The sequence below is a fragment of the Larimichthys crocea genome, chromosome VII, assembly GCF_000972845.2.
Source record: "Larimichthys crocea isolate SSNF chromosome VII, L_crocea_2.0, whole genome shotgun sequence".
Classification (NCBI taxonomy): domain Eukaryota; kingdom Metazoa; phylum Chordata; class Actinopteri; family Sciaenidae; genus Larimichthys; species Larimichthys crocea.
This window is the reverse complement of record NC_040017.1, coordinates 12,136,301-12,208,389: the sequence shown is the minus strand read 5'-3', so window position 1 is coordinate 12,208,389 and position 72,089 is coordinate 12,136,301. Positions and strand designations below refer to the sequence as shown.

Genomic DNA, 72,089 nt, shown 5'->3' with positions numbered 1-72,089 from the left:
AAACTGACTTTTCACTCTGATTTTTTTTTACAGTGTTGGGGTCATCGGGTAAAAAGGTCGTCTTTCATCAGCGGCTAGACCTTCTGTTTGTTGCACCGTTTCCTAATGCAATGATTAAAAACAAAACATTGAAATAGTGTTCCCAGCACGAAACAATGGACGGAAATCCCAACATCTTTTAGTGAAAAATGGCATTCATGCGCCTGCTGGTTGCCTTCCTCAGGATACAGTAGAAGAAGTTTCTAACACATTTGAACAGCAACATTAAATTCTCTCTCCTCTCAAAAAAAAGGAAAGAAATATTTAATGTGAAAAAAAAAAAAAAGGGAAAATGAAACAATAAAATATACTCAAGGAGACTTATACCTTCCAACACTCGATCAGAGGTTCATTGGCGTTATAATTTCTCTTTTTTTTAAGGCTTCCCCAAATGCATCCAATTTCTACGCGGTAAAAAGAGCATAGGATACCGCATCTGCAGCCAATTAGGCGGAGGAGGACTGGTGAATAACGGCGTGAACCTCCCTCCGAGACAGCCCCGTGGGCCGGGACCCCTCTAGTGTTACATTTTAAGCGTCTTACCTTGCTGTTATCCATCATAAACGAGAGCCAACTGATTTTCAGCTAATAGCTTACGCATTCCATTTTTTTTCTCCCCCCCTATACATATAGACTTCCTTAAAAGTGAAGAAGTGAGCTGACAAAAAAAAAGTTTTTCGATTTCAAAAACTCTAGATCTTGAATAAGGTTCATTTTTTTGGAATAAGTATGAAGCAACGCAAAGATTGAGCCATACATTTAACTATTCGTCTTTTTTAATCGATTGAAGTGCAATCTGCTGTGTTGGTTTTTTTTTTTGCGCATCAATAAGAGCATTAAAAACAAGTGGAAATGATTTATTGCCCTGCTGCATGCACACCTCCGCTGCAGAGTTTTTTCCTGAGAAGCACATCAGCGAACGCGAAACACATTTTCTCTCACTCACCTGTCGTTTTCTGCGTCTGTCGTTTGATCTTCCTCTCTTTCTTTTTTTTTCTTCTTCTTCTTCTCTCCAATCTAATCACTCCTGCGCCAATTTTAAATAATTAGTCCCGTCCAAGCAAAGCCGTTTTTCCCCAATGATGATGACAGTGAGTTATTTTGAAAGGGGCTGAAAAGGAGCGCCCGGTGTATGAATGGAAATGTTGCTGAGATGGGAGAGCCGCGACCAATGAGCAGCGAGAGAAAACCTCCCCTTGCCTGCCCGTGTGAGGCCACTGAACCATGAAATAAGGGAAAAGCAGAGAAAGAAAGAGCGTCGTAAATCTGCTTTATGAAACCTTTCGGTAAAGAAAAAAAAATGGGTAAAAAGTAAAAATGTATATTCTATGTTTTGTTTTTTAGATGTTTTATTAATTTGTGATCAAACTCACACACTCCAAATATCAGAACAGTATAGTGGTGGATGTGGGTAAACTGCTTTTCTTTTCTTTCAAAAGCACAGACATCATTGCAAAAACTACATTTGTCTTCCAGGAAACTCTCATTCTATGTTCCACAGAAATCATCTTCTGTGACACATTTTTCTACCGAACTAATAAAATATCATTCTCAAAGGATGAAGCTTGATGTGGAAAATAGAGGACATTCTTGATTTTTCACACCTCTACTCTGCAAAAAATGATCCATCATGCATCCATAATGACTTTAAATCAGTTGAATACATTTTAATAACCATGTCATGTCTGCGGGAACACGTTCATTCATGTCCCTGTCTGTCCTCATGGTGACAGTTCCCGTAGGAATACACCAGCAGCACGAGTTCCTCTGCAGCGGGGTTTGTCTTTTCCTGCTCAGTTGACCCCACTCAGTTCACTAACTTCATTTCCTTCACACTGCTGCCCTCATCTTCGACCAAGAGTCGCCCCCTCAAAGGATGTGGGGCAATTCACGGTGAGGAAAGTCGCCCAACCATGGCATTTTATAGCCTCATCAAGGTCGCTATTTCACGCAGAGCAACCAAAGTGCAACAAGAGAAGTCGCCTGTAACTCTTTGCATTGGAGAGCCTGTAAGAAAATACCAAAGACGAGCATGAGATCTGTTGCTGCAATTTAGGCATATTTGCCTCATTAAAGCGTCCATCATAATATGATGCATTTGTCTCGCTCATGGTTACTTGGAGACATGTTGTGTTTTCTACCAAATAGTGACGTTATGACATAAAAAGGTTGGAAAGGTCTGGGATGGTTTGGAAATAAATCTCTCAAAAAAGACGGAATATTAAACTGACTTTTCACTCTGATTTTTTTTTTTACAGTGTTGGGGTCATCTGGTAAAAAGGTCGTCTTTCATCAGCGGCTAGACCTTCTGTTTGTTGCACCGTTTCCTAATGCAATGATTAAAAACAACAACATTGATAATAGTGTTCCCAGCACGAAACAATGGACGGAAATCCCAACATCCGTTTTAGTGAAAAATGGCATTCATGCGCCTGCTGTGTTGCCTTCCTCAGGATACAGTAGAAGAAGTTTTCTAACACATTTGAACAGCAACTATTAAATTCTCTCTCTCTCAAAAAAAAAGGAAAGAAATATTTAATGTGGTCATTTTGTAGTATAGTATACTGAGCAGACGTTAATATTAGAGGCATCAGCTGACACCAGGCCAAGCTTTTAAATGTGAAGCTTAATGTCAAAAAAATCTTTGATCAGAACTCACTTAAATAAAAAGAGTCAAGCCTTTGGATACAACTGTATCAAAATTACATAATCATCTATTAATTACGGTTCAATGTCAGATAGCAGCAAACATAATGCCCTTTCAAACAGCACCATGTCAGTTATCAGAGGTTGTGCTGTGGTTCTTTAACCTTCTGACACTCATTGCTTGCTACTATGTGGTAATACTCTTTCACATGTTTTTTTTCAAGGAGGTGAAAAAACAGAATATGTTTGCAAATGCTTCAGGTCCTCTGTCTGGTTGTTTCATCAAGTCTTGCACCAGGCAGGACTTCTTGTTTTTGCCGTGGTATTGACATTAAATGTGGAATGTGGCTGTGCGGTAATTATGCCTCTTGTGGACAGCTCAGACAGGACTCCTGACAGTCTTGTGTGTCTGAGTTGTCTTTCATGGTTATTTAACATAATATATGTGTTCATATTGTTACTTTACTTTACTTGAATAATGTTGTACTTTTACAGCAAACTTAATCCTACTCTGCAATGAAGCCAATCTGCCATCAACAGTTTCCCATATGCAGTCCTCTGCCAGTCTTTCCTCACTGGTATGTTAACATTTCAGAGCGCCTTCTCTTGGGATTCCACCAAAAACACTTGTATTTGAGATGATGTGGGCAACGTACAGACATCTGCGATTACATCGCCTAGAGTAAATGAAGCTCCTTACTCTGAACTGTAATGAGTTATTTATTTAGTTGAAGGGGCTACTGAGAGATGATCTGGAGATGGAGATCGGTCCCATTCCAGCCCCTTTTTTTTTCTTTTTTTTGGCTCCTTAGGGAGTGAGAAAATGGCAGTGTGGCACCAGGGAAGGCAGGGCAGAATATCAAATCTTTTCACGCAAACCTCCATGCACTCTTGGGCCAGACATGGAACAGCATGTAAGCACAGGGCTCATGTTCAAAAGAGTGGAAGTGCTCCCACCTCAATATTTGTATCATTTCAATGTATTGGATTTACAGTTTCGAAAGATTTAAGAGAGGCCCGATCGACAAACAGGAGATGGATTTCATGATACTCATGCTGAAACAACTGTGACACCTCTTGCAGGGAGGAATTAAACCACTTAACCCTCTCTTGGAACTTACACATAACAAACTGTAATTGTGACAAAGCTGCGGCTTCTTCTTGTCGCAAGAAATAATAATAAAAAATGATTAGAAAAGAGTTTAAAAGCTGAGATGATTCGCTTTTACGACACACTGAAATAACACACCTTAGTGGACAGAATGACTTATCAACACACTTCCTCTCCCTGTCCATTGAAAACAGCTCACACAGAGAGTGCAGACAGCAGCCCACTCGTGTGCGCAGTGATAATTAGCTGGGGGAAGTATTAAATTAAAGCAAGGCAGTCATTTTATGAGGCAAGCATTTATGAAGGTAATAGCATCCCTATAAATTAACGACCTCCCAATGCCTCCTGATGTGTTGCCACTCATCAGGTCCAGGGCAAAGCACTGATACGTCCACTATGTGACCTCTTCCGCTCAGTCTGGGTATTCTTGCCCCTGGGGGGGTTATGCTGAGAAGAGGGCTTGGGAGAGTGGATGTCTGTGGAAAGACATGTGGTGTCGAGACAAAACACACAATATCATTAGATAAAAGATGTTCTGGTATGCACTCATATTTGGGTCAGTGACTGGTGTGTGTCTATGTCTCATGCAACTGCAGTGTGTGTGTGTGTGTGTGTCCATATAATCGCTTTTCACAATACCACAAAATACTGTGAATTTCTCTTTGCTGAGGGTTTCCCAGAACACTTATCTTATGTCAATTGAGCTGAAAGTGTGGGCACACCCTGCCTCTAGTCCAGACTCGGCATGGGAAACAAGGTGCTCACTTTGCAAGTTTAAATCAATCTAGTTTGCCAGGGGGAAGTCATCCCTACATGAACAACATGAGGCAGAAATAAAGCCCCTGAAAATGGCTGCTTGTACGGAAAAAAAGCAGGGCGAGCAAAAGCAGGAGGAAAGCAGTGCCATTTAGAAAGCCTAAATCATCCCCTGAACTATAAATCCACTGACCGCTCATCATTCAGCAGCATTTTAAAAAGCCCTTAAAGAAAAACACTGAGTGAAATGAATATGCTGTCACCTCTCATTTAGGTCTGGCCCGTTGGCTCAATAAGAAAAGTGTTGTTCCCTGGAAGGCTGCTGGCCCGGGCTGAGCTCTCAGGTTTAGGGTTTACCCCTGTCCCGCATTCTCAAGGCTTTTACTTTGAGGCCCGTGTCTCTCTTTCCTCCCCCACGTCCCCCCAGACATGTCTGACAGGCTGAACTCGATGTGGGCTGTTCACCAGACTACAAAAATCATTCATCTGTGCCTTCAGACGGTCAAATCTGGATCTAATAAAGGGAGCTTGCCTATTGATCCTATTCATAGGGAAAGCTACTACCAACTGTCACCACTGGAGGGCTCTCTGGTTCAAGCTAGAAGCGGCTCCTTGAGGACTTTGGTACCCCTTTTGTTCAGAATGAGACATTGTGAATAATCAGTGACACTTTGTTTGTTTTTTGGTCCTAATTTACTAAATAAATAATTCATCATTATCAGCATTGTTTTTCTTTTTTTTTAATTGTTTGAATTAAATATTAAGATATCTGTACCTGTGATATATCCAAAGGCACAATGTAGACAAATAAGACCTCAAGAGATTGACATCTGCAATATAAGATGTTTGTTTCCTATTCTGAACTGTTTGAAGCTTTAAAAAGGCCTTTGTGGGGTTATTGAGGTCAGAGACAACACCCACCCCTCCTCACCTGTGGCACAAACAAACATGTGAAACAGGAAACATACGCTACCGCACACTGACCCAGTGCCTGCCAGATGAGAGTAGGACATTGTTTTCTTTTTTAACACAGTCAAGTGAAGCACAATTAAAGTAAAGGGCCACAAAACAACTCAAGGAACATCCTCACACAAGCGTACAGAGAGAGGGACAGCGAGAAGGAGAGTCAGTCACAGTCACTTTTAGGGTTGTGTTTATGTGTGGGTGAGGGCACTACCCCAAACGCCTAGGCAAACCACAGCATTCCACGCTGGGTCTTAAAGAGACAGAGCGACGCTGCCATCATGGGTATTTGGGGAGTAAAGTGTTAACATATGGTGAGGGCTATTTGAGATGGCTGGTGAGACGCACAGAAGCCAGTAGGTGGCCATGCCAGCTCTGTGATTGCCTTCTGACAGAAGACCTCATCAGCTCAAACAGGATGTCAGGTAGCAAAAGTAGGTATATGGGGTTTTTTGTTTCAGTATGGCAATGTGCCATCAACTGCACAAATGTCCAAAAAAAAAGAAAAAAACAATTTATTCAAAAACAGCAGGCAGTAGTTTTGCTTTGTGTCATGCTAAAAAAGCTAGTTTAAAATGTACTGTCCCTGCATTGCAGACATCCAGTGATAGAGGGCAGAGTTGAGCTGTGAAACAAATGTGATAGCAGCAGCGTTATGTCAGGCTTGTGTCTGAAAGCTTGCTCAATAAGTCACAAAGCTTTCAGTAGATCTATGCTGAAAACTCCACTTCAGCATTGTTATCACTCCAATAACTTTGACAAGTTAAATAAAATAATGTTTCCAATGAAGTCAGCTGACGTGGACCTCTGAGATCTCATGGCAGATTCTTCTGGTCTAGTGTTAGTTCACATTCTTTGCAACTTGAGAAATATCAGTACATACAAGTGACAAGTGTACAAAACTAGAGCTGTTTTTACAGCTCAGATTGATTTTACCACTGTTGTCTCAGCATTTTTATGATATACAGTATTGTGTGTATGCACTTTTGGCAGTTTTTAGGATGTTCTGTACATCACAAACATTTACTGTATATTGTCAGGCTCGTAACACAGCACTATGACTGAAAGCGTCTTCCATCCATGGACAGCAGAGTGGCTAAGCAATATGAATGATGACAGGCCCAGATTGCATGTAGAGGAAGAAAAAAAGCTCGCTGCTAGGAAGAGAGAGAACGAAGACGAGAAAGAGAATGAAGAAACGAGAGAACTGTGTAGGTGTGAGGAGGGAGGCGAGAGTATGGCGGTGGTGTTGTGTTGACAATCGGGTGGTTAGAGGGAGCCTGAAGCTGAGGTATGTTAGAGAAAGTGTGTTAGTAAGGGGGTGTTTTGGAGAATGGGTTTCTGAAAAGGAAAGAGAGGATGCAGAGAAGGAAATTAAATAAAGGTTAGGGGGCAAAAAGAGAAATAGCCTGTTTCCTCCCTGAAAATCCATGGCACAATATGAACTTAACATCCTTAAACCATCAACTGGGCTCTAAAAATATCCCTGTTTCTGCACAGTAAGAGGTGGGAGTAGGGGTGAGTGAAGTGCGGGTGAGTGGGGGTGACTGGTGGTTGGAAATGGGAATCAGTGCATGAGACTGGGAGTGAAAAGTTGGAGAGAAACAACGAAACGCCACCCCTGCCAGACAGAGGTGATAAAAGATTGCGTGGCTGCTTATGCATGTACGTGAGAGACACAAAGACAGAGAGTGGGAGTAAAAGTGTCAAAGCGGAAGAGAGAGAACTCCTAACCTGGCCCTCAGACACTTAGTTGTCACACTTAGTACTTTCACTTGGTAAAGACTTGTTAGTTTTGGGGAATACCAATACTCTAGTCTTGAACACTGAATCAGATTTACAAGGAAACTCTTGATGTTGATCTGCTGACTGGCTTGTGAATTCTAAGGTATTTGATTCAGTTAGCAAAAACTATCTACTGCATCATGACGGCTGTTTCTTTTAACATCTCTTCCACTCAAAACCTCTGGGCCAGCTCAGTAAGTCAGCGTACAGCGCCTAGACAGAGGACAGTTCACAGAGGTGCTTACAAGCCAGTCAAGTTAGGTCTTGGAAAAACACCACATCCTCCTTGATCTCAAAAACAAATAACTGCAACCGTGAGACATAAAAATTCCCCTATTGCCCAAAGGACATGAAGTGTTAGTACCCACTAAGATCCCAGCTATGAGTGAAACCCCTCATCACAGCCTGTGTGTCAGCAGCTACACCTGCTTTTCCTGTGCCAACTGGCTACTGCAGTGTTTTCGTGCCCAACCCTGTCTGTGATATCATCGAGGCACACTCCGTAAATGACGTTCAAAATGGCACAACTATTGTTTGAGTCTTACGACCTTCCTGAGACAACATTGAGCTGCTTTATTGTCAACACTGTGGTGAATTCAACTTCCAGGAGCCAGTTCAAGAGACGTGTTGTGCAACCTCACCTATATGATGCAGCTACACTACCTATAGACGACTGTTCGTTGCCTATAGCAGTATTAAGTAAACACAGAGAACAGAGAGCATAATCAGGCATTAGAGTTGCACTTCTGATGCCACACAAATTAAACAGGGGGCCCACAGAATAACACCTGAACAGATTGAAATACAGACCCAAGTTGACAACCTGTTGAAAGTAGATGTCATTGGGGAAAGCTATTATCATTGGGCTGTGCCAGTTGTTTTAATGTGCAAGACAGATGGGCACATGATATTTCTGCCTAGATTACAGAAAACTCAATGGTGTGACAGTCTAAGATTGTCACGATCTTGCCGAGTTCACAATGCACTGGATGCTCTGTCGAGCTCTGTCTAGTTTTCCAGCATGGCTGTTCAGCAACAGGCAGTGGACAGTGAATCAATACTTGGATGATGTCCTTATTTACAACCACTCTTTCAGCAAACATCTCCAGCACCAGGAAGTAATCCCATCCAGATTAAATTCAAGTGGCTTGTGTCTCATGTCAGAAGTCGGATTCAATGTTTTGGGCCAAGTAAGAGCATTCCTAGGATTTTGTTCATATTACGACTAGTTCATTAAGTACTTTGCACATCACAGTGTTCCTCTAGTGTTCCTAATCATACAATGTACTGACCCAGTACAGATATCTTTATAAGGTAAAATGGCTTTACAATGCTTTACACAAGATAGAGGTTACATTAAAGAAGAAGTCATCAAGTTTGCCCTGAATTAAAAATTTCCACATAATCAATTCAGAATATTCTTAAGGTAGCCACATGAGATTAATTAAACCAGGATCTGATCTACAGGTAATGTGTAGAACTGGGTCAAATACAAAAATCATGTAGTTTCATATTTGGAGCTCCAGATCGGTTGGGTTTATTGCATCAGGACGATAAACCAATACAGAACCCACCTTTCACATTATTGCATACAAAACGGCATAAAAGGTATTTTCAAATATTTATTGACCTATGGCTGTGGGTAGGGAGGTGATCTTTATATTGTATGCAAGACAAGGATGGAGACCAGACACAGGACACAAGACAGACTCTGGAAACCCAGCCACTGACAAGCAGCTCCTTCTTCCCTCTCATCACTCTGATAAGCCTTCCTCTGCAGCCCGAACCACACACCTCATCACAGGCTGGATGGACTGAATGAAGCCGACAGGTCTACCAGCGGCACTGATGTCGTTATCAGTGTGAACACAACCAGGATGTAGTGGAGCTAATGATACCTCTTTCTCACAACAAGTGAGCAGGGAAATACTGAAACACTGCAAGGGCTAAACCAAGTCTGTAATTACTTCTTCTTCTTCTGATGAATTTAGATTAATACACTGTAAACTATCCAAGGTTGACAGTGTATGAATGAAAACTGTGAAGAGACACTTAAACTGACATTTAAAACTTTTCAGTGGGGAGAGACACTTTTACACTCTGTGGAGAGAAGTTGAAATAAAGGGAACTTATTTCAATAATATAATATAATTTTGTCCAGGCCAAGTAGCTGTCACTCAAATCCCTAGTTGGTGGACTCGAGTCAAAAATCTCACCCCTCATTGTGTAAGTTTCTATTTTTCTCACTGGTATCAACACTTGTTTCTGGCATGTTCCCTCTGTCCCCTTGTCTTACTCTCTCCCCATCTGTCTCACTGATTACTCTGTGCCTCCCAGGCCTGCCTTTCCACCTCTCCCCTCTCGCTCCAGCCTTCTCTCACTTCTCTAATGAGAGTGTGTGTTACACAGGCATTCAGAAAACCTCCTCAGCTAATTACATGACAAGCATCTCGTTCTGGGACACTAATGAAGAGGAATAGCGTGCAGTAGACGCCACTGGAGTGGTGGGGGGGTCAAACTGGCCACTGGGTGGGGTGTTTGTGTGTGTGTGTGTGTGTGTGTGTATTCATGGGGAGTATTCTGGCGCCAGTCCAGCCGCTTATCAACCGGGGCATGTTGGACTCAGCATCTCATTCTCTCCCTCCCTCCTTGTTCTGCTTTTTTCCTTTCATCTTACTACACTGTCATCTTTTTTTCTTCTCTCACAAAAGATCAGCGTTATTTTGTCAAGCAACGTTAACTTTACACTCATTAAAGATGATATAGGGTTTAAAAAGCACACTCCTTCTCTCAGTCTTTGAAGTATGATGTGAAATTCATGTAAATCTATGACCTGTCACTGTTCACTGTCCTGTTGTAATGTCTTTTTGCACAACATTCTATATATGCGGTGTTTAATGGCAGAATGAGATGGTTTGTGGGTATGCCGTTAATTAAACACAACACTGACTGACAAAAGCTACAGTTCGTGCACAAACATAGCCTGCAGATAAACCCACACACAGAGGAGACGGACAAGAAAAAGGGAAAGAGAGCGACCTAGGCAGAAATCCAACGACTCAGCATGTGGTTTGGAGGAACTCGTTCTGTCAAGAGGCACACTCAGACAGAAGATCGCTGTCCTGTACCATCCCTTGTGAAACGCTTGAGAAACACAAACCATCTGGAGGCTGTAGTCCATACTCACGACCCATCAAATATTGAGGATGTTTGTCTGATTTACAGGACCTATTTAGGACTGTTTGGACAACTTGGCTGAGGGATTCGTGCTTTAATTAAAGATAATATCAAGAGCTAATATTGCCCCCAAAACCTTTGCCTTACAGTCAACAGTGCAACAAAGTCACAGTTCTGTGGGTGAGGGTTCGAGTTTTTACCACAAACACGTCTAAATGAATCTAGTCATGGCTGATAAAAAAGGCTTCTCCATGTTCTTTATATCACTGAGGTTATAACCCTATATTCCCCCACTTTCTCTCTGCTGATGCCAATAGCAACGCAGGCTGTTTCAGGCCCAAGCCCACCGCCGTGATGGCATATTGATACTGTCATAAAATATTACATCCTCACTTTATTCATTAGAACTGGGCTTTAATCTAAAAATATCATGGGCAGGGAATAAAACAGAGTTTTCAGCGGCAGAAAGATTAGGCCTGTTCTCTCAGTGAGCAGCACAGCTCGGAAACACTGAGGCCCAAAATAGATGTTCTTCTCATAAAGGGCTCCTTCTTTGTAGTCGGCATACAGCAACAACATCTGCAGGGCAGTTTCTATGGGGGAACAGATTCGGGCAGGCTATCAAAGAGAGAGGCGATCTCCTGTGAGAAGTGGTGGGCGGAGGACTTCCATATTCTCTTTCTCTCTCTCTTTTTTTTGCTCTTTCCCTCTATCTCTCGCTTCCAAAAATCTGTAGCAATCAGGACGATGCTAATAAAAGACCATTAATATCACCTGTCAGCGCTATCTTTGGAATATCCAAAATGAGAAAATGAGACAAAAGGATTCACAGTCTGGAGCTGCTCACCAAGACGCAGGGAACCGGTGGAGGACAGACAGCAGTGTGGTTTGGTGTGCTGATTTAAATAAAGCATTAGGATGACAGAAATCCATCAATGTCCCAAGACAAAAACAACACAAGGGATACAGTCCCATCTCATTTATTATTACTTATATTTGATCTGCAAAACATTTGTTTTTCTTAGCCGAAACATTAGGTTTGTGGAATGTATGTCTCAAAGCATGGTTTGCTCGTTTTGGTGGTACAAAAGCAAACTATAGCTTGAAATTATTTATCTTTTTGTTTCAGAGATGTTGCAGTAACCCCAAATGGGGTTTGAATTCAGCAGTGGGCTGTATGGTAGGATCGGCACTTCTGAACAGATGGTAAGGATAAGAACATGACCCCTTACGTGACTCCAGAAACGGTATCTTTCAAGGTAGAGAATGAACCTGTCATGAAAACGTTCTGTCACGTTACAGAGTTTAAGTTGTATGCTCTCCTGGTAGTTTCAGGCGTGGGATGTGGCAATAAACACCATCAACTATGAAATAAAAAAGTGTGGTTTCAATTTCAGAAAATTTTGATTTCAGATATTCAGGTAGAAATGGATCTATAGCAGTCAAATTCACAGCTGATGTAGATGCAAGAGCACTATAAGACTCAGCGAGTGATGATGAAGGTCATAAACCCCTGCAGGTCTTTTGACTGATGGCTTTTACTGGCAGTGATGGCAAGGCGTTCACTATCTGTTTAATGCAAAACATGAGCACAGCCAGCACAGAGATAGAGGCTCTGATCGGAAAAAGGTGGCACCATAATGGGGAGGCGAAAGGCAAAGGGGGCAACGTGATGATAGTGGCTTCATGCGGAGCAGAAGTGTATCGAGGGCCTCGCCTTTGAACTGGTGAGCCAGCTAATTGAAACAGCATTGCTGGGGCATTGGCTGAAGATCTGGATCGCATTCATCCTTTCCTTTTATTCAATTTGGTTTCATCACAGGGGCGCGTCCCGTGCTTTTCTCTCCACATGGCAATAAGTCATACCCTCGCCTTTTGCCCTCGACGTGTTGCCCATCTGTGTCCCCCGGGGGCCCTGAGGCGCTGAGGCCCATAGAAAGCTGAGGGATTCAGACGAGGTCTTGAGAAAATACAGGCTCCCTGCCACTGAGCCCCTTATGGTACTTCTTCACGCCTTTCACCTTGGACTTGACCCCACCCCTCAGGTCTTCACTCACACACACACACACACAGACACACACACACACACACACACACACACACACACACACACACACACACACACACCTCTTTACCCCGAGACTTTTAAGATTTACTGTTAAGAGCAGTGGCTGTCAGGAAGTTTAAACCGTGCACTTTCTAACTCAAACAAATGCTGCACTGGGGGTCACGGAATTATCATGGAGTCACAAGGTGTTTCAGATGACTTGCAAGTGTTGAGTGTTAAGCTGATAGAGAGAGAGAGAGAGAGAGAAACTGCTCTCTATGCTGTTTGGTAGCAATGCAGCGGAAAGCTTGTGACCTTGCAGCGTGGAAATAAATAAAGAAATAAAGCAATAAATAAGCAAATAGATAAAGCTTCTCACTCTTACACGATTATCACTAACCTCTATCAGAGCAGGTTGGGTGTAGATGTTGCGTTGTACTGTACTGGGGGGAACATCTCATTTCGCAGAAGAGTGGTCAACGTTTCTGTCATAGCTTTAATCAGCGTCCCACATGCTGTTGGTTGGGCTTAGGAGCTACGAGGTGGAGGATGATATGATAGTCAGTGATGTACAGTAAATAAATATTCAAGAGGCAGATGCTTCTCAGATGCATTCTGGCAAGACTAGAAACAAATTGATTTGACAGCGGCAGTCCTTCAAACGGTTCTTTTAGTCTTGTTAGATGCCAGATTTTAGAGGTTCACCATGCAGGACAATACAGGTGTATGCTAAGAGATAGATATTTAAAAAAAAATCATAAATATATATATACGCAGTATATACAATTACCAAAAATGGCAAATAACAGTTTTGAACTACATGATGTGACACACATACACAAACATTGTATGTTTTTTTTCCAGATGACAACATCACAGGAAGATCAGCCATTGTCATCATCATCACACCGGCTCTCCCTGTGATGTTTCCTTTTTCCTGCCATTTTTCCCACTAAGACTTTTGGCTTTCTGTGTGAGGAACACAAACAAACAAACAAAAAAAGCCCCAAACACAAGGTGAGAATCTGGATTATTTAAGAAATTAGTCAAAAATGACACATCAGTTCTCACTTTTTCACTTCTCTGTATGGCACTAGAGAGACGTAGCTGACTTGATATTGGATGAATACACACTTACACCCACAGGATAGTGGAATATTACAGTAAAGTAGATATTAGAGGGATGTTAAAGTGGAAAAGTTAGATAACACTAAATCCATTACTGGCCATCACATGCTCTCTATAAGTTTACACCTGCACTGTGGCTGCGTGTGAAGTCTACATACAAAGGGGGAAAAAAAGATATTTTGGAGAGGATCACCGTATGATTGAGGGAGGGACTAAAAGTGTGCATAATATTCCTTCCTCCGTGGGACTCGCTGCGAGCAGGTACAGCATCTCTGCAGTCCACCGCTCAGCTGTCACACTCAGCTGCCCAGCGCTTCCAGTTTACAGGAAACTTCTCACACCACAGTCGGGTAAGTGCAAAGTTTTATTGTACAAAAAAAAAAAAAAAAGACTGTAAATCAACTCACAGCATATGAGGATGTGTGATTGTGTGTCATTATGCTCGGAGCTCCTTTGATGCATGTAGGGTGAAAGTGTTTGGGCTTTTAAAGTTTCTGTTTTTCCCGTCAGGAATTCTCATAAAGCTTGCAGCGCGTTTTTTTTTTCTTCTTCTAATTGAGATGCGCTCTTTCCGACCTGTTTCATCTCTGCTTATGTCTGCAACTTCACTGCAGCTTTAAAAAAAAGAGCAAAGTAAAGTTGCATGCACCTTTTATTTTTTACCTCTTTTTAAAACGAACTTCACCTCAATATTTGTTCATTTTCCTTCACTTTGTGGACGTAAAAATACCTTCAAATAGCGCACTCAAATTACACAATGTATAAGTAGGACCTATTTATATAGCTAAATGCATAATCAGAGCTATATGAATGTTTTTTTTTCCCTCATCAAATCAATGACATTTAAGTAGAAGCCTAAAGATACTGCATGCATTTGAATGACAGAGCTGATTTGCACATTATTCACTTGGTGTATGGGTACTTTTTTTCCTTGAAACAAGAGCATCTGAATCTTTTTGAGCTGATGAACATCTGCAAGCATTGAGCAGTGGCTCATCTTCGCTCAGTCTGTCAGCAGCTGCCACAAACTAGATATGCCAAATTGCTTAACATATGAATGTGAGGAGGATGGGACCTGCCACTGCCCATATACACCATTCCTCCTCTAATGTAATCCTTTAGCTTGGTTTGTAGACTCTTTGGTTGAGGCTGCTTCAAGTAAACAATGTTAAGTGATAAGCAAAGCGTGTAGGAGGGAAGGAAGGAGAGGAAGAAGAAGAAGAAAGAGGAGGAGAAAGAGGAGGAGGAGGAAGAGGTGAGGCAGATGAGAGGAGGAGGCGTTTTTTTTTTTTTTCTTTTTGCACAGAAGGGAGTGATATGGTGCGGGAGAAGTGATGGAAATATTAGGCTGACAAGCTTTTGGATGGATGGATTTGCTCCAGTAGAAATCTGTTTTTCCACATAAAAATGTAGCAGTGTATTTTAAAAGAAATGCATCAAACACTCCTGACAGCCTGACAACTTAAATCAAACAAAAACTAAATGAGATGACATGATATTGTGTTTTTAAACAGTCCCAAACCACGTTTTCCACCCCCTTAACTGAGAAGCTGATGTTGCAGGTTATTGAAACCCAGCTCAAATTTCTCACTCTCCCCCTTTCTTTCTTCCTTTTTAACCCCCTTCCCTCTTCCCCCTTCTTGTCTCTCTACTCTCCCACACACCTACATATACACACACAGTAACGCACACGACCACACAGACACAGTATACACCACACACTTGCACGCAAAGTGTAAACAGCGTGTGATAGATAGGTCACTCCACCCTGCCTCGTCTGTTTGCGTGTTGATCCCTTCAGCAGGCCCTGCTTCTCCTGTCCACAGCGTCCGTGATGAGTTACTACATGGATCCAGTTTCTTCCTACCCGGCCCTTCACCCCTGTGACCGTCTGGGCGCAATGGTAAGACCTCCCTCGTAAATTACCTCAGCGTTAAGGCTGCCTCAGCTACCTGCCACACAGCCGGCCCGAACCGTGAGGGAATGAGTGTGTGTGTGTGTGTGTGTGTGTGTGTGTCTGCTCAGCCACATGGCAGTGCAGGAATGCGTGCAGGAGGTGCATAAGAGCAGTGTGCTCCTATGTGTGTTAGTAACTCTGGATCTCATCACCCCACAGGAACACACTCTATCTGAACATTTTTTCCCGTTGAGTTCAGTCCACCAGAGTTACACTAATAACACCTGCATCTGTACATGCTGTTCCTCGTGATTTCATCAAAAGTTAGGAAACAAAACTGTTGAACAAGATCATTTTCAACAAGGCTGTGAAATCGCCACCATGGACTCCTCTGTGTTACACAACCACCCTGTGCTAAGATGCATTTCTCTTTAGCAAGTAATATCGTAAACATTGAGACCTGTAGGCCACCAACCTTGCCACTAACCAATCAAATTGGAGTCAGACCATACCTACCAAATAACACTTTTCTCAGCTAAGCCACCCGCACACTGCTTTGCAGCAGTCTGTTTGCAAGAACACCAAGGCTCTTAACGCTTTCCAAATGAGAGAGCTGAATACAGAATCAGAGACAGTGGTAGCCTGGAACATTGGGATTCCTGTCAGATGAGCATTTGAAGGGTGAAGGCCAAGGAGCGGCGAAATAAATGCCTCCATTTGTATGCAGAGCGCCGGCACATTAGGATAAGAGACTGAGGTTATATGCAAATGGCAACCCCACCCTGGCCTGATAGAAAACATAGAAGGATACAGCTCCCTGGGTCCTAATTGGCTCAGGTGGTGGGGCTTGCCTTTGAAATTGAGACTACTGTATACCAGGGCAGACTTGGTCAAAAGGTGAACCTGGGTCACCTCTGTGGTTCTACGTATTCTCTTGAATTTACATGAATTATCAGCAAAAAGCAGCAGGACCTGATGTGTTTACACTTTAGTGACTGTCATTGTCAAATATGCTTCAGAAAGACTGCATGCGGAGAACAGTGCAACATATTCAGGGTTTCCAAGTAGACTTAAAAAAATGCCAGAAGTCATCGATTGCAAAGGTGATCTTAGTTTAAAACTATACAACAGACTGTATGGCTTCTTTATGTAACATATCAAACTCATTTTCTTCAGAACACTCCTCCTTACACAGCTTTGGGTTTTGAACGGCATGCAGTCAACCTTGTGATTTAGTATTCTTCAAAGTAATCATAAATAAAAATGACAGCATCTTACTGCAGAGAGAGACTCTGTGTCTGAAATCAGTCTCTTGTTCACTCATTCATTACCTCTTACGTTGTAGTAGCCATTTATTAATCAGCATCATAATTGCATTATCCAGGACTGGTGTATAGTTTTCACATCTATAAAATGTGTCGCATTGCATTGTGGGATTCATAGCAGAAATGAATACAAATGGAATGAGCACTACTTTTTGTGAAATGGAGAATGTACTGTATAGTGCATACCTTTTACAAATGTAGTCCAAATTTGAGGCACACAATGTACAAATAATAAAAAGCACAAACCTAGAGTATATATATTCCAATCAATCAGATTATTTAAATTTGTATTTGAGAGGACTGGATTATTACACTGAGGAAAAAATGTGCAGTCAATGTGCCAGTTTAATCAGACCTCAAAGAAGAGAAATGTACATCTGCCTTGCTGATTACTGTAATGTTGTAACCTGATTTTTATTGTTCTTGTTTTTATTGTTAAAACTTGTGGACGTTTTTTAAAGGTTTTGCTGCCACAATAGGTTCTCCTACATGCTTGGAAGTGAAGTGGTATTCAGTTAGTTGCAATGAAGTGACCAGCCAAGGCAGTTTCTTTGAAACTACAATGCCATACATAATAAAATTCAAAACAGCATAGGCCTATGTACTAAAAATACAGAGTAAATTCATGAAATGAAGACCTGGTACACAAAGGTTCACCAAATGCCTGTCTAAACAGATACGTCCTTAGGTCCCCTTTAAAAGAATCCACGGTATCAGCAGACCGCAAGGTTGCTGGGCGGAGCAAAGCTTTATCCAGGGGTCTTATTGTTAATATGACTCAGATATCTAATTGAAAATGTTAATTTGTGGAATCTAAATTTGTACAAATAGTAGTTATACTCTAGTAAAGTTCAAATTGAAAAAAGCATGTGAGTTTGTCGCTAGCATTGTAGACTGACCTCCGCATTAAAAGTTATCCTACATTTGAACTGATCAAAGAATATTATGGTGTCAATGCAATCTCTCCTGTTATCTATGTTATCTATCTATGTTATCTATCTGTCTAATCCATAAATAATCCATGTGGCTCCCTTCATGCCTATCTAACTTTTTCCCCCTCGCTGACGGGACTGATAGGAGAAGGCAGCATCCCACGCAAACCTCTAAAGTACCTCGTAAACCGACCTTCCTGATCCTCCAGTCATGTTTGCCATCCATAAAGCTGGCCAGCTACTGATAAATGCCGTTGTGCTTTAAAAGGGGCTGCTTATCAGATTGCCGGTCACACTATCAGCCAGTCTGTCAGTTACACATATGATGTATAACGTTTGACAGTCCAATATCCCTCGTATTGGAGGCTAGCTGAAGTGCTGCTTTAAGAGTGTAAGTTAAAAATATGAAATAATCAGTTCTTGCTCTCCGAAATAAACAAATACTCTTTCTTAGTATTCATATTTTATTATAAAAACAACTTCTATAACACTTGCTTGCACTTGCTGGTAAGTTAACAGAAGCCTGTTACAGGTAGTTAGAGAATTTTCTCAGAAGGGTGACCTTGTGAGAAAATTCTTGATCGCCCGTTCACATCACTTTCCAACAGAAACCGCCAACAATATCTATTCAGGGTTTTGTTTGTTGTCAAATGGTTGGTTTTGATATGCTAAAAATGGCCAAGCGGCTATCTTCTTCTCTACTATCTCTTGTATACACATAGAATTTCATATCATTGCTAGCTCCCCCGTCAAGTGCTGACTTCAGACTTCCCCTTTAGTGCGGCCTCTTACGTGACCATTTCTGTGATAAGCAGGATAAAACAACACAGCAGAGATAAACTGAATGAGTCAAATTTAGCTGCAAGGGTTATCTGTGCAGGAAAACAATGAAAAAAATGTTTTCAAAATCCAAGGTTACACGGCCAAAGCCACTGGATAGTTTCTCCAGTTGCTTTCAGCTTGATCTATCACTACATCCCCAGGCGCAGAAATAAATGTTTTTCATTGGTTAACAAATAAAACTCTGGCTAAACTTATTTTTACATAAAAAACACTGTTTTGTTTTCAGAACAGTAAAAACTGGCAAGTTGTACAGCCACTCCAATGGTGTGATCTTGTGCTTGGAATTCAAGCTGTTCCAGCTATTGAAATCATTAATTTTATTGCTTGAGTTTCATCCAAACCTCTTTTTTTTTCTTTTTTTGTTATGCTAGTTGAGCTAAATTTACATCACAAGATAAAAAAGACCCAATCAATTATTGCCAGACACACTAACTGTGCCCTTGCTACATATCTTGCCATGTCTTGGCATCATACATTACAAGTTTCCAATATAACAGGTCCCCATTCGTAGTTTGTGTGTTTTTTTCTTTACTTTCACATATTAGTTTCACATCTCTGAGGTGTGGAATACTACTATTCAGCAGCTCCCCTAAGCAGATAAAACCAAGCACACAAAAGTAAATCTAACACTGTGCATCTTTTCCATGCTGCTCAGTTGAATTTAGCTAAACCATACTGTGTGTTGTGTTGGTTCTAGAGGCAAAGTGGAGGGGTGGCAATGGGCCCTCACACCCAGTTCCCAGGTGTGGTTCACCCTCAGCAGCAGTACTACCCATCACAGCCCCTTTATATCCAGGATATAACCCTACAGGAGGTACCCAATGGACACGATGTGTGCCCTACAGGTAAGAACTGGACACAGACAGTCTGACTTCAAACATGGCTATGGTATTGAGACCAAATTCAATTCAAATTTATTCAGTCATGGACAGTATTTACAAGTACACTGTATTTGTGAATTATTTTGATCATAACATGACAATATTTTAATTTGGTATGGTATATTTTTGTGTCATCTCTTCTACTTGTGTAACTTAGAACTTGTAACTTGTGTAAAATCAAGATTTTAATTTGTGTTAACCTTCTTTGACCCTTATACTGTGTATACCCCCATAATGATCCACAACTAGTCAATAGTTCATTATACTGTTTATGCCTCATAATGATCCCAAACTAGTCAATTCAATAGTTCATTGTGAATAAACAACTTAGAGCAAACAAAAGACTTTGTGTTAACTGGATTTCTAAATGGACAATCAGTCACACTCTCACTGTTGACACACACATTTAAACTCCTTCTTTTAGTTTTTGAGAACAGACAAATGCAATTTCAACTTGTTGGCTGATGTTGGTGATGTTGACCCTGAGGCCAATGCCTTTACCAGACGCCCCTACCCTCCTCTCTTTTTCTCTTCATCCGTCTCCTTCTTTTGTTCCAGGGACAACCAAATGCCCTGCATTTTCTTGCTTCCAACCCTCTCTAGCTTTTACTTTCACTTTTTTTTTTTTTTCAATTGAGTTTTATTTTAAGCTGGAACATTCCTTCCAGTGCATTTGCCTGTGTTTGACTCTGGCCTCTACACGTCCTCAAAAGTGATTGATGCTAGTGGACTGGGACGCACGCCACGGGAGTAGGGTAGAGGTGCTGGGGGGCACAAGCTTTCTTCCGTCACCTCCCTGAGCTAGATGCAGGGGGGCAAGACAGGGGGCCAAAGGCCGGCCATCTTTTTCCCAAGCCTCTGGTTCGGTCTCTGGAGAGGTGGAGGGGGGCTAAGTGTGCATGTGTGTGTGTATGAGAGGGAGTCAGGATTTGATGGGATTTGCTGATGTTTGTTGCCAGAGACACACTCCTTTGGAGCCCTCATTTCATTGCTCCCAGCGCTAAACCGTTGACATAAACATTGCTGAGCGGAAAAAAATGACCGAGCGTTGACCCTTTTTTTTTTTTTTTTTTTTTTTCTCATCCTTCTCCTAAATCCTACGCTATGCAGAGCACAGGTCTAAGAACATTTGTGCCACCTGGAGATGTTGTTACAGTCATTTAGCTCCTGTTGGTGTCATATATAGCTGCTGAAGTTTTAGTGCTACCAGCATATGGCGTTATGAGTCTATGCTAACCTCAAAAGCAGCACATAACCTCTGACACAATCTTCACACCCTGTAGCCGTTGCGTTGACTCATTTCTCTCAAACAGAAACGACAGTCACTCCTCGAATCGTCCATATCTAATTTGTATATTACAAACTGAGGTACAACCAATGACAGCTTCTTCCTGCTGTGTAAGTGATTTTATTTCACTTCACTGATTTCTACTTACATGTGCATCACCATTCATTCTTTAACCACTGAGGTTTTGCTCGTTTTATGATGATCTTTTTTGCACGTTAGCAGTGAAGAAGTATTTAATCAACCAGGAGGCATCTAAGTCAATCAAATGAAGATTCTCTGGAATAAGATGAGTTTATTCTGTTGGATTCTGGTGTGCAGTACATTCATCAAAATTAATGCAGTATGTGTTTATACTAAATTCCTAAACTAGCAATAACTCTATTTTTAATCACTTGGGAGCAGCAGAAACAAGTTGTGAACACTGAAATATTATCATCTTTTAAGTTGAACTTGTTAGCCTATTGTTGCTTACTTATACTTCCAGCAGGTACAGAGCAACATTATAATTCACTTGGAGTAATTTTTCTGAACACCTGGCAGAAATTCACTCTCTTTCAGCTCCGTTTTTGGTCTCTACCAATTAGGGACATTTCTTCCTTAAATACTATAATACTAATAAAGTAAGAATTAGACTGAGACAAGTTTGAAACAACAAGTTTTTTAAACAAAATTAGTGTTGCCACTGACGGTGACGACGCGGCAGACTCGCCGCTCGGGCCCGGTGCTTCTGCCATGGTGAGTGTGTTGTCTCATGTTTGTGACTGTGCGCACATCTGAGCGAGACAGAACGTTTGTTGTTTGTTTTGAAGCGAATTTCTATCGAAGCAGAGTTGTCTTCATGGAGTTCGTTCTTGCTGGCAGAAACACACGAACAGCCAATCAGCTTATACAGTGAGAAGCCGGGAGGAGCGTAGAGGCGGCCGCTATGTAGCGGAAACTGGAACCGTTAGTATAGTAATCCATGGTAGCACCGTCTTGTCGAATTTCTAGTACAGTAGGAACCAGTACGATTTGGCAGGGTACCTTGGGTACCGTGGGTATCGTGCAACTCTAGAAGAAAGTGTAAAAGTAAAGTTGTAGGCCAGACAGCTAAACAATGAGTTGAAAGCGACCACTTTTCCATTTGATAGTTGTTATAAAAATGATTAATTATAGCTGCTTTTTTAAGTTGAACCTACTCTGAAATTGAAATTCAATAGGCAAATCAGTCACTACAAAATTACTGTAATCACTAAATAAACATAAAACCAGTTTCTGCTTAAAGCACTACAGGTAAGTCCTTAGTTGACAACATTCCTAACTGCCTCACAAACTGAATCCACTCTCTTGGTTATTGGGGTTGATATATTTTATTTAAGTTTGAAAGTTAACAAGCTTGAGTCGCTTCTTCGAGAATGGATTGGGTGTTGTTAAAATGAAATGTGCTAGTGTGAGAAAGAAAGAGTACAGAGCAGATGTGAGGTGGGGACGTTGGACGTTAAAGGAGCATCGCATGTTTGGCTCAGAGCCCAATGTCACACACACTGCTTCCTGACAACAGCCATGCCATGGTGATGTTTACACTAACCCAGCTTCACTATCCAACACTCACACTGCAGGGCCTGTTGTAAACTCCCATTGTGGAAATTCACTATGTGTGTGCGTGCCTGTGTGTGTGTGGGAAAAAAAAACACAGTGAGTGTGTATTTCTGTGCGATCTCATTCAAATCCAGGCACAGATATCACAAACATGAATACACACTCCACCAACATCCTGCAGTGATGCACACTCCACGTATTCATTCATTAAAATCACACCCTGCACTCTGGTGTGTATTGTATTACTGCATCCTCCCATTCAGTAAAGCAGACGCACACACACACACACACAGACATACACACACATACACGTCCACTCCCAGGCACTCACGAGTTCACTGTACATTTAAACATGCCCTCCCATTTAGTACACGCAGACACAGCTGTGATCTGGCACTCAGGGACCATTGGGCTGTTTTATTTGATGTGATTTGACAGCTGGACAGTTGGAAGAGGAGGGGAACGGGGTGGAAAGCAAAGTAGAGTGGGCGGAATACAGTTTGAGGAGAGAAGACGGTTAAGGAGAGGGATAAGTCACAGGACTGGGACTGCCGTTGGTGGGTGGGTGGGAGGAGAGGAGACGAGGGGAGGAGGATCTGAGATGTGGAGCCTAGAGAGGGGGAGACGGAGGAGAGGGGGGCTTTCGCCTCTGATGAGGGGCACGTCCTCACGGGCGCAGGCCCATTTTTTATTTCTAAAAGTAAACAGGCAGCCTGCGGGGGTCTGGGGGGTTATGGGAAAGGAGGAAACAGTGATGCTAATCAGGCCGGCGCACACTTCCCCCTCCAACAATAAAACAAAACAAGAGTGGAAACACGGAAAAGCGACAGACAACTGTGGAGGAATGGGTTACACTGCTGCCATGGTCCTAGATTTGAACTGCATAGTGGTGGTGATAGTTCTGAGACAAGAGGTGTTAGTCAATAAATAGGGGAAAGAGACATTCTGTTCCTATTACACTGTACATTTGTAGGGTTTGAAGTATTTTTAGAAGTTAGACTTCTGAGAAGTGGTTGTATTGTGCATTGAAATTGGGAATTTACAGCACAGTCACTCTGGAATTTCTATCCCATAACTCAAAGTACTGCTTTGATGGACTAAAAAGAAACCATCTCAGAGATTAATATCTGTTGAATATATATTTTTTCTTTTGATAACCACTAAGTTTAAAAAAAAATAAAAAATACTCTTGACCTTATAAGAAATGTCTCATCATTTTCCCGTCACTAAAAGCTTTGTCCCCTACTTTCCTGTTTGAGGAGATGCTCTGCTCTAGAGCATCAGCCAAAATAACCGATTTTTAAAGTTGCCTTTCCCAGAGTTGTGCGGAGTTTTATTTCGAGGAAGTGTTCATGTGGTAAGTTCCTCTCGATAGCGCGGTGACTAATTACAAACCACTTCAGTTGGAGAACATGCAGTTCTGAAACACATGCAATCACTGACGGGTGATGATGCAACAGATGCCAGCTCATCAGGAAAGGTGGTGCTTTAATGAATCCTAAGAGGGACCTCCCATTGTTTTAATGTTTATATCATGAGCTTAGCAATATTCACAGACTGTTAACTACAATGAGTGTACACCGGTAATGGTAAGAGTGAGCACCTCTTACTGTGTCTTGTAATGTGCGTTCATAGTTGAATTAAGTCCATCTTATCGTAGCTGAAGGTCAATGTGCTTTTATACAACGATTGAGAAAATACAACAACCAGCAACTATATTTCCATTATCTTTTCACAGTGTAGTGAGTGTTGCTGCCTACTATAATGTACAGGCTTCATTTATTCAGTGGGATGTATTCTCCCTTCAGCTTCTGAGACTATAGCGGAGCTTTATCTAAGAGCACGGCGGTAACAGAAAGGAGGGAGGGCAAGACGAGAAGAGGGAGGTCTGGGAGGCAAAGAGACTCGGAGGGGGGTGGGGATAATTGAATTATCTGCACAATGGAGTGATGGGGGGCACGTGGTGCCGCTAATGGAGGAAGAGATGTCCTTTTTAGCGAAGCTAATTGTTCAGAAAAGAGCTGAGCCTTTGTTCAGGGAGGCCCTGCTACTTTCCCAGTGCACTTACACATGCACACATTTTACCAGAGCGCACACACACACACACACACAAACACACACACACACACACACGCGCTCTCAGAGGAGATTTTGGAATGTGTGGAACAAGAGAGACACGGTACACATGCATGAGCGCACACACACATACACACACACACACACAGAGAGAGATACACCTCTCCTGTCCCAGCTAACCCTCTGATCTCAGCAGGAGTGCTTCCAGCCTGTGGCACCTTCAGGCAGCATCTAGCACAGATAGAGCTGAGAGTGAGCTACTAGACAGAGGCCACAAGGGCCCCACTGTTTTACTGTTTTACTGTCTGCTCCCTCTGTGTGTGTGGGTGTGTGTGTTTGTGTGTGTGTGTGTGTGAGTGAGTGAGTCGAGTGTCTGTAAATGAGTGACTGATTGATTACACTCTAAACACTGTCCATTCACACGACATACTAAACGTGTCAGGCCTCTGAGATCATCCTTTCAGATTTTATGTCCGTAAATATGAAAGAAGCATTCGGAATCAAAACACTCAAAGCAGCCGAAACTGTTGTGACTTGCTGCGATAGCACCGACATCAAACACAAATATCACTTGACAGCTGTATAGATTGCTCCAAATCGAATAACCTTTCAGTTAACTCTGTGAAAAGTAGCAGGTGCAACGGTTACATCTGAAGATTATACACAGGCAGACAACACAGATGTGTCAGCCAGAGACAGACAGCAAGCAGGCGAGAGACAGCGCTGCTTTAGCTGGAGGTGCTATACTGCAACACAAATGAGTAAAGCCGGCTAACTGTCAAAACCATGGCAACAGCAGGTGAAGAGACGAAACACTGAAACCAAAACTTGTTTGATCTGGGACATGTGTCCTCCAGTGTACTGGTACATACACTGGCTGTTTTTAGTGTAAGACAATTAACAATCCCTCTGTCCAAATAGGAAATGACACAGTTTGTTTCAACAATAGCTGTTTTTTTTGTTTTTTTTTGGGTTATGTATTGTGCAAAACGTTGACACAAGCAGTTCCTACAGTAGACATGGCGATCTCTGAGAAGATAAGCCGAATGTTTCGTTTTTTTCTTTTCTTTTCTTTTCTTTTCTTTTCTTTTCTTTTTTTTGTTGTTGTTTGGAAATCATTCTTTTCATGTCAGCCTGCTGTTCTTAAAAATGTGTTCATGTCTTCAGGGTCATTGTACAGCAGGCTGTCTAAGCAATAGAAATGGTCAGTGCCCTGAGAAACAGCAACATAGTGTTATGAGATACAAAAACATAAATAATATTCAGTCGTTTCCTGGCAACAGGAATTTAAAGCAGCAATGATTTTTGTAGTCATTCCATCAGCAAAGTCGTTGTTTACTTTATTCACAATTCCACCTGCATAATCCTGTTTGCATCACATTAGATTAGGTTTACATCCTGGAAATGAAATGCTCAAACTAAAATGTAATGCTTTATATGAAAAAAAATATGATGTAAAGAAGTCAACACAAGCAGAAGAAAACCCACATTGAAATGGGCTACAGTGACGCCAGCCCAGATATTAGTCAGCAACACCATTAAACCTCTAATGGCTGCCCTTCGGCACAAAAGGACCCGGGCTGTCCTTTTAAGAATAGATACGAGGGAGTTCATTAACAGAAAACAAAGAGGTCCAGTCAGAGGGTGAGGGACTTACTGACTGAGATGAAGTGAGAGGTACCGTTCCCCCTTCCATCCTTCTCCCCCCTCCACTTTGCCCCTGGTGAGGCAACTCCTCTCACCGCAGAACCCACCAGCACTCTTCCCAGACGAGGCTCCTATCAGGCCAATGAAACCTGATCCAGGGCTGCTAATGGAGCCGGTGAAGTACCACCGGTTTGAAAATCCATGTGTGATCAATATCCCTGGCTCCCCAGCCTGCATACACATTGCACATACAGTACATGCAGCAGTATCATATTGACGTGCGTTGTAGGTTGTGCCATATGACTCACTCTAACAAGGTTGCTTATGATATGTGGAAAAAAGAGGGTTGATGTCTTATACTAACCCATTCGGACTGTTAAATTAATGAAATACCTGAGTCTATGATGTTTCTGTACTACTGTTCGGTATGTATGCTGAAGATTTGTTTTTCTCACATTTGTTAAAAGCAGTCGATCCAGTAGGTTCTTGTGTGAGACTCATTGTTATATTCTGTAATTACTGTTTCAGTTGCCATGGGAGGCTAGGCTATAGTGGATTGCTCAAAGTGGAGCCTTACTGTGGCTAAAAAGCCTAGTCTTTCTTTTGTGTTTGTTCTTTTCCAATGGCAGAACAAAATCTTGATTAAATTTCCAGTAAGCCATGGACATTGTTCCTGATGATTGTTGATAAGGAAGCACAAAAATCTAAAACAAAGCAATGCACAAACTGCCATGTTCAAACTGAATTTTTATTGATAGTCTTGATGGCAGACAACCCAGTTTGATTTGTTAATCCATGCACTATATAGGCCTATATATCATATATCAGTTTGCATACGTAATATTGTACCTATTTGCAAACATGTAGGCTACTCGACACAGCTGTGTAAGAAAAAACAAAAAGAAGACTTTTATTGATCAGCACAAGGTGAACAGGAAATACTCTGAGGTGTTTATGAGGGTGAGTTACAAGTTATGAGGAAGCCTGGACCTGCAGAATATAGGACACAGTCTCTCGTTTTAGCTCGTAGTTAACGGTTCTTCACAGACAGACTACAGCCAAACTTGTTGGTAAGCAGCTATTTTAAGATCTAAAACATCTCCAAAGACAGATTGCTTTCTTACTCACTCCCATGTTCCTAAAATCTTCCAAAAAAGGGACTGCACAAATGTGTCAAATACGGCAATTATATTGTACCCCTCCTTCCCTTAGAATGCTTGTTACATTCCAGTACAACTCAATTAGGGACCTTACATAGTTTGATCTGTGAGTTAATTATATTTTAAAAACTTGATTGTTTCTTTTTTTTTACCATGGAAAATTGTATTGAATGAAGTGTTTGTTGTCATATTTGGGTAGAAATGTGAGTAAGGATTGCTTCATTTCTTTCTCACGCTTCCCAGCAGCTCTCACCTCTCCATAGTGTTTCTCATCGCTGTAAAACATGAAGACTCCTCAGTGCGTCTGATGACGTGCGGGGTCTTAGTACTTGCGGGTTCTCACAGACACGGGGGGTGCTATTAGTGCGTGCGTGTATGTGTGTGTGTGTGTAGGGGTGAGGAGGGGGGCATTGTAATTGAATTGTGAATCAACTGGCAAGTCAGCCTCTTAAACACCGCCCCCTTTCAGCTGTCGTCGCACTCCGGCTCTGTAATGCAACGCCCATAGCCAGAGATAGAGAGGAAGGAGTGAGTGTGTGAGTGAGTGAGTAAGAAAGAACGAGGAAAAGAGGGAGTGTGTGTACATGTACCGGAGAGGGAGAGAGGGAAAGAGAAAATAAGTTAGGAGTAAAAGAAGCTGAATTATTTTTGTTGTTTTTTTTATAGTGGGAGAGGAGAGGTAAAAAAAAATATATAATTAGAATTGACCGGGGCGCCTAAGGAAGAGACGATTTCTCCTTATATTGTGTTTTTTGGAGCTGTTAGAATAAAAGAGGGACGCGGCGTTATTAGATCAAATTGATCTGATGATCATGACGGCAGCTGTCGATATGAAACCGACGTTAACAATCATAAAGGCTGAAAAAATGGACGGTGAGTAACATCAACTCTTCTGTGACAGCTAACACGAGACTAACATTACTCCCTGAATGTTTCCTTGTAACGTAACCAGCTGGTGGCAGATTGCGTTCATGTTAAACACAGTGATGATTCTTGGTAATTAGATGCGCTGAGAGGAACATAACGTCCTGAGCGTATAGTGTGAAGACGGTGTCGGTTGCTCAATTTTGGACAACACGCAACACTTGAAAAAAAAAAAATGCAATCACGCCGGAGCCCAGTCATGCAATGGACCCGTGTTTTACTTATTTGGATTGAATGAATCAGGCTCTGACTGGTGTTTGCCTTTTGATATAATTTACAATATGATGATGTCTGTGAAACAAGGGCCATTATGACAAAGTTTAGGACAAAAGTAGACGTCATGTAGGGAAATTACAACATAGTAACCTCAATGTTTTAGTTCATATTCTGTCATGTTTCTGACACGTGTTTTAAAATCACTTTTTCAGATGAGCTTTTTTTTGAGATTCTTGTTTTGGTGAAGTTTTGTCCATATTTTGTTTTGGATGTCTGTTGCTCAAATTGACGAAATGCTTTGTAGTTCTGATGCACAAGTGATATCCCTCTATTTCATCCTGCTTTGATCTCACTGGGGATCTGTCTCCATCTCCTCTCTCTCCCATCTGAGCACCCATCACTGACCTCTATATTCAGTGCCACACTGGGGAGAGCCAGGGCATTCTGCCCAGGCCGGCATGGGAGAATGGCAGTAGTGCCTAATCACTCCCCTCCCCGCCAACCCCACTGTCTCCTCCACCTCCCTCCTTCCCTACCACCCCCTCCTCCGCAGTGGTTGAAACTGACTTTCCAGAGGGAAGGAGAGGCAGGCTGAGGTGATGAATCTGCAGTGTTGAGGCTTGCCTCTGTGACCGAGCTGCCTGGAAGCCTTGGCTTGCTCCAGGGGTAGTCCAGGGCAGATACAGGGAAGTCCACAACTGTGAGCTGTGTTTGTGTTTGGCATTAAATCTTTGTGTGGTTTCACTTCTCAATTTTAAACAGAGTGGTGTTACACATGGTGACATATTTGGATGATTTGCATTTACCAGGCTTCACATGAACTATTCCCCCTGTGCTTTTGCAGCTCAGGTGGTGTTAAGCCTGTTAGAACAGCAATCAACATTGATGCATCATGGAAATTTGAAACTAATTGCTAGTGTTGACCCACTAAGGGGTTGTGACTCACCACAATAACCGCCTTCTCCCCATTGTCACTACCTGCAGAGCAAAGCTTCACACACACATCTCTCGAACGCAGACAAAAACTGCTGATGGCTGCAGTTAAGTTTCTAAAGCGTAGCACTATCTTGCAAAACCATTTCGCAATGCTTGCTCCTGCTTACGCTCACTTGTGCACTTGGGTCAAGTTGAGGCTGCCAGGGAGCAGTTCGTAATTTCACATAAACACATTTTGCTCTATGACTCTCACACTGTTCTGTTCACTCCTTAGCATTCACATGGTTACAAGATAAGTGTACTACCAATCTCCAAGGCTGTTCTTGATCTTAAGACACAACAGTGACCTTGTGTGCTGTAGGCATGTAAAGAACTATGACAGGCTCTTTGCTTACAACTTACTAAAGAGATAAGTGCTCCATACAAAACCAGAATACATCTGTTGATTTGTTGGATTGTGAAAGTATTGCAGCTGTGCCAGTGGACAAGGCTCCCCTGCTTTTCACAAGCAAGAGCTATGGCATTGTCAAAACTACATATGCTGTTTTTTTTTTTTCTTGTTCTCCAAACACCTGCAACTGCATACTGTACACACATACATACCCTTCCAACCCACCTTACTATATTGTTTGTTTTTCTCTGCGACAGAAGTGCAGCCAGTGTCGGCTTACCCAAGGCCCGTCCTCTTTCTCTCCTGCGGAGGTAATTCCCTTTAAAGTGCTCACACACTGCCAGGGTCAGAGGTGCACCCAAACAAGGCATCTAATGTTCCACAAAGCTTTTATTCCACCGGTCATGGTATTCAATTCCTGAGACTTGCACACTTAACTTCAATGCAACATAGATCACACTAGCTTATTGTTGAAAAGCGTCGTGTGAACATAAGAGAAGGGCAGCTGTATAAGAACATATTTTAAAGATAGGAGAGAGCATTACATAACAGGGAAGATGTTTGATTGTGAAATTACAGACATGAAAGCACAAGTGCCTTTCTCTTTTACTCTTGTTTTGATGAAGTTTGTTCAGGTATACTCAAGCAACATTGTTTTCAGGTTATTCAAGTTTACCCAAGAGAGTTGTCAGCAACACATGAAGTCTGTTGTAGACCTGTCCTTCCTTTACTTTCTTTCCCTGTTCGCCAGGCATGAAGGGTCAGGGTTCAGTGGCTGACAGGAATGCTTGTGAGCATGCCCTGCTGGGTGGCATGCGTAGAGGCATAGAAGGAGCATGAGTGGGAGGCTCACTTTATCTGATCAAAATGCTCCTGTGTTTTTTATTTTTTATAAATGCTGTGCCTGATGCGTCTGCTGTGAGTCCTTATAAGGCATTCCGTTCCACGCCCGCCACATACAGTATGCACACACAAGCACACACAGGCCATGCCACACAAATGACTCCTTGAAGGGCTTCGCTGACTTTCTTTTTCTAGGTGCCTCCCATGGTGGTATGGTGTGGAGAGGGGTAGGTTGTGTTAGAACAGAAGGTGTTACATAAGCTTCAGGTTTTTGCCTCGGTGTGTTTGTGTCAGCACTCCTTCAGTAGCGCACTGTAATATATGCCAATGTTTGAGTGTGCGTGGCTGCCTGGCAGCTGTGCAAACACTGTTTGGGTGATCCAGGCCTCTCTTGATGTGGTCTGTCAATGAATTGGGCCAAACAGAGCAAACTGGTCCATTTTTCATCTGATGCGCACCATGTCAAACTGAGGACGATATGGTATGCCAGATCTAAACTTGATTAAGGTTGAGGGTCAGTCCAGTTTCAGAGCATCACATTGTTCGGTAGTGTTTGACCAGCCCATGTCTGTACCTAGAGGGCAACAGATACCAGCTTCCTCAATCGGGCCTCCTTGTGCAGGTCAGACATGTCAACTGGATAGTAGTGAAGTAGCTGTTTATGAGTTTCCACAATGATCTTGTGTTACATCAAATGAAAAATTCAGTCAGCGCTTCATTCATTGCGTCTTCATTCAGCTCATCATCTGCTTTGTAAAGCCCATATAAACATAAAACCATTATACTGCGTGGGTCCTATCTTCTCTTTTCCCTCGTGACTACACGCCTTAATCTATCCATATAAAGCTTAGTCATAAAGTAAGGCGTGTTAGCGCCAGATACAGCAGTCTGCTAAATGGTAAGCATATGGTGAGAGAGAGTGAGAGAGAGAGCAATGGGAGGGGAGCTAGGGGGTTTAAGGGATGGAGAAAAGGGAGACCATCCAAGGTGTGGTCGATATGGTGGTGGCGAATATACCTCGCCATTCTCAAAAATAACGAGGGATCGAAACGATTAGAGTGCAAAGAGTCTTTAACAGCTTCTTGTTTTACTCACATTCCACAAAAAGCCAACAACCAAAACAAAGGAAAATATGTTCCTTGGCAGCGGGAATAAAGCATTGACAAGCTTTTTTTTGTAACAGGCAACTCTTTTCAATCATTCACCCACCCACTCACACAGTTCCTCCTCTAGTGTTCCTCCCCCTCCTTTCCCTTTCTTCCTCTGTTTCCAATGTCTTTCTGTTGGCCACATGAGTTTCTCATGACGCCTTGATGTGGTGCATAGTGAGTTCCTGGTGAGTGCACTTTGTACCATCCCCAGTCATTCCTGGCTTGTAATTCCTGAGTCATGGTACTAGACGCCTGCAGCACCACACGCCACTGGCTGTCCGACTGTGCGTCTGGTTGGCTCGCTTACTGGTTTCTTCTACCACAGGCCTCGCTCCTTCCTACATTACCAGTCTGACTGTGAACCCTAACTGGCCTCACACTGCCCCAAAATGGCTCCACAACCACCCACTCATTTCAGTATTGTCCTGCATGCTTTATAGCTTTTTTTTTTTGCTCTCTTGCTTTGTTGCTGTTTCTGTTTTTATGGCTCTACATTTAGGAGCTGTGTTTCCTATAATGGGATGGAAAGTAAGATAGTTTAGCCTGCTTTGAGAATCAGCTCACTGTCCTGAAAGGCAGTGGGTCTGTTTCACCATGGATGTTCAGCTGTCCTCAATGAGGCCATGTCACTCATTTTATTCAGTGTATGTTCCAGATTTTCTTCCCTTGTTTTCTCTTTTGTCTGTGTTTGCTGCACACCACCTGTTTTTGGAGTCAACATGCATTGCATGCTGTTTTTGTAATCAGGTGAACAAATGGGGCACAGCCGCAGACTTCATGTGTATCAGACCTACAGCATCAGAGATGTATTGATTGATTGGCCTGCCAAAACAAAGAATGATAAAGCAGAATGTGTTTGCGTGGGTGCCTGGGTCTGCTGTGTAGGTGCGACTGTGTGGCGCTCATGATGAGTTTGGCCTCATTGACGCAGTCAAATGGGAGGCACATGTGTGTTCTGGCAGCCATGGAGGAGGTTTAGGTTTGAGACTTCGTGTAAGTTTTTAGGCTGCCTCTGGAGTTTAGTTGCAAGAGTGAACACAGTTGGATTCCGTTATCTGCCTAGGCTGACATCTGCTGCCGACACATCCAGAACATAATGATAATTTGATTTTGACAATGTTTGGTTTCATGATCTTTTGATGAAATAATCTACACATAAATGCTAATTAGAGATGCTTTCTTTGCTGTCCAAAACATGTGTTTGTTTTATGCACAGTTACAACTAACATGACAAAGTCTGAATCATCAAATAGGAATTTTACAAGATATGGTCACTGTTTCCTTCATGACCACTCTCATTGTCAAATGAAGCAGCACGATATCCCCTGACGTCCAGTCATTCTTTGATGGAATGAGTCACAGCCTGTCTGTGCATGCTTGTGTGTGTGTGTGTCTGTCTAAGAGAGAGAGAAATGAAGAAGTGAACATGAGGTCACACATCTGCAATGATATGTACACGCTTTGGAAATGACTTTCATCTCTTATTGCAAAACACTTAGCTGTAACTTTCCAAGTATCTTTAGATCTTATAATCAGCAAAGTCAGCCAAAGCTGAGGTGTTTCAGATCGTCACCAAAAATAACAGATACATCTTAAATAAGATAAAGGAGATGTGGCCAGATGTTTGATGTTTTACACTCCTATTAGCCATGGAGCCTACACTGAGCTTAAAATAGAAGGGTAATTTATCATCTTGAGTTGAAGCCATTTTGCCACTTGGACCACAAGTCATTTTTGGTCACATTAGAGGAAAACAAGAAAGCTGTGAGAAGCACATTAGAGATTGTAAAACAGAGGTGGAATGTGAGGCATGCAACATGAAAACACTGCGGTCTGGGGGGAATTTATTTATCAAGTATCCATCTGTCGCCCATAGTTTGCCTTCAAACAAGCAACAAGCTCTTATATATATATATGTGTGTGTGTGTGTATAATTGGTCCCAGCCACTACAACACTTACATGTAAATGCATTGCACAGGAGAAGGGTTGAGTTGCAAACAGTTTCATTGATATGTGCAAACGTGTGGCTGTGTAGTGTCCCACATAATTCACACTTATATCAAGAACCTGGTTGTGGAATGTATCGGTTTGGACTAAAAATGGGGCAGTCACCATGTTTTGTGAAGAAAAAAATGCAACATGGAGAGTAAACTGTTTGTCAGATATGTCGTGTGTTTGGTTTAAGGCCTAAACAGTTCCCCCAGAGCATCCCATGTCTGTTTATAACAGGGAGTCTGGGAGGGCAGCAAGCCTGGATACAGCTAGGCTAACACCACCTGCACTCTCCAGTACTGTGCTTGCCTGTCAGCTTCCTTTTCTCGCCACTATGTCTAGCTCTGATGGATAAAACAAGACTCAAATCCTTTTGGACTAAGTAGTTCTTTCATTATAAATATTTAACATGTATGAAGGTCTTGGAAAACCTTCAAGTTGTGTGTAGTACTGGTGCGTACTGGAATTTAGCTTCTTACCAATATTATTGTCAGCCTTCTCAAAGTAAAAAAAGGAACCTGCAGGTTGTGAAATGGGCTGTTGTGAAAAGTACATTACTGTTGCTTAATCTCTAATACTTGAGGCATACCTAAAAACTGTTTTCTTACTGTTAAAGATCACAGAGCAACAAAACTTGTAAGCAGTTAAATAGGGTCCAGATCCTACTGAAAGCGCCTTGTCTCTGTTTCCCTCATTGTGGAATAAGAGAATTTCCATCAAGCTTTTAGGAAAAATATGTTTAGCGTCTGTTGGCGATGGCGCGTATCATTTCAAGCTTGGAGGTAATGTCATATCAAGCGCTGAGACTTTGGCATAAACAGTAGAGTTAATGCACTTTCACATCATAAGCTAATATGATTTCAGAGATGGAAGGAGTGGAAGAAAGAAAGACAGCAAGGCAGCTATGGGGTATTAGTCTCACTTACAGTCTGCTTCAGTAGCCGGTATGTCTGTGGTGGTGATGATCCTGGACAACTCTAGTTTCATGGCCAAAGACAGATGTCAGCAGTAGTGGCCTCGTCCCATACAGCTGCTTTACACCACCACAGGCTTGTGCTTCTAGAGGGCAGCCAGAAGCCAGTGGTGGGAACCTAAGAATAAAACTAGTGTTTCAGCACTGTTGTCCATGATGGTGGGATAGCTCGTTTTTGTGCATTGGATCTCTTTAGGTTAACACTGTCCTGCATTGGAGCAGGCTTGGGTCTAGATATGGTCTTGGTTCTTTACTTTGACTTGACCCAGGCCTACACATCTATTCCTGGTGGTTGGCATTGAGATGGAAATCTAAACAGCGGAGCGGCTGGCTGAACAAGCAGCCTTCTCAAAACCAGACTGCCACCCAGTCCTCCTCCTCTTGCTCCTCTGCGGCCCTCAGCCACCACTTTATCACCCTGTGGCGTTCAATGGGCTTCCTTCATGTTGGTAGGGTTTATGACCCCGCGTTCTCAGACTAGGGTTCCAGATATGGATCTTCATCAAAGGCTCTCTCAGATACCACTGTCACCTCTGGTCTGCTGTGGGCAGACTGGTCTGCCTTAAAGAGCCGATTATAAGCCTCTGGCAAGTAGCCAAGACCTTGTCTCTTTTTTTCCTGCGCTGTGCGGTGACCCAGCTGATATGTACCTGTATACATGTAAGGATATTCAGGAAGGGTTTGAGGCCTTAGTTTCACCCCCACCTGAACCCACACCTCACCTCACTTCCCACAGGAAGTGGCAACTTAGCCACAGGAAATTGACTCTTTTGCTGATTAAAAAAAAAACCCACTATACAATGAACACTGATACTGGTATGTATAAATAAATAACTATTTGACCCTTAACATGTTTCACTTTAGAAAAGCCCAGCATTGAATAGACCTTTAGATGCCATCCTCATTTTTTTAACAGGCCACACTTTTTTCCTTGCACCAACACACACCCACTCATTGGGTGAACTCTATAGGGCTATTTATAGCTCAATCGCATGATAGAAAGCATATTGTCTCTTATTTGTTGGGTCTGGTTGCCTGCTCTGCTTCTATCGTTGCATCATTCTGAGTGGAGGCAGCAGTCCAGGCTTTATGAATGAACTGAGTCTCCGCCAGAGGCTGGGAGATGGCACTGATCCCACTGTGATGTCACTCCAGAGACAAGGAGAAGAGAGGGAGCTTTTATGAGACCTCCCATTCATTCTTCAGTCTCTCTCTAGCTCCCTCCGCTGTGCCCACCCCCGGTTCTCTTGTCCTGTGATGGTTTCATATTACATGTTGGTGACTCATCCCCTCCCTATTGAGTCAACCCCTCACCCACCCGAGATGCTCCCATACTATCTTCCCTAGCTCTGTCCTGCCCTGCCCAGCCCTGCCTGTTCCAACCCCATAGACTTTGGCCCCAGTCTCAAAAATCCCAATTTCACGCCCACGCTCTGGCGCACAGGCGAAGAAGGCTGCTAATTTAGTTCCTGTGTGTGTGTGTGTGTGTACATATGTGTGAGTTTAACAGACCCTCCATCTAAGGTTGGGTTGGGGCTTGGTCCATAAGGGCAGGGCGGTGGAGGTGCACAGCTTGTCAATGAGAATCCCTCTGGGAAAATATTGTCGTCACACTCAACAGCCTGTCCATTACTCATATCATGGCAGGAGGGGTGTGGCTAATCAATACCTTTTTACTGTACATCCAGACTAAACATTAGTCTCACTTCATCATGATTCTTAGAATAGCTGTACTTATAATTCCTTCTACATCATTAGGGGCAATTTGTTTCATTTTATACTTTTCAGTCCATATGATCTTTTTTACTCTGAGTCTTGTTTGTGTGCCATAATGTTTACTGTGATTTACACCCACTCCCACATTTGTGAGCTAAGTGGATGGAACTCATTTTGCGGACAGACCCACACCATCTAATGTGGAAAGTGATGACTTGTGGATGCTCTAACTCTCAGTACATACTGACCATTCTGTGTCTAATGGGACTCACAGGCATTGAAATCCTATCAGGACTTCATCATTTACTAGAGATTGTCTAGATCCAAGCTCGCCTCTCCCACTAATGGATGCACAGTGTACATTAGCTCTCCCGCAGATAACTTTCATATGGATCATTCACCATGGAGACTGCTCTATTATCATTGCACTTTTCAGTTTTCTGTCTGCCTTTCAGCCTCACTCTGTCCTCTGCTTCACGTTTTTCATGTTTCAGTTTTCCAAAGATACCACAATACATGTACAGCAATACTGTAATAAGTGAAATGTTTTGTTGAAATAGCAATTTGCCTTTGTCACCTTACAGTCCAAACTTAGAAGGCATTTGTTGTGCTTTGAATTGCAGAATTACAGTAAACAAAAATCCCACTTCAAACTCATTTTAAGCAGGAGAAACAAGTAATTCAAAATGAAAACAAAAGAAATCACGCAAATTGCAGTCCACGTTATAATTTGCTCTGTAATCATGGTTGACATATTTCTCTCTTTTTCAAGCGCCTAATGGCAGTTCTCATGCACGATGGTGTTGAGTATCTTTGATGGAGGATTTAGTGCTCAAGTGGGTTCAAGTCTGTGTGGGCAAATACACACTGGGTCTGGGTTGATAAAAGCGATGGAGAGGGAGGGGCGTAAACGGTTCGAAAGTGCAGACAAACTGCACTTGATCCAGCTTAAATAAACTGCTGCATTTCGCCCCTTGCCTTCACATCAAAGCGCAGACTGTCTGAGCCCAAGTCCCATCTCAGTTTGCAGCCATACAGTTTTTGCACTACCGATGCTGCTTAAAAGTAAAATGAGCTCAGTAGAGGCCTACACAACCTTGCTGTCAGAGTTAACTTGTAGACAAAGTCAGCTCACTCAGGTCTTACTTTCACTGTGAAACTGCACTATTTATTTTGGTGTCTCAGCTGTGTCTGACAATAGTTAACCTGGGGTCTTGTAGAACGTGTCTATTCTGTGTTTGTTCTCAGCTCTTCTACCTTGCCTTTACTTTCGACTTGAATTAAAAACGTTCTGTTTGTACACCAGTGTAACACAGAGCAATATATTATTACAGGCCTAATTGAATCACGTGAAGAACCAACAAGCTCTTGTCTGTCCTCTGTCTTGGGCCTTGTTGCGAGGTTTCTTTCTTTAGACCAAGAAAATAGAGGGAAAAAAAAAGAGCCAAAGACAGAAAAAAGAAACTGGGAGACCTAATTTTACAAACAGCCAGACAGACATTGGTTACATGGGCGAAGGAGGGACAGCTGCTGTGCATTCCAGACGAGGTCGAGACGTCAGCGAGTGGTGAAAACAAGCATGAACTGTATGTTGCCCCAGTGTACTACTGGCAGACGAAACCACCAGCCTGAGGAGATGCCAGAACATCTGGGTTCGACGACTGGTGGTGCTGTGAGAGAAGTGACACAACTTTTCCTCATTTGCTTTCAACCTTTCATGATCTGGCTTTTAATGATTTTAACAGATGTGCAAAGGAGACAGGCAATACAGATGAGATGAAGAGAATCTGACCCTTGATTTTATCCAAAATTCCCTGTTGTGGTTTGCTGAGGTTTAGCATCACCCACTCTGACCCCCCCCCCCCCCCAAGGTTGATTAGACAAGAACATGTGTGCTGTGTCATACTGCACCCTCTTACAGATCATGATATCTGTTCCTCTTTGTTGTGTAAATAATGTGGGCGTTCTGTGGATTGAATGATAAAGGCTTGTCAGTTAATCGGAACTCTACAGAGCTTTTTTTGTGTCTATTTACAAGTCATTTGTTGAGTCTCGGCCAGATTAGTCTTTAGCAGTCTATTCTAGTGTTTGTAGCCTAGGGTCTTTCTCCTTCTCCCCTTGTCATCACCCTTGCCCCCCTCCCTAAACCCATACTTCTGCAGCCTGGTCAATCTAATTAGATGAGTGCAAGTCATCAGGCACTGTTTAAAGCCATCAAAGGGAGCTCTGTTCCGCATTGGGTGCCCACTGGCTGTGAGCAGAGAACAGTAACCCTAGTGTGAGACTCAGACCCATTGAGACAGCCCACCCCCAAATCTCCTAGCCACCCGCCAGTAGCCAAAGTGACATCATCACCTCATCCCTCGACCCTTGACCTCTCAGAATGTTTGACCCCATGCTTGGTCTGGTGACAGTAGGCCCACTGTGTAGGGGCAACATGGTAGGAGGGCTAGCAAGGGTCATGGTGTCACTGATGGGCACCAGGCGCTGTTTTCCCACCCAGAATGTGTGGGTAGGAGAGAGGTTAGTATTTGTAGTATTTGCAAATAAACCTGCATGTTTATTTTAATGCAGAGTGCCAGATGAGTGGGATTAAGACCTCGTCTTTAAGTACCAGAAACTAGACACAGACATTTGTTAGAAAAAAGTGGTTGGAGCTCAGCATGCACTAAATTCAGCCTACCGAAGCACATGCAAAATATGTATATGTGTGTAAAAATAACCCACATGCATTACCTACCTGTCTTAGTGTTTTAAACAGTCGGATTGAACTGTGTGACAACTCTTGTTTAAATAGATTGGCTCTGATACAGAGACAGTGACTGTCTAGACGGGATGTAATTGTTGAGCCATGTTGTTGATCACGGTCAGATACAACCGTGTTGATTTTGTTTGTGTAAGTGGGTGCACGTGTGTGTGTGTGTGTGTGTGTGTGTGTGTGTGCGCGCGAGTGTGTCTGGGTGGATTCACAACCCGAACCGCATTCACAAGTCTCTCTTTCCCACCCTCTCTCTGTCTCAATTCAATTTTCCATTCAATAAGCTTTATCGTCATGAAACACAATACAGGATGCATTGTCGTTTCTTTGGTCAATAATGATTAAAGCAGTATATATAATATTAGCTTAGCAATAATTGTAATCCTAAATGAAATAGATATTGATATTACTCAAAATAATATCATAATCAATGTCTTTTCCTAATTTGTGATTGGCAGATCCGGAGTGCGGAGATGTTCCCCTGCTAACTCCAGGAAGTAAAGAGATGATGTCTCAGGCTCTGAAGGCCACGTTCAGTGGCTTCACAAAGGAACAGCAGCGCCTGGGCATTCCCAAAGGTAAAACTCAGCTGCTTATATTCTTATGAATCCCTGCTAGCATTTTCTTTGGCAAAATGAAATAAGCCCTCTCAAAACCACCTCTGCGTGTCACATGTCAGGCACGTTCATTAAATCACTTCACACCATAGCATGCTTTAGATCATCCATCTCTCATCTCTTTGAAAGATTCACTGAACACTAGGAGACACCCAGTTACTCTAACAATGGCCTTACATTACATACATTTCACTCCAGGCAGACTGTCTGACTGCAACATCCAGAGAATGTAGACAGACAGTAAAATAATGAGTTAGCTTCCTAAATGGAGACAGACCACAGAGCCTCTCCATGCTGTTTGGAAACACCAGGGCTTTCAGCATGCATCTATGTAATCATACTATATCTGCAAACTATGGTTCTAGCTTGTGATTACAGCTGTCACTGCTGCCTCTCTGTTGTTGTTAATTGATTTGTTAGAGATAAATATATTTAGCATGGAGATGGTGTGATAATTGGCTGTATAACAAAAGATCTTGAAGTGTAAAAAGTGCAGTTTATAGTGCTATAACTATCATTAGTGCATTATTCACACGTTAATATAAATGTCTGACTGAATGGGAATATGTAGTATGTGCACTTCAGTCTGTATACATGTCATGTTGACAATCATGATCCTCTTCAGATCCCAGACAGTGGACAGAAAACAATGTGGCTGAGTGGCTAACGTGGACAGTGAATGAGTTCAGTCTGAAGAATGTTGACTTTGATAAATTCTGCATGAATGGAGCCACCCTGTGTGCGATGGGGAAGGATCGCTTCCTGGACCTAGCACCAGACTTTGTGGGTGACATCCTTTGGGAACATTTAGAGATGCTTCAGAAAGGTAAGCAGATGAGTTATTATGCTGCTTCTCTAATTGTTTTTTAGACATTTGCATTACATAGGGTGATATCACTTCTTGCACCAATTTCGGACACTGTTGGCATTTGCTATAGTAACAGGAGACAAACAGGAAGACACAATTTAGCTCAGGCCATTAATTTTTGATAATGCTGGATGCAGTTACATGATACATGAAATCAATGACGAGGTCACTGACGCTCATTCTCTATCTATTTTTCATGAAGAGGATACAAAGCATTACCCCATCAATGGACTGACCTCCAACTTCCAGGAATCACGTTATACCTCAGACTACTTTGTCAGTAAGTACTCATCACACTTGCAGTCAATCACTCTGTGTAATAGCATAAAATGCATGGCTAAAATATGAGGAGGAGTGGTTTAGTGTTGCAAGTACAACATTAAGTGCTAGAAAAAAAGGAATCTCTTTCCATTGTATAAGATAAAAAAAAAACATGTGGCTACTGTAGGTTTTGCTGAAGTGAGGGATATGTCCAATCAATAATGCCTGCCTCAAATCCTCAAGATTCAACTCGTGCACTGAGAGCTGTTTTTTGTTACGGACTGTTCTCACCCTAAGCATTTGGGGTAATGATTCCACTCTCTGAAGATTGATCTTTCTCTTCTGCTTTGTTCCTCGCTTTCTTTCTCTGCTTTCTATCTACACTTCTTTCCCTTTTGTGTCTCCAGGCTACGGTGTTGAGCATGCTCAGTGTGTCCCCCCCTCTGAATACTCCGAGCCCGGCTTCATCACAGAGTCTTATCAGACACTTCATCCCATCAGCTCGGAGGAATTGCTGACGCTTAAGTATGAGAGCGAATACCCTGCTGTCATCCTACGGGACACGCCTCTCAATCCGCTGCAGGGGGACTACTTTTCTGTCAAGCAGGAGGTGGTATCCCCCGACAACATGTGTGTGGGACGCCTCAGCAGAGGTGAGGGGTCACATACTAAACGTGAGGAAGATAGTAGAGATTTGAGCGCAGTGTCAGATTAGTCTGGAGAACACAATGTGCTGCATTACTTCTTGTTTGGATTGTTTGATAAATGTGTCCACATGTGCGTGTGAGCGCATTTAAAGTGTTTGCGTGGGTGTCTGCGTGCGTGTGATTGTGCTGAAGCTACCAGAATCTTGTCATGCCACATCAGCGTGCATGTATTAGAAGAGAAGAAAAGCAGGCCCTCTGGTTGGTTTGTGGTTCAGCAAACCCGTCTCATACACTCTAGACTGGGTTGGGGAAAAAAATGAAAACTCTATTTGTTTTTGTCAGTGTGATACACGGATGTAAGCCACAACGTGTTCTCTCACCGCCTGTCCTTTATGTAAAACGGTTCAAGTGGTGTAACCTTCAAGAATTTTTTTTTTTTTTTTCTCATCTTTCCTCCCCACAACTTTCTGGCTAAGGAGATAGAAGGTGTCATCCTCAGTTAGCAACAAGCGTGGGGTTTTCTCATGAAACTGTTTTTCTGAATGTGCAGGCTTGTTTTCTCTCCCAGTGATAGTTTACAGAGGAATTAGTGGCATGGTTTAAATTTATAGCCATAAAGCCAGGATTTTCTCCTCACAAATCCCCAGCTGTATAAATGAATAGCGTGTGCAATGTACATTATACAAGCCTCCCTCCCTGTGCTTTAAGCATTTGCCTGTAAGGTATGAGGTCCAATCCCCATGCATGACACATACCAAGCGTTTCAGCGTTGTGCTCTCCAAACGTGGGAAAGTATTTCGTAGCACAACTGATCCACATCCACATGTGGCTTCAATTTCAGCAGTTGAAGATTTCGGCATCAATCGAGGCGCTGCATTATCTGTCATTTGATAATGACTCACCATTGAACGACTCCTCTTATCTTTCCCAAGGTCAAAAATAGCAAGGCAATTTGTGTGATTGTCTTGCCCTTAAAATCTAATCCAAATGGTGTTTGTAAAGGGAAAATGAGGTGTGAAATGGGGTGAGACATGGCACTGTACAGAACAGTATAGCTTAGTGACGAGGAACATAATTTACTAAGGTGTTGTTTATTTCTGTTTTGATAAATATTGCTCCTTACAGTAACAATTAACATTCTTGTGCATTAAAGTACTGAAGAAAACAGCTCTATAAACCCATTACTAGAAACATGTTTTGTTTTTTTACAGGAAAAGTGAAAAAGCCTTACCTAATACAAATTCAGGCTTTATTTAAGACTTTTTAAATGTGATTTTCCAAAATGTACAATTTGCCCTTTCTGTAACATCTTTATTTATGTCTCTCTTGCTGTTTTCCTTCATCCTTCCCTTACAGGGAAACTCGGTGGCCAGGACTCCTTTGAGAGCATCGAGAGCTTTGAGAGCTGTGACCGGTTGACCCAGTCATGGAGCAGCCAGTCTTCATTCAGCAGCCTGCAGCGGGTACCTTCATACGACAGCTTTGACTCAGAAGACTACCCCACCGCCTTGCATGGCCACAAGCCCAAGGGCACTTTCAAAGACTATGTGAGGGAGCGCTCGGACCTCAGCAAGGATAAACCCGTCATACCGGCAGCTGCACTGGCAGGATACACAGGTAAGATCTAAAGGTCTAAAGGTCATAGTTTATAATTATAAAGAGAGTCCTACCTTGAAAAGTGCTGCAGCATTTTATAGACCTGTTTCACAGAAGACATTTTTAAAATGTCATAGCACGGAAAGCACAGAGTAACCAGTAACATTAATCATAGCTCTGTTCCATTTAGGCGTGCCAATAAGTTAGCCAGCATGCACAGTCCCAGGGCTGTGATACTGGTACACCTAAATGAAATCCATCCATTATTAATTACAATAGTTAGAGAATATAACAAAATGTAGAACTATGTTATTTATTATACTATATTTTTAACTATATATATATATGTATATGTATGCAAGTGAGCTCAAACATGGTGTATATGATTATTTTAGTGTGTGCATCAATAGACTTGTTGACATTCACCTTTATGCAAAAAATAAATAAATAAATGTTAGGCTGCAAAATTTCAATAACCATAAAACAAACCAAAAAAAAAAACTCACTTAAAAGGTTAACAACACATTTTCACAGAATGCAAATGTGCAAATAAAACCAGAAGCAAATAAATATTTGCATGTTCTTTTTTTGGGTGAAATATTCTCAAAAGATGCAGAATTGAGTTCCTGCTACCAGTTCTATAGGGAATAAAATTCAGTGCAGCTGTAACACACTTGTTGATGCTTTGCAAAAGCCCCAGATGTGGGAGTGCCTTAATGCAGCACTTTAAAAAAAACAACAACACCTTTTACCCTGGCAGCCCAAGTCATGCACATTACAGGAAACATAACAGATTTCACTCGAACCCTCTTCATCTTTTTCTCGATTCTTTTGTTCTGTCTTCACTTCACTCATCTACCTCCTTGTTATCTGCAGCCCGCATCTCAACCTATTTTTTTCCCAGGTCGTCCTAGCAACGCGGGTGATACATAGAATTTATGCCTGCCCTTGCATCTAACACGAGAGTAAAATTATCTCTTCATCTCATGAGGTATCTTCATACTCGTACATGCTCAAAGATCTGGTTTATGTTATGTTCTCCAGGTTGAATGAGATGTGGAGATATCTGCAAACTCTTCTAAAGCAAACGTGCTATTTTAACATCTGCCATAGCTTTTGGTCTATAAAAGGTGCATGAAAGAACTACCGCTGTTACTACTTTTAACGGTTTACCAGGATGTGTATGATAAGACTGAGCTGCTTCTACGGACCTAAGAAACTGAAACTTTTCTTTTAATGTAAAAACAAATGTAAGTGACGCATACAATAATGTACTCAGGTCATGTGGTGCATACGATAATACATATTAGTTATTGGAGTCTTTATGACATGCACTGCTGCTTTGAAATCTGGTTTGCAAGAACCATTGAACAGTTCCAGTGTAGACACTGAATTAATGCTGAAGTGTTTGGGACTTTTTCAGCCGCGTTTAAATTGTAGTCACAAGGCTGCGAGATTGCCAGCATTGGAAAAAGGGGAAATCCAAGCAAATTTGTCAATGTCATGAACAATACATACATCAGATATCAACAGACTACGCCAAGGTTGTTATGCACAACTTAATTGGTTATCTGTATGGTTTTAGTTCAAAAGCCTCTTACAGAACAATGAGTCATTCATTCATAATGATGCTGGAAAGTTGTAATGTACATATAATCAAATAACGAGGAGTCAAGACAGTCTGAAAGCCCCTGTAGTAACCATTAGAGACTGTGTTCCTCCCTGCGTCCCATTTGAGAAAATAGGACTTAAGCATGAAACTAAAAATAAATTGATAAAAATAAACATGATGCAAAAGCTTATATAGTGAAATGTGTAGGATTAATATTCTGGATGAAGAAGAGAGATTCTTACACCTACCACCTACCTACCTCTTTTGCTTTGACAAAAATCTCTTATGTCTAAATTTGTAAAGCTAAGCCTGTGGAAATATCTTCTTACATTCTGGAACAATTCACTGCTTCAATCTTGACGTCTGACATGAATGAGTAGTTACGAGAGGATAGATGACTCCAAAGAGCTCATGTGTGAAAGCCTGGCGAGTGTTTCCTGCCTAATGCATAGTAATGTATTCACACAGAGGAGATTGTACTTCCTCTGAGCTTTTACACAACTGGAAAAGGGCAGGAAGGAGGGGAAAAAAAATTATACTAAAATACCCCAATTTTCCTGAAAGGGAAAAATGTCAAGCATTCTGCTCTGGCCTTAGCTTCTATTAGCAGCAGTTATAAGAGTGGTAAGGAGAGTGTAGTCGCTCAGAGATGGAACATGTGTACATGTGTGCGCGATGTGCGTAATGTAAGTGGGTGGATAAAGAAATAGAGGAAGAAAAGGAAAGTAAGATAGAAACCTAACAAAACATATAAAAAAATAAAAATAAAGAGACAAGTTTTGTAAAATTCCAAATCGATGTTTATGACAGTTTGCTTTGCTCGGCTTCCTGTTCCAGTCACAGGGTGACAAGTAACACTCGTAGTGAGGACACGGAGCGTGTTAAGGCTGCAGAGAGATAAGTGAAGCTCCAGTTATCAGCTCTGTGGCTTCCTGTGACAATTTGCCATTTTACACCTCTGTCTACAGTAACATCATGCACTTTATTTTGCATCGCCACTAGATTCAGTCAAATTGGTACAAACTGGTAATGCTGATAAAATCACTTTTGAAATGTAAGAATCATGATTTGACATATCTAAAAACCAAAAAATCTCTAAATTAATTTTCCACAATCGCTACACGCTCTCTTGCTATAGCTGCATATACACAACACTCGTTTAGCGTGCCATGGGTCAGATACTTAACGCTGCTGTGAATGCAAGCCCCCCCGCCCAAGCCACACTGTATGCTTTTTCAATGAGGCCCATTGTGCATGTAGACTTGTAACATATTTTTGGAAACTTTTTTTTTTGTCAAAGGGTCGCCTACATTCTGGCGTGAGAGCACAGGGGGCTGGTAAACGGGCACTGTATCACCCTTATGTGGGCTCGCTGTTACAGTAGCAGACTTTTGGAATGCGAGTCAAAGCTTTCTGTCTGAAAGAGACCCAGTGTTGCACCGCTGCTTATTTTCCAAATTCGGGGTGGCTTTTGTCATGCACCTTCTCCAATCCTAGCAGGAGCAAAGAGGGCTCGCAAGCACATTTCAAGCATTCAAACCCACACGTCTGTTTCCCTGAAAGCTTTTGTTTGTGTTGTATAAGGGTACGTTTGGTTTTCTGAGGCACTCGAGAGTGGTGACTTTTGCTAAGCTTCAGTTTTGCTGAGGCGGTGTGCTGCATAGGCAGGTGTGATTTCTACATACGAGCCTCAAAAGTGGGTGCGTTAGTATATGCTCGAAAAACCACACGATCAAAGTGTACTGCAGTGAATCTAGTTCAGAGACAAGACCAACCTTTTTCTGGTTGTCTTTGTTCCGCTTTCCCTCCTTTTTTTTTTTTTTTTTCTTTTTTTTTTCCACGAGTTGTAATAAGCTGTTGTAATAGCGTTAGAGTTCACTTTTAACTTTGTTACGATTTACTTGTGAAAATATGCAGCCCATTATGACATTACAGATGACAAAGCAAACGCTCTCTTTCTCTCTCTCTCTCACACACACACACACACACACACACACACACACACACACACACACACACACACACACACACACACACACACAGCCTGTATTCAAGTCCTTGAGATGCTTGAGTTGCTGAAGCCTAAAGGCAGCCCCTCTTATTTTAAAACTAGTGATTTCATCAGTATGGAACTCATACAGACACAGACTCTAGATTCACATACTGCACAGGGCAACTGGCAGACAAGGGAATACAAAATGAATGGGACTCTTGTATTTAGGAGGACATTTGGTTCCACTGCTGTACTTAAAGTCTGACCCAGATTAGAAGGTTTACTTTGTCCCTCTTCAGACATTTAAGTGAATAATTGCTATGAATATTTAACACTTTCAGTCACACAAATGTAGTGATTACCCTCCTTTTGACCTGGCCTGCAATTTTTTCTCCTCTTATTCTTGCAGTGCATTGGCAGTCTCTTCCCAAAAATGTGTTTTACCACTTGTGTGTAACCCATAGCATCATCATACCATAGATTAAATGTGTTATGTACAATACAGACATTGAACTAATAACTGGACTATAGAACTTGAGTCTGGATATTTCCTCCAAGCTCATATTTATTAAATTAACACCATGCAGTGTCTACACCAACAACAACAAGCTTGTTTTCTAAATCCACACCTTCTCTCCCTGTCCCATCTGTTCTGCAGGCAGCGGCCCCATCCAGCTGTGGCAGTTTCTTCTGGAGCTGCTGACCGACAAGTCTTGCCAGTCCTTCATCAGCTGGACAGGCGACGGCTGGGAGTTCAAGCTTTCTGACCCAGATGAGGTGAGAGGTCGTGACACTGCTGGCCACTGGTACACGTGCTGGGAGGTCCTAAGTAGTTAGCCAGATGAACAAGATGTCTTGTGACTTTGTTTAAAAAAAACGTTTGCATGCCTTTTTTTGGCTCCACCGATCTTTCTGGAAGGGTTAGTTGTGCTGATTTTGCATTAGTATTGTTTCGTTTTAAAATGTAGATGATCACTACCACATAAAAAGAAAGCAAAAACAAACAACAAAACACAATGTGTCTTCGATTTTAAACCCAACTAATTTGTTACATATTTAATATATCTTTTTTTTTTTTTTTTGCTGTTTGGGTTTATAAATCAACTTGACAGGCTTGCTCTATGTGTTGTTTTAGGTTGCTCGGAGGTGGGGCAAGAGGAAAAACAAGCCCAAGATGAACTATGAGAAGTTGAGCCGTGGCCTACGCTACTACTATGACAAGAATATCATCCACAAGACATCAGGGAAACGCTATGTCTACCGCTTTGTCTGTGACTTAAAAAGCCTGCTGGGGTACACTCCTGAGGAGCTGCATGCAATGTTGGACGTAAAGCCCGATACGGACGAGTGAATGCAAAGAAGACAGAGAAAGTGAACACAAAAATTAAAGGGCCACGTGGACTGTGGCTCATAAAGTGGTCTTAACTGTTTGATAGAGTCGGTAAACCGTTTTTTTGGGGACCAAAATGTTTTTAATGACGAATTGTGGTCTATGTCAACTTCAAGCTCCTGTCTCTCAGACCATGTTTTAAAAAGAAGGCACAAGCCAAAAGCCTGTATTCATACCCTGTTGCATTTGAGATGTGTATGCGTGCGTGTGTGTGTGCGTGCGTGTGTGAGCGTGCATATGTGTGAAATGTACCGGTATTATTTAGCAGCTCAAGGCAGAAGGAGCACTGTCGGGTAGAGTTCAGGTTCTGTTCTGCCTAAGTAGCACAGCGGGGAAGACGAGAGGACCAAGACAAAGTCTGAGAGAACCGAGAAAAAGCGCAAAATAAAAATGATTCATTTCATTGTTGGGGTAAACAAATCGCGGGCGGAAAGTTCCCGCTATGAAAATGATGGTTGCCAAAATGTAAAAAACGAAGGAGGGGTTAAATGTCATATTTACATACATGCTTACTGTCTCTCTTTGGCAAAGAAAGAGTTTTCAGCTTGGACCAAAAAGTGTTGTTTTTTAATTTGTTGTTTGAGGAGCGTATGCTTGTGCCAGTATTATATTATTGATGTTCAGAACACCCAATGTAAACCAACCAGGCATATATTGGAAATATTATTTTTCTTATGTTGTCAATGAAGGTATTACAGTGGAACCAAACATTACATGCAAGTGTAACTGTTCTGTTCTCTAGGAGCCATTAACTGAAATGTGCTGATTCGTTATCAGACAACACTATAGATACCGGCCGTGTGCTTTGAAGGGTGTGAGGACATGGTGAGATTACTCATCCCAAGAGTGTCTGATAGACAGGCAACTGAAAGTAGCCGTTGCTTTTGAAACTGACGCTTTCACCTTTACGTACATGTTTGCCACCTTGTTAGAGAGACACATATTGTGACTGAAACTTATGCATTTTTGCATATACCACCAGTATTAGCAAACTGTAGACAATCTTATGTGGGGAAATTCAGGAGTCTTTGGTAAGAAGAGTTGTTTAATGTGCAGATTAGATGCATAATTTGTCGGTTCACTGTCCATGTTCGTGTTGCTTTAGAAGTGTTTGAATAGTCTTGTCTGTCTATATGATAAAATCACAAGTGAAATAGTTGAGGGAGTGATTTTTACAAAATCCTAAGATTGTCAGATTTTTTTTTTTTTTTTCCCTTTTTGTTAAGCCGTACATTTTGGTCACATGGAAACAACTGCAGTATAGAGTGAAGGTACAGTGTAGGAAAAAGGGACAGGCGATTAGAAAAACGTTGACTAGAGAGAATTGGAAGTTGTATGGGATAGGTGAAGGTGACTGAAAGGAATTTGTTGACCCCGCAGGTAATGATCACTTGTGAGGTCTGACAGAATTGATGCAAGTTGGCACTGCTTGGAGGTTTGCATTACATGGGTTGTGTACTTAATTTTCCACCGCCGTTGTGGTCGGATGCAGCTTTGAGCTGAAACCTCATCGCAAATGGAGACATTGAGGGCTAGTGGCAGACATTTGTATTTCATTTTTAGGTGTGTGAGTTACTTCTATAGTTCATAGTGAGTAACTCATCTATGATTCCACCCATATTTGTGCAGTTTGCTCAGAAGACATGCATTAAGTATCACTGGTTACCTTTGAGCAAATTGGCAGTGGTTTCCTCCCGACAGTGGGAAAAGTGTCTGTATACGGGCCTTATGGGAAATGCCAAAGTGGAATATCATCTTAGAATACAATGTTATTGTTTACAGTGGCTGAATGTTACCCATATGGATGAAAATAGCTTTTGAGATGTCTATTTGTACAGATTGTATTTCATAATGCTTTATTGAGACCCAGATTACACAAATAAGCAAGAGACAAAGCAGGAATAATAACCAAAACTCATGTGAGGTCTTTAGCCATGGTGCTTTGGGTATCATCTACAAAGTTGGAGGACAGGGACCAGAATTCTCTCATATTTTTTTGGAAAGTGTTGACTCTTCTTTCATCTTTTTGTTAATATGTTGGAAAACACACAGCTTTAGGACAAAGAGAAATGCCTTCATCGTTCTGTGTTTCCCACTGAGTGTAGAGAAGATATGCTGTATATGTTCATAATGTTTTAATTGGTAACAAAAGCTTGTCCCACATCATCAAGCACTGACTCACAAACCTTCGCCCATGCTTGTCATCCGTAACAAAAACTTCAACAAATGAATTAGTAATAAGCTGCACTGTTTTTTTTTTTGTTTTGTTTTGTTTTTTTCATTCTTTTCTGCATGTGGATGTCAAGGTTTCAAAACACTGTTTTCTTTTTCTTTTTTCTGTTTTATTTTGTTCAGGTTCATTTTTAGAGTTTTATGTTGGAAAGAGCTTTACAGAGTTTTAAACATAATTGTAACTGCTATCAGTGCCCTGGAAAGTTTTTTTTTTTTTCCCCTCCACACAAGGTCATAATATTCCTACGGTTGGCTTCATAAGATTATTGTGCTAACAAAAACAATGTTAATATTTTGAAAATGATTTTGTCAGGAATTGTCAGGTTATGTATTAATGAACCTTAGTCGGGCATACACACCAGTAGTTTGTGGCATATGCATATCTCAGAATGGATTCAGAAGGAAAACCGTTTTTTTGTTTTTGGATGTTTTTTGTTTTGTTTTTTCTTTTGTATATTTTATAGTCTCTGTATTTTTGTTATGAGATCATTTTTATTGTATTTAGTTCGCAAACATTTGAATATTTTTCAATAATTTATATTTTATAAAAGACGAGACGCAGACAGCTGGTGCTTTCATGGGAATTTAAAGGTAGCGCAGGACAAAATGTAGCGAATTCTTTTTTTGTTTTGTTTTGTTTTTTTATTCTTTTTTATACAGAAAATAGACCTGTCTGCTAGAGAAAAAAGGCTGATGCTGGCCCATCAATGATTTCTGCTGGAAAGGTTTTATAAACTGTAGCTTCTATTTCTAAAATGTACTTAATGTACTTCAAAATGTTATAAAATATATGTGAACAAAGATTTCATATTTGTGTGTTCTGTTGTTGTTTTTGTTCATGCACATACATTATAATTATACTTTATATTTAGTGCTGATATAGTACTATATACTAATATAATATATTATTGGGAGTCACCAGAGTCCTCTACAAAATAGGTAGAACAGAAAGAGAATGAGTCACTGATAGATGTTTCAAATGAACAGTTGATGCTGCAATAGTGCCTGACTCACCAAATTAGGCAAACAAATCTGTCTATTGTTCAAATCACCAAACCCGGGTCCTTCAAAGGGGACCTAGGTTCCCTTTGAAATACATGCGGGCCATGGTCTGTCCCAGTTTTAACGAGTGTGTCCCTTGCGCACTGATGAGGTGACGTCAAAACAGAACCAGCACACTGGGGCCCATTCATGTGCTTGTAACCCCGGGCTCATATAAATTCCACTGTAGATAGAAAACATACAGGGCCATGGCCTGCTGCCCCAAACAGCACAGCTGTTTGGCCCTGCTGCAGCGAGTCTAGCAATAAGGCCAAAATCCAGATCCAGTAAGCTGTTTTTCAGTTTTGCAATCTGAATGTCGAAACAAAACATATTATACATTAAAATAAAATAAAACACAAATAAGACACAAATGTGTAGAAATGTGTATTTAGTTTGGGACAAACCTACAAAAATGGACAAATGGAATGTTTGACAATGTACAAAGCAATGTAAAAATAACATATGCGACTGTATAAATTACACAGAATATACCAATACACGCATGACTGATTTAACATGTACATTAATTCATGTCACAGCAAAGCAAATCCAATAGAGCTGTCTTCTTTCAAAATCAGACCCATACATGTATTGTCTTGTTGGACCTGTTGGTGGTGTTTTTGGCAGAGGGCAGGTTGAGGTTACCCAGGTGGTTCTTCTCCCGTTCCACCTCCCTCGCTTTGACCGGGCTGATGATCCAGACCAGACGTGATAGCTAGGCAGGTTTTGAAATACTTGCCCAGACAGCACACGTTCCAACAGACCTGGAACAAAATCCAAACCATTATGATACCACTCATACCTGCTTAGTCCACGTCCAAACCTAGACACAAAGCTGGCTCACATGAATACACTTCATACTCTTTTTCCCCTCCTCTCTTTCTCATTCAAAGAAAGCTTTCACTGATTTAAAGCAGTGTTTAAATGTGAAAGACAGCAGAGAGAGACATAAAGAGAAGCGGAAGTCTATGCAGAAAGTGAGAACTATCACAACTGGCAGTCACAGAAAGATCACGAATGATTTCTGCCTCCCCTGACAAAAGTATCACCTCCTGTCGTCAGCAGCTTACAGCTCTCTTGACGGTGGAATGCAGCCCGTTTGTCAGATTTCAAACCTAAATATTTATCTAAAGGGTCTTACCAAGCTACATCTGTCTCCTGCGTGTAGTCTTAACATAACTGAGAAAGACAGGGAGGGAGATTAAATGTAGTAGGCCATATTGTGAACAGAATTGCAATAAAAACATAAACCTCTGGAGCGAATTTTATTGGTTAAGAAAATCAATAAGTCATCAAAGCTGCCCTCGGGATTGATCTTATCAGTCTGTCGCACTGAAGGATGCGTGTTTCCTAGCACATGCTTTTGTGCATTAAGATGATGCTGATGAGTGTTAAGTCTGCATATGTCTGTAGAATTTCCCATGCAACCCATTTTAAGAAGGTAGTCAGGGTTACTCAAAAAATGTAACCTAATATGTTATAAAAACAAAATCCAGGTATCACAATATTAAAGTAACACTGATTTTTGATTACTTCAACATCAAAAAGGAGACAAGAAAAAACAAGAAAGAACCAATATCAGTAAGATAATAAGATGGCTTTTAAGTATAAGACAACAGAACAATGTAGTCTTGGAAATAAGAAGGAGAAAACACGATTTTTAGCATCAAAAATGTCCCCTGCTCGTTGTATTGTCAAAGAAAAACGTGCCTTTTGTTAAGCGAATTTAGGGAGTAGTCTATCGACCATTTTCACAGCTGGAAGGCATAACTTGCACTGTGATGTTATTCTCATTTTCTGCTTTAAAGACAAAATAATGGCAAAATGTCCACCCAGTAAAATATTTTTTTTTCCCCACTACATTCCATCAAAATGTATGATGGTTTCACTTCACTTCACGAGAGTGGTGCTGTGAGACTGTTTGTGTTAAGTATTTGAAATGTATATGTATATGTAGCTGTAATGCGATTATGTTTGTTTTTTTTCTGTAACTGAACTGACAAGTTACCTTTTTTTGTATCCTGATTATTGATTATAACTCATTTTAAGCAAAATCCATTGCCATATCAACAATGCATGCTGGATATAGTGTGTGCTGCATACAATAATAAGCAATAATAATTTGTTTCAACATTGCATCATAAAATACATCAATATAATCAACAACATACAAATAATAACAAAGTAGTAGAACATCATTACGATCAATGACTGATACATGCAACAACTGGGCAACAATAAGTTAAAAAACAGTCTTATAAAATAAGATGCCGTTAATTCAAGTTTAAAAATATGGGTTTAGTATATGGATGTGTGGAGTTTTACAGTTTGGTTGCTGCAAAGGAGAAGACCCCCACCCTGACACCCATTGTGCTAAGCTTGATGGTTTGTTGTGCCACTAAACCTGCTGATACATAGGCTTTTTAGCCATTTCTTTTCATGCTTACTTATCTAGTGCCACTCTAAAACTATACCAGTGTTCATAGTTACGTTACAGGAGAGGCTTGGGTAGTATTTCAGAGTATATTGTGTCTTTTTAAGTTAACACTGTAATACTGGTGTATAGGAAGCTGAAAACATCATGAGGTTGCTTGAACTTCTTAGATATTAATGGGTCAAATTGTACTTTTATAAGGTGGAATAATAGAGGTATGAGTCAAAAAGGTTATTTTAGGAAATACCTACTGTACATGGGAAAAAATGAGGGGATGGAAAGTGATTTATAAATGATGACTGATTGCTGTGGGAGAGCAATCTACACCTGTGATTCAATGTCAGGGAGAAGAGCCAGTTATTAGAATTTCTAAATTCAATTACTGATGCTTTTGTCAAGCTGACAGCAGTATTCACCAATATTTAAATAGTTTAAGCTCAGTAGCAGAGCTCTCTGTTGCAACCCATTGCTTTCCAAACATGCACACTACATCCTTTGCCACGGATCAAGTCTTAATTAGTAGCATAACATTCAAATGAAATAATAGACAGCACTGTGGCCGTGTCTTACCAAATACTAGATACTGAATTGAAAACATGTGGCAGCGCAAAGTTTTGTGGTCTTTGTAATTTGTAATAGATTTAGTAACTCTGTCCTCGTATCTCTTAAACCAGTCAAACTCATCAGAGCTGGTTAATGGATACCAGAGAAAAACTGCTTTTGTGGTGAAACTACATTGTATGTACTCTAAATCTCCAAATGAAGTTACATAAATTTCCACACGAGAATGTTACAGTATATATGTGTATGTCATCGAAATGAACCGTAAAGATCAGTGCAGCAGAACTGATATTTTAATGACACTAGTCTAACCACCCTCTAGTGGAAATGTTATATTGCTTTTGTCTCTTAATATTAGAGACATTAATGCACACTGGAGGGCACAATATTAAACAGACCAAATATCTGTACTGCAAAATCTCTGTCAGCTATTAACTTTTTGCCCGACGCTTTAGTAGTCTACATTTTTTGGATTTAAGACCTAATGGACCTTCTGCGATGACAAAGATGAAACACGATAATATCATTCCACACCACCCTAAATTAACATCCTCTTCATAGAAAGAGAATCCCTGTGACGCACAAGAGACCAAGTCATTGGTTCCATTACGCAGAGAAGTTGTGAAATATGACTAGTGTGTCCCAGAGGGCCCTGATAGTCCAACTTAAGACACTGGGGATATATTCAAGTCCTATTGTCCGTCATGGTTACACTGACTTGGGCCATTATGGACTCTTAGTGGTATCCAGGGACAAACATATACAGAGTTAGATCTACCGTGTCTTCCCAAATATGACCCTTCTCATGGATAAAGGACGACAGGCAGAGTGTTTACAGCTGAATGGTCTTCTGATCTGTTTTTTTTTTTTGCCTTTGGACAGTAATTCGCCGGGCTTGTATGACTGTCAAGGCTAGTCATTTAACCATGTTCATAGTCCCTTCTGTCTGGCTAAAATACTGTATTTCTAATATATATAACCATATTACTTACACTGGCCGTTTAGACATCCAACCTCAGTTGGGTACAGAAATTCTTAATTTGGCAGAGGTTCAGAATAAATAATAGCATAGATATGAAACATGCAAGCAGGCAATCACCTCTAAAGAGCATACACAAGTGTAAATCTAATTAATCAAATAACAAAAAGTTGTGAAAAAGTGAGCCAAGCTTTTTAGGGATGTTTGCTCGCTAACATTTATGGCTTTGGACGAGTCTCACCAACTTCTGCTGTTTGTCATCAAGAAACACCAGCACAAGTAACTAGGAAGCAATGGGAATGACAGTTAAAAATGACAAATGATGTCGATGGTCTGGTCTTCAATAGCAAATATCATTAAACAGAATATAGATGAAACATAATGGAGGCTGTTTGACAAACCAATAATGGCTGTCACAGATAAAACAGCACGTTCCTTAGTTATAGCACCTTTGGGCTCAAGGTTTGTCACGCATTCTCTACCTCTCCTGTTCCTCTCCTCCTCTGGTTCATTGTATTGTTGTGTCTGAGACGTGTTGAACCACATGTCTTGGCAGGTGTGGTGACTGTATTATCCAGGCTTATGAAGGGCAGATCCAGGCCATCCCCTGCTTTGGCTGGTAATTTGCATTTTTATTGGCGTTGTCGCATCCTCAGTTAATACACCATTGACTCCCAGAGGCACCCCTGGACCTGACGGTATCACCTTGCTATCCCACCTGAAATGAGAGTGCCTGCTGGCCCCCAGATCTGCATTGGCTGAAGCTCAGGTACCAGTCGACCTGGCATTCTGGGACGGAAATGGAGTGTCCTCTCATGTTAATGTGGACTTTCCATTAGGAGAGATGATTGATTTGTGCTGCGCTGTTGCTGTGAATAGGCAATAGACTGGCACAATAAAAGAGTGAGATGGGGCTTTGTGTGCAGGTGAGGCCGTATGTGAACTAGAGTGTGACTGAATCAGGGTGCCGATGATGGGTGGAGAAGAGAGGTGAGAGGAGAGAAGTGGGGGTTTGGGGACGGAGACGAAGAGAGATGAGAAATGGAATGGAGGGGTGAATATGGGAGGGTGAAGGTTAGGGGGTGAAAAGGAGCAAAGGAGGAATGGAGGGTTTAGAGTTGCAGAGGGATGGGGAGATGAGAAGTGGGAGATGGCAAAGGTGTGGAAGCTCTCAACTGCATTCATTTCAAAAACAGTCTTTCCAAACTAGATGAAAGAAGACAGAAGAAAAGGGCTTTCTTTCCTTACAAAAGATTATTCTTAGGTTTCCTTTTGTGTGGCTTTAACTAACATTTAAAACCTATAGGCCTATAACTCAGGCATACAGAAACATTGCAATACTGTTTGTACAAGCACTATTAGAGAGAACAAGATGGAGTTCAGCTGGATTAAAACAGGTTTTGGTCACTGTCCAGTTGAACAAGCAAATGTTTTTGCTTTTCTTTTACTGAGAGTCGACTGGGATTCAGCAACTTTCCCAGGACATCTGCTCCCAACACCCACGTTTGAATCTCTGTCCAATAGGAGTGCTTTATTTACCCATAAGACCAGTGGTTGCTGTGCAGCGATTGGTTGTCCGGGCCAGGGCCCAGAAAGAGAAGGCTGAGCCCTGAGAATTTTCCGAAACATTTTCTCCTCTGTCTTGGCTTTCGCCAACATCTGCTTCCAATCAACGTTAGTGAAAAGACCGCTTCTTTTTCTCCCTGCTGTCTGGGTTACACACACACACACACACACACACACACACATATATATATATACACACACACACACACGTACATACACAAATACTTACACCAGGCAACCTTCATCCCTACAACTTTCTTGTTGTAACTGTCAGGCAATTAAATTTTTTAAGCAACATTAAATATGAATTATGTAGGTTATCTTACAGACGTAATTCAACTGCTTTCCTATATGGTGGCTTTTTATGTCTTTATACATGAGAGACTTAACATTCATGGAGTCATAAACATTTGGCTGTAAGGAATGATGCATTATTAATCATGAATCAAATAATGAATCAGATCTGATTGAAGTGACTGAGAGCAAAAAGGGCTGATATTGGTAAAGAGAAAAATATTTTCACAGGCACACACACTCAAACACACACTGAACATCCGTGTAACTGCTGCCCACAGCACTTCATCCCACCCTTTCCATGAGAAAATAATACTAAGGGTCAACTTCCTTGACCACAAGTGTCAGTTTTCTTTCTAACTTACTTTCTTTCTTTCATTCACAGCTCTGTCTGTGTGGCCATTACTGTTGCTCCTATTGCGTGACTTTCAACTACAACAAGTCAACAAACTTCAGAAAACCCTGCTTATTATAGCAGGTACTTTCCACAGATATTCAGAAATAAGCATGGTGATTCACTGTAGCCGAAGAGAAACACATAATGTAAGCAGCAGTTACTCCAGTTCTTAGCAATGGCTTGCTATTATCAGTAAGGCTGACTGTGTTATTTTTGCCAGCAAACTGCTTAATAGGCTTTGGCCCTCACGGCTAAACAATCATGGGAGAAATAACTTGGAGGTTATGAGGTTGTTCAAGTGAAATTTGGGAGGTACAGTTCTCTGTAACAGCTGGACCAAAATGTAGAGGCTACCCCTTGACAAATCTAACCACTATGCACAGACAGCAGTAGGACAATTAAAATTGCTACTTTATAATATATAATTAAAGTCCCTGTAAAGTAAGAGTTTGTAAGACCGAAGAAGAAAATGTTATTAAGCAACCAGCCACATTTGAATTAAAAATTTCGACAAGTTTATGAAACTAGGTGTCAAAATCAGGTAAAATGAGCAGTATTCTCAGCTCCAGCACTGCTATTATACTTTTGTCTAAAAATAATCAACATAATGTGTCAAAAGCCACACTGTGAACCTGTTTGTAATGAAAGAACTGTGGCCTCCAGAGTATAAAGATATCACTAGTAGTTTCCTGATTTTGAGCTTCCTCCACCTTGACCTTTGACCTTTAACACTATTGGTTTGGTGGTCCTGCTCCTGCTGGGCAGGGCCTGATTTACAGCGCAGTAGTGATGACTGGTCTTCAAGAGTAATCCTGGGTCAGACCGACCTAATAAATCTGTAGCGTGCCACTCCAGGAGAGGATAAGACTAACCAAGTTTGCTGCAGTTATCAGTGAGCGTTTATAAAATGGGTCTTCTTCTTCTTTCTTTCTTTCTTTCTTTCTTTCTTTCTTTCTTTCTTTCTTTCCAACAATGCCTTTTCAGAGAATAAATGCCAATCAAAGCTAATAACACAGTTGTGGAAAGATTATATGTCCCGGGTGAATAAAGAATAGTATGTAATCATACCAATTGCACACCATATTTTAGCTTAGCCTTTATATATCTGTCAGTCTCTCTTTAGCCTGCATTGCAAAAACTCACTTGCAATTACCTTTGTACCAGGTGATTTGTAAGAGAATACAATTATATTGAAAGGGTTGAGGATGGTAGAAGAATGGAAGGGAAAAGCTAAATGCTGTAGGTTAATGAAAGTCATCAAATCTAAATCAACTACTCAGACTCGACCCTAGGACTATACCCTCATGTGGAAAAACAAAGTAAGCTGCTCAAGTAAAAATGTATACTCATCATACTTTACTTTAGTTGTGAACTTATTTGACTTGCACCAATCATACATAAGACGCTGAACCCATTTTACATTCCAGTGGGTAATATGTAGCTTTTTTTAGTGAGTAATTTTTACTCTGGTACTGTTAAAACATTTCACATTTTAGTTGTAACAATATAGATTTTATATCAGTATGACTTATTTGGTACTCTCACAGGAATTATTCTTTTTGCCTTTAGTATGGACATTCCTTTTTACTGGACTGACACTTCTCTGGCTTATCTATTCCACTTGCTCCTTCCTCCACAGCTCACTGGGCCCAGCACAAAAGACAGAAAAGTTAAAATACAGTTAGTGCCAATATGGTTCAGTCAGAGAAGGTTGTGAAAAACTAAATCTCAGCACCTGCTATCCCACTGTTTGCAGTGAGTCATGAGAACTGGCTGATGATGTGCTCCATGATAAGTTGCATGCTCTGTTTTGGCTTACCTTGTAGAGGAGGTTGCTGAGTAATTGCTTCATACAGATGAGCTCAGACCATGATTTTTTCAGGATGAATTGCATCTGCACCATGAGGTTAGGAATAAGGGGATATAATCAAACTTTCTTTGAATTCTTTGGAAACACTCATAAGAAATTGTAGATTAGAAAGTCTACAGAATGACTAAATGTCTTGTCCCCATGAGGAATTTAAGCACAGCCCATTCTTCAAACACCAGAATGAGTGAAGTAAGCTGTTTGGATTTTTGGCGCTTCAGAGGTTAAGGTTTTGTGGGAAAGGACAGCAACACCCCGGGTTTGTGTGAAGGCATATGTATACAACATGAATGAACTATTTGTGTTGCAATAACACAGTAAGTACATGAGCTATGAGCTGTAACACAGTAAAGAGGAAGAAAGTGAGAAGTGAGAAGGGCATCTCCCCAGGCGCTCGGGGAGACCAGGGGACTCATTAGATACGTCAGCAGGTCAGTAGAGAGTATCTTAACAAAATGATGCCTGAAACAAAATTATAAAACACAGAATTCAATGTTCTTTTAGTTACTGCACATGAGTTAAATACTTTTGAGCAATTAAAATGTATTTCAAAGCCACACAACTTTAAAGAGGCCAATGTGGGTACACCGATACACCACTTTGGTTCAGACTGAAATATCTTAATAAGCACTGGGTAAATTACAAAAACTTTTTTTTGTGTATAGTGCTAATGAGCTAAATGTTGGCATGCAAACACGTTGAACTAATATAGTAAACAATAAACCTGTCAAATATCAGCATGTTAACATTGCCACTGTAAGCATGTTGGCTGATGTTAGCATTCAGCTCAAAGCATCACAGTGCCAAACAGTCTCAGAGAACTGCAAGCGTAGACTCTTAGTCTTGTTTGTTCCTGTTTAATGCTTAAGCTTTTTATGGACACCATGAAGAGTTATACTTGTAGTAAAACAGACATTTATTCATTTGAATCTTTGTTCAACCGTAAAAAGAAACTTTCCCAAGCTGATAATGTCTGTAATAAATTCTTTGTATTTTGCCAAAGCAGACAGTTTGATCATGTTCCAATGGATAATTTGTTAAAATTACAAAACCTCAAAAATTTCCAGTCAAATTTAATCAAATCAAGTTAAACTGAGTGTTGTGCACTTCAGGCTTGAGTACTTCATTAGCTTGGATAGTCTACCAAGGTTGTTGTAGAGCTCACCTGTGCAGTACCATACTCAGCTACATACTTCTCCACCACCCCATACCATACCACACCACCCAACACCAACACATGATGTACAGAAACTACTGGCCTGAAATATATCAGGCTGTGGAAAGACACGGTTCAGTGACATCATGTGAGTCTCCAGTGCTAATGTCTCCGGAAATGTAATTGTGCTTGGCAGCTAAAATGGACCAAAGGAACTGGAGGACAAAAGTAGTCAGTCTGTGATTTTATAGAAAACAGAAAGCTCCTGGGAATTCTGGGTAGAAGTCATTTTTAAATTGAGTTTGAGCTGAACAGATCTTGGGAAAGCCAGAGTGTAGTAATCTGGGACTTGAATAGTGTCTCAACATTGTATGACATAATGTATTGTTTAAAAATGTACATTTGTGTTCATTACACAACATTCACAGAGAAAAAAAACTCACTTAGTTCAGAAATGTGATTTTTGTGGCAGAGTATATATTTTACTAAATGTCATAATCAGAAGTTAAGTTTGTCTTCATACTGGCACCACATTTTTATCACTGGAAGTCTTTAATGGTCTGTCTGTGTTTTGTCTCATTTTACTGATCATCTGTTCAAGCTGATGCCAAAAATTAAAGTTCATATGTATTTAAAATAGCATCAGCAGAATATTTCTCCCTTCATCATCACCACAGGACAACATCACCACTATATTTCAAAATGAGCAGCAATGCTGGAAACCCACAGAGTCAATAGCATTTCACCTATATTTACACGAACCAATGTAAAACCTCTTGTGGTTTATGTAATCATGTGTTTACTATGACTCTGCAACGGTGATATTTTTCCACAATAAAACAATCAACAATGTGTGTGCACATCCCATTTTCCCTCACCGTGTGAGCGAGAATAAAGTCATACGATGATGTGCCAAGAAGTTCTTACTCACACAACCACAAGCGATTCTCCCCGTGCTGCCCCACCCCATATTTACACACATACAAACACTCACTGTGGCAATCCCTGCTTATGCTGCAACCCCCCACCCCCAAACTCTGACAGTGCATGTATCTCACAAGATCCAAGAGGAAACTTCGAAGGGGGGGGAAAAAGAGAAAACATTAGGACGAGTCTTCATGTTCTTCTGGCTGTCTTCCTAAATGTCCTTGTCTCAGGCATGTATAAACAGGACTCTCCTGGTGACTCACAGCTAATGTAAAGCAGATACAAGTTGGTCTGGAGCCAACTGATCACTGCTTCACTGAGACAATGAAACTTAAAGATGACAAGAGAAATATATAATGCCATGTTTAGAATTAAGGGGTGGAAGGTGGGCCGTGGGGAAAAGGCGGGAGGATAGTGGCTGTTCACACGCTGGGGAGGAGGCGGACGAATGCTCCTCAGGTCACAAAGTTTCCCATACAAAGATCTGCTCCCTCGCATATGGACTCTGAATCAGTGTAATAGGTTGGCTGAGGGGTGTGCATGTGAACATATAGCCATCATGATTTACAGTTCTTAGTGTGTTTTTATGAAAAAAAAAATCATTGGATTTGGAACATCAGAGCAGTTTTGCTCTGCTTGATCTCCTCTTACATGAGACCATTGTGACAGAGGAGGTGTGAGTTGTGGAACAATGTCCATTCCCATGGCAAGAACCTCTGCTGGAGACATGCAAGGATCTTAAAATGATAATGTTCTCTAAGCTTAGATAAGGGTCAATGATCTCTCTTTATTTCTTTCTTTCCTCATATTTTGGCACTCTTGCCCTCTGCAGTGATTTAAAGTTGTTTTATCTGTGCATGTGCGTGCATGTTTGGCTTATAGGATTTGACGCAACACAGATCCCGCTGCTCTTTATCAGTTCAACACACGAGGGCTAGCCAGAGATTACTCACCAAGCCACCATGCAGTCCCTCTCGTTGCACATGGACATTGTGTAATTCTCAAATTTTAGCCATGCAGCTGGATAAGAGTCATTACACTTCGAGTGGTTATTATAGCAGTAATGACTGTAACAGTTGGTTGTTGCAAAAGCAGTAAAAGAAAATCAAAGCTGAAAACCCCCAAAAAGAAACAATAGTGATAAGCTTGAAAAAAAAAAAAACACAAACCAGTATTTTAAGGCTGGAAAACAACTGTCAAAGCTCAATCAATAGCCCTCTCGTGACTGTTTCAGGATAACCAAACAGATGTTTACACGGATCTTTTTAAGTGGTAACAAGAAGTCACGACTCACTGGCGCAATTCAACCTCACTGACTCCCACTGCAACTTGTGTGGCACTTTCTGTTTGGTTTGAGGCAAGGTGAAACAACATGGCAAAAAAAAAAAAAACACTCATGAAACAAGCTATCTTTAACGAGCTTGGCTCAGCCTGACTGTTGCCACGGCTGAGAGGATCGCAGTGACAGGTTTGGAGCCTGGGACGACTGCCTGAGCGTGCTCAGTGGGACACCCTCCCAGGCTTTTCCCACATCACTGGGGGCCGGGGGGCCAGGGGCTGAGGCGAGAGGTGGGTTCCATGCTCCACAGCAATCTTTTGGGTTGTGGCTGGGAAATGCTAAGGCCCACTGTTCTCACCATCTCCCCCTGTAGTCACTAACCCCGCAGAGAGAGAGGGAGAGAGAGAGAGAGAGAGATGGACAGAGAAAGGAAGAGATACCCAAGGCAAAATTGTGGTCACGGAATCAGCCCAGAGTACTGAGTCAGAGGACAGCTGATGTGCAGTGTAAGAGGGACTGTCAGGTGATAACAAATTGAAACAAAGCAGATCAGTGACAGGCTAAAGAAATACTGCTCTTGAATTCAGGGGAAAAAACGTGTTTATTGTGATCTTGGAGAGATAGCAACGAAATTAGATTAACATCGATGTCTTCCTGTTGTAGAAGTTGTGTTTATGTCTATACTCGTCTCCAAAGCTAAACTGTAGTCATCCTTTTTAAATGACTCAGCTGCATAACATTAACAACTCAGCGTGCCTAGGCAACATGTGGACCTCGTGTTTACATTTCTGCCTACACTTGTTTCACTTATTACTCTAACCAGTTATTGGCTGTCGGCACATGTAATCGTGTTTTCTGAGTATTAATGGATTTGAATGTATTCTATACGTTCAACGGTTGTTCTAGAAAATCTAAACATGTATCTATTTGATGAAAAAGTCAGTAAAGTATTTGTCTAAAAATGTTGTGTCTATGTCTGTGATGGATTGATTATTTCATTTGTTTACCTGTTGTTTCTGTTTACCTCAGACTGTCACCGCACTACCAGTGTTGCTGCTACCACATGACCTCATTGCTTTCTGTATTTTCACTTCCTATTTTGTATATTTAACTGACTGTATTTAACTCATTCAGCTGTGAATGTTTTTTTTCTTCTTTTACACGATACATATAACACGCTATACTATATATTAGTATATATTCACATTGTGCCTGCCATAATTACTTTACTGACAAATCATATGGCTGCTGAAATTCATATGGTACATTTTGTACCGTGGGGGCTCTATCTTTATATATCTCTATATACTTCTGTTATTAATCTTGTTGGATGCTAAACTGTGCCCATGAAGTTGGAATAACACATTTGACCTCTTCTCAAGTGTATCTTCTCAAAATACTACTGATCAATCTCTTCCAAACAGTGTATATGTTTTTATCTGGATCACAGTTGTTGATGGAAGCTGTCAATGGGCACAAAAGCTATTGATGGGGCCTTTGATTGGACCCCAGAGGATTAGAAGAATTCAACCATGAAGTAAGTAAAGGATTAATATTAAAAGCCTTATTTGTTATTCTTATCCTATTATTATACTATTTCAAATGTTTCTGATATACTCATGTTAACTAACAGACAAACATGACTGTGAAACATAACCTCTGTTCGACAACTTGTATGGCTTGTTTTCCCCTCACAAACACATAAGCTGTCTTTTAGCAGTTTACAATCTGAAAACCAAAATATGGGCAGAATTGTGGCTGGAGAGATTAAACCGTTTATTTTCACGAGTTGTCGTGTTATGACTGGTATAGTCAGTCTGACAGCAGGCATGTGTATTAAGTTAATCTAGATCTGGTGAAAGAGCTATTTGAATTTGTTCTCAAACAGAGCTGTACGGCATTGCCAAACTTCCAGTTTACTACTAGTGATTTCTTGTTCTGATAAAAGCTAAGTAGAATGTCAGAAGTGACTCCTGACTCAGTGCTAAAAATAGTGTAAAACTGAAGTTAAAGCGTCCTCAGGGAGGGGTGCACACTTGATGTTCTTCAAATCAATGGGTGTGCAAAGTAAGTAAAGCAGATGCGACACTTTCAGTTTCTGCACATTCAGTCAGCCCTCCCTGTTAGCAGATGAGTAGTCGGCAGTGGTAGCAGTGATAAGGCCTGGTGAGCAAGAGGAGATGGGAGAGGGGTGTGGTGGTCTGTTTTTTAGGGTCATTGACCAGGCAACCATTAGCAACTCTACAGTTATAAACACAGTGCATTAGAGGTGGAGCGGTTACACATGCATATCAGCACGCACATGTACCTCCACTCACAGACACACACACACACATGCATACATGCACACACACAAACATAGAATGACCAAGAGGGTGTATTCTGCTGATTTGACAATCCTCTCCACTTTTAGCTAGAACTGCTCTCCTCAATACCTCTCACTCTCTTTCAAACACACAACGCACCCACCCACCCACGCATGCACGCACGCTCGCGCGCACACACGTACACACAGACACACACAGACACACGCACACACACACACACACACTCCCTTGCTAAAAGAGGCAAATACAGGAAACCACCTTTATCAGAAACTCCACCCCACAAGTATTTTTTTTTTTTTGCTGCATCTGCAAAGCTAAACGCCTTCAGCCAGCATAAACTAAAATATCAGCACTGTGACTCCCCATCATCACAATCCTCCCATAAACAACTATTCTGCAGAAAAAAAAGATACAATTTGTTTTTACAGAGCTCCTCTGACTGATAAACCCTCACTACTGTTGACTGTCATATACTGCAACCTTTGACATTGAAATTGGGAAATTGTAATTTTCTGAGTTTCATTTGTTTTCTAATTTAGTCAGATGTTAAACAAAAAAGTTCTGAATTTGGGAACAAACAAGTTCAAAGTGCTGGATATTAATAAATTATGACTTTGCAACACAATGTCCCATCCCTCCACTCTCAAAAGAAGTTAGTTCATACTGACAGGCCCCTCAACCTTATCATCGGAACAAGTTTATTAACTTATTATTTTGATTATGATGGTGGACAAGCATTGTTGGACAAGTTACTTGTTACATTACTTTTTACTTAAAGCCCAGTCATTAAAAACAGCTTATAAAAAGTCTTAAATTCTGATAAATATGACCACAGGTAGATACTGTAGAGGGAAAGCAAAATTATACCTTGTCAGTATCAGTTGGGTTTTAATTGCAACTTTGCACTTTAATTAAATTAATTCCCTTATCATGTTGACAATGCTGTACAGCATGAAGCATTGTAAATGTTTTTGCTTTTGCAAAAAGTACGATATAAACATAATTTTCGAGAGGCAGTTCACAGCTCACATGAGTTTGGAGTGCGATCTCTTGTTTTGACAGCCAAGATTTGTATATGGCCTATTTGCATGCACCACTTCAGTGAAGCTGCAGATTTCACACACTTGAAACCATGCTGATTCTTGAATGAAGCTTATCAGTAGCTAGCTACCCAGATAACTTTGACATTATCAGGAGGCATATTTATTTTGCTAGTTGCCTCTAATCCTTCCACTGACAGCTCTCAGACAGTCTCTCAACAGAACCCATGGAGAATAAAATGATCAATCCAACTTCTGGTAAATCAGTAAACAAGTTAACATCACCAAAATGTTGAAGTAACAGAACAATACTGGCACTAGTAACTATAATGTAACAAGGCGGTTTCAAATTGTAGTCTCTGACACTGTCCAACACTGCAAAAAACATGAGACAGCTTGTCAGGTGAGTATATTCTGTCTGCGTTGTGGATGTGTGCGGGTTTGTGTATGCGTGTGTAGCAAGACAGAGATAGAAAGCAGGTGATTTGGATAATGGGCATTGCTCGAGAGCTTTTCAATGAACTGACATAACACTATTCTCACGTTGTTGCATATTTCATACCTTGTTAAAATCTAATTAGAACAATGTTTACAGAGAGAAGTCTGCACGAAATGTGTTCATTATAGCCACGAGTTAATGTTTACAAAAGAATGATGAATAATAATCAGTGTGTTGATAGAAGTTAGTGAAAAAGGGGGTTCTGGTGTTGAAGTGCGGATTATAGAGGTTGTACAGCTGCGTCTGAACCTGTTTGACCAACTGTAAATACTTCCAACAGTTTATTTTTAATCATGATTAGATGTCATTAGATGGGCTTAGTCACATTTGTATGTCAATACAATGTTACCGCTGACACAATACAATACAGGGACGATGTAAATAGAGGACAAGTATGTGATTAAAAAATGGCATCATCTGATGCTTCTGTTGTCCTTAGTAACTTTACTTTAGATTGATAAAAATATTGCTTCACGTTACGTTTTTGACTAAGATCTGACTGGAGCTCAGTGGTGTTTTACCATGTGCCAACAAATGTGTGTTAGAATTAGATGCTACTCCTAACGCATACACACGCAATCCGTCTCGGAGCAGCTATACACATTTCCATGGGAGTGCAGCAGAGATAAGAGTCATCCCTGGGGTCTGCATGAAGAAGCAGTTTATAAATTACAACACTGAGACCAGGAAGACATTAATGGAGAGCATCTGTGGGTGTCACGGGGTAGATCTATGTATTTCTGAACACAGCCATGTTTTTTTATTTACCTGTGAATGAATAAAGACATGATTTATCAATTCACCTCTTGCATTCCCCACTCTCTCTCATCCCCCATCGCCCCCTCTCTCCTCTGGGGAATTAATCAGCTGTCTGACACATGCACCGAGTCAGACAGGGAGGCAGACAGAGGGAGGATGATGGGAAGAACGATGACGGGGGAGGGGAGGAGGCTGAGAGGGATAAGGGTGGCACGAGTCAAATTGGAAACATATCCTTTCAACATGTCCTATCTGAGCATTTTATCTGTGAAAAGAGGCACAAGGGGGATGACCCCCACGGTTCAAAAGCCTAACTCAATTCAGTGATGAAACCGTGGCTAACTCCTCACCAGCAGAACCAACTGCAATGGCTCCTGAGAGAAGTAAATGTAGTGCAAAGCAACAAACACCTGCAACCCATCCAGAGATAAAGGGTAAGAAACCCAAGGGGGAGACAGGAAGAAAGCTTCCTTACAGCCTCACAAAAACAATTTTTGTGCAGCCATGTCAAATATAATTAAAGTAAAAATAGATTACTTAAATTAAGAGAAAAGCTGTGTATTATGGACAAATGTGGACGTACATAACACTCCTCCTACAAACACCTTTGAAGAAGAAGGACTGGTGTGTCTATAGCCCATCACCCAGCCGCTATTTTTATCTGGGCCCAGGTGGGATTGGATCCAGATGGGGCACCTGATCACCTCTTTCTTTCACTCTCTCCCTCTGCTCTGGGCTGGAGTTTCCTGTACTCAGATCAAACCCTTTCAATGCCAGCCACATTTCATCCCCTAGAGACTAAGTGAAGAGCTGGGAATCGAATCAAGCACTGAAATGTGTGCATCTGAACGAGTGTGATCCCTATAATGATATGGAAATTCAATAACTCCATGACAAGTGTGATTTCTTGATCATTCTTTACCATGCAAACAAGACATCATCATGACCTTCTTGATCATTCTTTACCATGCAAACAAGACATCATCATGACCAACTTGGAATAAGATCCTGCAAATCCACCTCACAGATCCACTTCTCTTTGTAAGTGGCAACAATGATAAGTATGGCATCAAAATAGCTTGGGGTTTGGTGGCTTATGTTTCTGTAAAAAGCACAGTGAGAAAATACAATGCAATACAATACAGTCCAAAAAAAACTGTGTAGTGGTGACTTTACAGCTTGACTGCATTATGGGTCCATTCATTTTAAGTGTTAGGGCAAAAGGGGGTCGTGTCTTATGATCCAATAGCGGGCTAGAATACCCCAGACCCAATGGGTTAACCTAACAGGAAACCTGGAGGATACACCCTATTAGGCCTGTACTTCCTGCTACTTTGAGGCATGTACAATTTATGAGCCCAGAGGTACGGTGCACCACTGCAGATCTGATGGATTTCCTCTTTCGTTCTCGAAAAAGACCGAGCCGGAGCATTTTATGAAAGAAAAATGAGAAACAAGGAGAAAAAAAAGGCAGATAAGGTGAATAAAAGAACCATCTGCAGGGCACTCTGCAAAGCCTTGTGCCAAACGGTCTGGAAAGAATCACACATCTTGGCAGTCGATCCTATAAATATGCTCTGATCCTTATAATTCAAATGAAACGTACTGTAGGAGGATATTAAATAGATCCCGTTGCATGAAAGCCAGTCTATCAGAGCCAGTGTTGTGAGTACAGTAACTCACCAGGAATATATGCTTGCTAGAAATAACTCAAAATTGATAACAGATTTACATAGAGGCTTTTGGACTGGCAACAATTTCCTTTGCTACATATATACAGCATATCTCACATCTTTGTCACATTGAAGTGGCAGACGCTCACACGCACAGGATGCTTCTGTTTGTCAAATGTACAGTATTTGTCAGAACATTTACAGGTGGTTTTTACTGAGCCTGTTCTCTGGAAATGGTTATAATGAACTAACAGGAAAAATGACATAAATCTGCGTGATGACGCAAGAATGAAAAACCACAATGCCATATGCAGCAAAACAACGTAACACATATTGCACTACTGAAAACACTTCAATAAACCATATCCCTGTCAAGATGTTCATCTACCAAAATGGACAATTAGCATGCTTCTTCTTATACCAAACATTCTCTTCTAAAAGTGTTTTACGATCTACAGCAACAGGAAAAAAAAAAAAGTCATCATGAACCACTCTCTGAGGTGATGCAGGGTTCTGGGTTTGTTTGTGTGTGTGTGGGTGAAGCGAAGTGTCACTTGCACATTTACCAAAACATCAAACAATGTCTCCAGGATCTGTCTGTAGGCTTCAGACACTCATTTCATGATGTAATATGTGCTACGGCTTCTCGTCTTCAGCCTTGCAGCTCTGCAGCATAGAGTGACAGACACCTTGTGCTGTGCTATTCCTGCAGATGTTTTTTAAAATGCATCGCATTTTACATACAAAGAGCATGGTTGTGGGAATTTTGCAATAGGACTATATTTGTATTTCTCTAACTAAGTACAAAAATTATAATAATATTTAATTAGCTACAAATAAAGACAATAAGATGCATGTTTCTTTGCACAAAATTCTGATTATAAATAACTACTTGATTTAATCTATATTGGTTCAGGGAGCAGAAGGTTGAGGAAAGAGAGAAAAGAAGGATGAGAGTAAGTAGGACGTGCAGGAGGAATGACGGTTAGGGTGAGATAAAGCAGGAGGTGAGTTGAATGAAGAATTGAGAGAAGAGGTATATCAGGAAAAGGAGGATGAGACACAAGATAGGCAAGCAGTCTCTACTGCTGTCATAGATGATAGAGTAACTCAGCATCTTGTAAGAGACCGTATCCAACTATTATCGAGTAAAACACTGATCCCTGGAATACTCGGTAGATCTCAATTTTGCCACTGAAACACAAGATCAAAGTCTGGGCGAGCCCATGGGGACACTTCAAGCAGCTATCACCATCAATAGTAATTCTAATGCTGCAGGAGAAGATAAAACAAATTATTAGTTCATTACCAATTCCATAACACGAGGGATAAAATAATGATTCATGAGTATAAATGTATTGTTAGACTACGAAGTGAGTAATAAAGCGAGAACCTGAAGAAAACATGGGTGTTATGCAGTTGGCACTCACATGGACCTCCAAACCCTCTTTACAATAAGATCTGGTATCCTTTAGATTTGTTTCAGATTCTTGGCAAAGGCTGGAAACACAAAACATATTCATTTCTAGCAGTCAAAGTTGGACTATTATAAATGTATAATTTATCATAAATGATGAGGTATTTCTTTTGGTATTTTTTGGATTTGCTTTTGGTCTTTGCCAACTCCTGATGGAAAAAAGAAATTGTTAACTTTGTCTGTCTGCAGTGATAGTGGAGAACAAGTGTAAGGTACATTTTGAGTGCATTAATGCTGATGGGAGCTGGGTTCATCAGAACTCTTGAACCGATTCTTAGTACTCAGTACTTAGTCTTCACATGGTATCATAATGACTGAATTCTTGCTGTCCTTAATCAACAGGCCATGTCGAGTTTCCCTACACACAAGCCATTATGCTAAGATGACTCATAAAACCAAGGGTGTGTACGTGTCTTGACTCTAGACTGTTTAATGAATAGATATACAAGTAATGAGTTATTGTTCATATTTCAGTCTGGAAATGTATTTAGTGGAAAGGTAACTTTGGCTGCCATCCAAACTATCTCCTAAACAAAACAAAGGACATTATTAGGTACTGTAGCAGTGAATGGAGTCACGTAGGCTAAATGACTACGCTTCAGTTGGCTGATTATCACATTTGATTGACTGATTTAGCTGTAAGTTAGTACAATTACATAATGTCCTTTAGATAAGAAAGTACCCAGTGAAAAATCCTCCCATTTGTGCCTGTAGAAGGCCAAAGCACTTGCCCTGTTTCAAAAATAACTTGCCTCTCCCACTAACAGATGATGACATTTGGAATATGATTTAGCCTTGTCGCCAAGTTACTATCAGCGTGGGGCCTTAGGTAAACACATTTGATGGGACCCAAAGGTCTAGCACCAACACTGGGCTGGGAGGACAGGCAAGTGCACAGGCCCTTGGCCCAGCTACGATTCAGCAGAAGCCAAGCAGGAAACATCTGGAAGACCTAGTGCAAACAGATGTCGGAATGAGATAAGAGACCATGAGTTAGAATTCAGCCTCCCATCTTAGTATGATGAGGCTTTGTAACATCCAGGTGGGCTGTAGCCTTGGCTCCAACAGCTCAAAGGTCCAAATAATCAAACTGCAAGTTTTTTTTTCTCACACTAGCATCTGGTCGAGGCTGTGAATGTTGTCAGTAACTTGTGTTCCATTGTTCCTGGTCTCATTTTGATCCATTGTCAGCCAGACTCTCATGAGACCTTCTTTATACAATGTTTTTGCCTCTCCAGGTCACCATTTACATCATTTCCTGCCATAGTTTTAACATCGTCTGGTGAAGTATGCATCAATGGTCAGCCATTAACTTGTATTGCCCACGCTTTGGCTCATTGTTGGACTGGAGATTGTATGATATTGAATTGCAGTGTCAACTGCATTGTTTATTTTCAATTGCTCATCTAAACAC

General features: G+C 41.2%; 2 protein-coding genes across 8 annotated transcripts in view; one reads left to right on the top strand and one right to left on the bottom strand.

Moving 5' to 3' along the window:
- Positions 1-1,177, bottom strand: part of fli1 (Fli-1 proto-oncogene, ETS transcription factor) — a 33,559-nt gene extending 32,382 nt beyond the window's left edge. The window contains exon 1 of one of the 3 annotated variants that reach the window (XM_010757110.3): positions 986-1,177. The gene's annotated coding sequence lies outside the window, so the exon portion shown is untranslated. The remainder of the gene's footprint in view (positions 1-985) is intronic. The other 2 variants (XM_019265323.2, XM_010757108.3) reach the window with 2 other exon arrangements.
- A 12,722-nt stretch (positions 1,178-13,899) lies between these two features.
- Positions 13,900-51,204, top strand: ets1 (v-ets avian erythroblastosis virus E26 oncogene homolog 1). Of its 5 annotated transcripts, none has more exons than XM_019265320.2 (10): positions 13,900-14,002; positions 15,335-15,555; positions 19,347-19,494; positions 39,639-39,758; positions 40,423-40,623; positions 40,868-40,945; positions 41,334-41,579; positions 42,930-43,190; positions 47,433-47,551; positions 47,910-51,204. In XM_019265320.2, the coding sequence occupies exons 2-10, from the start codon at positions 15,487-15,489 to the stop codon at positions 48,123-48,125; spliced, it is 1,458 nt and encodes a 485-aa protein (XP_019120865.1). In that variant the 5' UTR covers positions 13,900-14,002; positions 15,335-15,486; the 3' UTR covers positions 48,126-51,204. The 5 variants fall into 5 exon arrangements, with proteins under 5 accessions (XP_019120865.1, XP_019120866.1, XP_027136061.1 ...); XM_019265321.2 differs by having other exon boundaries at positions 13,907-14,002; positions 15,479-15,555; XM_027280260.1 differs by having other exon boundaries at positions 13,907-14,002; positions 15,454-15,555.
- The last annotated feature ends 20,885 nt before the right edge of the window (positions 51,205-72,089 follow it).

Bases quoted from the DNA above. Each gene is read 5' to 3' on its own strand.
- ets1 (XM_019265320.2), top strand. From the start codon at position 15,487: ATGAGTTACTACATGGATCCAGTTTCTTCCTACCCGGCCCTTCACCCC. The intron at 41,580-42,929 runs GTGAGGGGTCAC...CTTCCCTTACAG, and splicing joins TGTGGGACGCCTCAGCAGAG to GGAAACTCGGTGGCCAGGAC. The intron at 47,552-47,909 runs GTGAGAGGTCGT...GTGTTGTTTTAG, and splicing joins AGCTTTCTGACCCAGATGAG to GTTGCTCGGAGGTGGGGCAA.